The sequence below is a fragment of the Chelmon rostratus genome, chromosome 19, assembly GCF_017976325.1.
Source record: "Chelmon rostratus isolate fCheRos1 chromosome 19, fCheRos1.pri, whole genome shotgun sequence".
Classification (NCBI taxonomy): domain Eukaryota; kingdom Metazoa; phylum Chordata; class Actinopteri; order Chaetodontiformes; family Chaetodontidae; genus Chelmon; species Chelmon rostratus.
The window spans coordinates 1,065,718-1,137,499 of record NC_055676.1 but is presented as its reverse complement, the minus strand read 5'-3'; the positions used below and the strand labels follow the sequence as shown (position 1 = coordinate 1,137,499).

General features: G+C 40.7%; 4 protein-coding genes across 5 annotated transcripts; 1 reads left to right on the top strand and 3 right to left on the bottom strand.

Moving 5' to 3' along the window:
- Positions 1-27,607: 27,607 nt before the first annotated feature.
- thap1 (THAP domain containing, apoptosis associated protein 1) lies at positions 27,608-32,279 on the bottom strand. The gene is made up of 3 exons (XM_041960914.1): positions 32,125-32,279; positions 30,750-30,942; positions 27,608-29,994 (listed from the first exon to the last, which is right to left on the bottom strand). Exons 1-3 carry the CDS (start codon positions 32,193-32,195, stop codon positions 29,596-29,598), a joined length of 663 nt encoding a protein of 220 aa, XP_041816848.1. The 5' UTR covers positions 32,196-32,279; the 3' UTR covers positions 27,608-29,595.
- A 1,138-nt stretch (positions 32,280-33,417) lies between these two features.
- Positions 33,418-38,825, bottom strand: ccdc82 (coiled-coil domain containing 82). The gene is made up of 2 exons (XM_041960913.1): positions 37,971-38,825; positions 33,418-37,608 (listed from the first exon to the last, which is right to left on the bottom strand). The coding sequence occupies exons 1-2, from the start codon at positions 38,499-38,501 to the stop codon at positions 37,417-37,419; spliced, it is 723 nt and encodes a 240-aa protein (XP_041816847.1). The 5' UTR covers positions 38,502-38,825; the 3' UTR covers positions 33,418-37,416.
- Positions 38,826-46,628: 7,803 nt separating this feature from the next.
- wdr91 (WD repeat domain 91) lies at positions 46,629-64,978 on the bottom strand. Of its 2 annotated transcripts, none has more exons than XM_041960169.1 (18): positions 64,273-64,978; positions 62,816-62,951; positions 62,492-62,671; positions 62,198-62,405; positions 62,009-62,091; positions 61,228-61,337; positions 55,772-55,943; positions 55,250-55,435; positions 54,093-54,289; positions 53,947-54,001; positions 53,724-53,819; positions 53,004-53,098; positions 51,618-51,771; positions 50,958-51,066; positions 50,492-50,604; positions 50,264-50,371; positions 49,609-49,698; positions 46,629-49,257 (listed from the first exon to the last, which is right to left on the bottom strand). In XM_041960169.1, the coding sequence occupies exons 2-18, from the start codon at positions 62,936-62,938 to the stop codon at positions 49,093-49,095; spliced, it is 2,244 nt and encodes a 747-aa protein (XP_041816103.1). In that variant the 5' UTR covers positions 62,939-62,951; positions 64,273-64,978; the 3' UTR covers positions 46,629-49,092. The 2 variants fall into 2 exon arrangements, with proteins under 2 accessions (XP_041816103.1, XP_041816102.1); XM_041960168.1 differs by having other exon boundaries at positions 62,816-62,946; positions 64,273-64,977.
- Positions 64,979-66,344: 1,366 nt separating this feature from the next.
- On the top strand, positions 66,345-69,210 carry LOC121623565 (sperm-associated antigen 16 protein). The gene is made up of 3 exons (XM_041960884.1): positions 66,345-67,298; positions 68,346-68,450; positions 68,563-69,210. Exons 1-3 carry the CDS (start codon positions 66,345-66,347, stop codon positions 69,208-69,210), a joined length of 1,707 nt encoding a protein of 568 aa, XP_041816818.1.
- Positions 69,211-71,782: the final 2,572 nt, after the last annotated feature.

Below are 71,782 nucleotides of genomic sequence, written 5' to 3'. Positions count from 1 at the left end.
TCCCGGTAAGGACGCCTGGGATCTTTCTGTGTGGAGTTTGCATGTTCTCCCTGTGTAGCGTGGGTTTTCACCGGGTTCTCCGGCTTCCTACCACAGTCCAAAAACATGCTGAGGTTAATTGATCATTCATTCTGTCCGTAGGTGTGAATGAGAGATGTGATTGATTGTCTCTCTCTATGTGTAGCCCTGTGGTAGGCTGGTGACCTGCCCAGGGTGTCCCCTGCCTTCGCCCGAGACGGCTGGCATAGGCTCCAGGATGGATGGATAAAACACTATTTCTGCAATGTAGCATGGGGACTGAGGTGAGGAGAAGGCATGTTTTGGGCCACATCCTAAGAAATGATTTTCCCAGTTTGGGGTGGTAGAATTTGACTGCCCTGCACAGAGCCCTGACGTCAACCCTAGCCAACTCCCTTGGGATGAATTGGAACCAACTGTGATCAGTTTTGGGCCTCACTAATGCTCTTGTGGCTGAGTGGGAGCAAATCCCTGCAGCCAGGTTCTGTCATCTGGCGGAAAGTTATCCCATCAACTGTGACGCAGAAAAAAAAACAGCTGGATATTTTTTACAGTGTGGTGTTGAGGCCGTTTCGTACACTGAAGAAGAACATCTGACCTGGAGTATCCCGCCTCCTGCTGAGACAAGAGGTCAGGCGGACCACCACCTTACCCCTCTTCCTCCTCGCTCCGTCTGCATGCATAACTTCCTGCAGGCATTATGTTCAGTTTTTTCTCTCTGAACAACAACAGCATCTCATTCTTCAGTCTGAGGAGCAGATATGGCTGCTGGGACGTCAGTCTGGATTAAACTGCGCTGAGGTCCAATCTCATTTTAGCTCTGACCTTCCGGGCTCAAGCACATATCAGACAGTCTGCTTCCAAAACCCTGGGCATCCATGTTGGAGGAAGAGTCCAGTTATCAGAGGCAAATGTCACCTTCAGGCAAACACAAAGTCTCTGAGGGTCCTGTGAAAATATTAATGAGATATAAACTGACTTCTCATTTTAAGCTGTGCGTAAAGCTGCACTAAAGTGGATTTGCCTGCAGTCCTCAGATGGTTTACTCTGATCATCTCATCTCTGACACAAATAGGTTTCTTTCTACTGAAGAGTAAAAACATATTGGACTTAAGTTGTTGCTGCCAGTAGTGAATCTTTTATTGGAGTAGTACTGATACTACAAAATACTTAATTTCAAGTCAAAGTTTGGCCTGCATTTGGTATTTTACTTCGCAGTAAACCAAGTCTTAAACCACATTAGCTAACTAAGGCAGAAAATAAAATGCTCTTTGTTTCATTTTGTCTTTTCTATCGTTATCTCAGTAGAGGAATGTCCGCACCGGTCAAACACTTCTAGCAGCTGTAGGAATTATGACTCTTGTCTTTTGGGAACAAAGGAACAAAGTAGTGTGATGCAGGGCCATAATTCTAATATATATTAGAGGGGACACTTACCCCCCTAATAATCAAACACACTCAAAATACCATCTGCATGTTTTACAGGAGCATAATAAAAGAATCAAATTTTTGGATTGTTTTGATTAAAAGTTGATAATTTGTAATTATTAATTACCAATTGATTAAAAGATGCTACAATTGAACATCCTATAAGATAAGGCAGTAATGGACAGAGCTCTTCTTTTCATCACAGCCTTCTCTGATCTGTCATTAAGAAGAAAGTAAATGTGTTCAGGAAATGGAAAAGTGGACAAAGATGCAGCAATCTGACTTCAACTGAAAAAACTGAAAAAAAGTTCAACTGAACTTTGAACCTTTTTTCTGTCTTAATAACTTGTCTCATTAGATTCCACTAGAAGTGACATGGAGTGGTCAGCTGTTCTCTGAAGAAGGATCTATAAGCTGTTTACAACCACATTTAAAATCTATGGGATACTCAAAATGTTTTGGTTTTTTTCCAACCCAAACCCCAACATCACATTCATTCACCGACTACAAAACAATCAGCAGGAAAACATACAAACACCAAACAAAACAAAACAGAGACATGAAAATGATTTAAAAGCAGAGGACAAATGATGGAAATAGAAAAAACAGTCAAAATATTTGTATTCATTAAACCTCATTAAACCAGTAAGATTTAATATACTCTGTGTGTGTGTGTGTGTGTGTGTGTGTGTGTGTGTGTGTGTGTGTGTGTGTTCTTCAGAGCAGTGTGTACTGATGCATTCAGACAGCTGCCGTTTCCTTACGGCTACACTGGTCAACGCCTGCAGACACATGCAGACAAACATATACAGTATTTGGTCGAACAGTGTGTTGCATGATAATCAGACAATGGAACTGTTCTACACTGTAGAAACATACTCTTAGACAGATCTTTAAAATTAACAGTGACTTTGTGAAAGAATAATGCTGGATTTTTTGCCAGTCTGTAATGACATACAGTGCCGTGAAAAAGTATTTGCCCCCTTCCCGATTTCTGTGTTTTTTGCATATTTATAACACACAAAGGTTTCAGTTCATCAAACCGGTTTTAATATCACACAGAGACAACCCAAGGATATATAAAATGCAGTTTCTAAATGATGATTTTGTTTACCAAGGGAGGAAAAAATACAAACCTATCTGACCCTATGTGAAAAAGTAATTGCCCCCCCTTGTTAAATCACAAAGTAACGTGACGAACCACAGTTTTTGGAAAGCTGAGTTCAATTTCACAGGCCACACCCAAACCTGATTGCCACCACCTTTGTTGAATCAAGAAATCACTTAAATAGAATCTGTTAGACAAAGTGAAGTAGGCTACAAAATCTCAACAACATCATGCCACGATCCAAAGAAATTCAAGAAGAAATGAGAAAAAAAGTGACTGAAATCTATCAGTCTGGAAAAGGTTACAAAGCCATTTCCAAGGCTCTGGGGCTCCAGCGAACCACTGTCAGAGCCATTATCCACAAATGGAAAAAACTGGGAACAGTGGCAAACCTTCCCAGGAGTGGTCAACCAACTAAGACTACTCCAAGAGTGAGATGACAACTCATCCAGGAGGTCACAAAAGAACCTAGAAAAACATCCAAGAACTGCAGGCCTCTCTGGCCTCAGTTAAGGGCAGTGTTCACGACTCCACTATAAGACAGACACTGGCCAAAAATGGCATCCATGGGAGAGTTCCCAGGCGAAAACCACTGCTGTCACAAAAGAACACAAAGGCTCGTCTCACATTTGCCAAAAAGCATCTTGATGATCCTCAAGACTTTTGGAGAAACATTCTGCGGACTGATGAGTCAAAAATTTAACTTTTTGGAAGGTGTGCAGCCCGTTACATCTGGTGTAAAAATGGCACAGCATTTGATAAAAAGAACATGATGCCAACAGTAAAGGATGGTGGTGGCAGTGTGATGGTCTGGGGCTGCTTTGCTGCCTCGGGACCAGGACAACTTGCTGTGATTGACGGAAAAATGAATTCTGCTGTTTACCAGAAGATCCTGAAGGAGAACGTCCGGCCATCAGTTTGTGCCCTTAAACTCAAGCGCTCTTGGATCATGCAGCAGGACAACAGTCCTAAGCACACCAGCAAGTCCACCTCTGAATGGCTCAAAAAAACAAAATTAAGGTTTTGGAGTGGCCAAGTCAAAGTCCGGATTTAAATCTAATTGAGATGCTGTGGTGTGACCTTAAACAGGCAGTTCATGGTAGAAAACCCTCCAATATGGCAGAGTTGAAACAATTTTGCAAAGAAGAGTGGGCCAAAATTCCTCCACAGCGGTGTGAAAGACTCATCACCAATTATCGCAAACGCTTGATTTCAGTTATTGCTGCCAAACGAGTGGCACAACTCGCTATTAGGTTCAGGGGGCAATTACTTTTTAACATAGGGCCAGAGAGGTTTGGATTTTTTTTGTGCCTTAATAAATTGAATCATCATTTAGAAACTGCATTTTATATATCCTTGGGTTGTCTCTGTGTGATATTAAAATTGGTTTGATGATCTGAAACCTTTGTGTGTTATAAATATGCAAAAAACAATCAGGAAGAAATCAGGTAGGGGGCATATACTTTTTCACAGCACTGTACTTGCCCTGCCCTCCCTGCAGTGTGTGCTATCAGCGCTAGTCTAGAGTAAGTAGTGAGGGATAAAACCCATAACCTGCCATGGACACAGTTGGCTACAGTTATTTCCCTGTATTCCCCTCTGTCTCTCTGTGTGTACGTACTGTGGGTGTGGCTTCCCACATGGTAGCTAGCTTCAGGCCATAAGTAGTTTTGCTGCACTTCACCCACATACCCTGGTACTGGATAAGAAACAGCCTTCCTTCACTTTACCTCTGTGCCTGTGTCCTGCATTTGGGTCCATACCCAGGAGTCTCCTGTCTGGGGGACCTGGTTAGATGATCTCATCACAAGTCAAGGAGTCACAGAGTTCCTCTTCAAAGGACAGGATGGCCAGGTTGTTGAGATGCTCTGAGTTCTGTATTACTCTGAATGATTTCAGCTTTCTGTATCAGCTCCTCTGGTAGCTTCATCACTTGTTCAGAATCACACTCTGGATTGTTTTACACCTACCAAAGATCTATTTTAGTCCCTCAATTAGGTCGATGCACTCAGACACTGACAGTGTTGGGCTTTTTAAACCCTGTGGCAAAATCGTTTGTCTGAAATACTTTCCCAAATGTGACATGTAACAAAATGAACTTTTTAGTTTGTATTTGTTGGAGCAGGAACTGCACCACCCCTTCCTTTCTTTCATCGCTACACTCAGCAAGTCCTATATACCAACCAAACAAACTGTCCATCCCACTTGAAAAGCACCTTGATTTTCCATTCTTGACAGTGTAAGGTAAATACATTTACATTTGGCTGTGACGGGTCATCAATTGCAGATAAATCAAACAGGTAAACCCACATCAGGCTGACTGGGAGAGAGCACTGGCGCCAGGGACCGGGCAGCCGGGCTATCCTTCTTGTGGGATAACAAGTATGAAGAAATGGACTGGGGGGGGGGGGGGGGGGGGGGGGGGCTTGGTTGACAGGGCCAGTGGTCTGTCTTTTTCCTCAAGTCTTGCTTTTTTAAAATAACTATGCTTAGCGTTTGTTGTGGCACTAATCACACAACAAAACACACATCAGCTGAAAAACCAGCTGCCTATTGTTCTGCAGACTGTGTACAACTTGTTTCTCGATACGTTTTTTCTAAGAAAATGTATCTGATCAAACTTGGCTTGGTGGGCCAGTAGGTAATGTTGGTGGGCTTGTGCTGCCCAGGTCTGCTGAGTGGAGTGATGAGCAGAGTCAGTGTTGGACAAATATTAGCAAAATAACTGATTGATGACAAAACACAGAATTGCGTTGATTCACAGACAGGGAACATCTTCATTAGACAGGCTGCTTTGGAAAACACTGGTGGCAGCAACCTTGCACAGCAAGCATTAAAAAGTCCAATGAAATTGCAGCATTTTCTATACAAGACACAGACATTTACGGGGTGAATGAATGAACAAATGAATGAATTGTCTTTAATTACATGCTTTCTACAGCAGAGCAACCTGTAAGACTCCATATCCATGTAGAAAGCCCAGTAGTGCAATTGGACATACGACATGAAAGAAGTGACTCTTACGAAACAGGTGAACTGTGCCAAATGTATTCAATATGCTTAATGTGCCAGGCTAAAATATGTGAACTAGCTCTTAAAGGGAGATTTGAGGGGAAATTGGGTCTTCATGTCAGTATATGTGGAAGGGCAATGGAGATAAGGTGTAATAACAAAAATGTTAAATAAATGCCTGTACCATGGGCTGGGTCAGTTTCAGAGTCAGACAAAAACATAAATTAAATTCATAGTGAGAAAACTGAAAATGTGAACAGATTCTCCCCATGTGGAGATATGAGGTTTCTATCTCTGTCATTAGCATTAGTGTCGGTCTGAACGCAACACATTAGCTACAGGTTTTACTGTGCTATAATTAATCCTCTTCATGCTCATCTATAATTCATGGAAGTGTTCCTTTTTCTTGGATTTGGTAGAGAGGAGCTTATTTAAATTTGACATAGTTTGATTAAAATAATGTGGTGGCGGTGTGTCTGTCGCTGTAATTAAACTAGCTTTTAAGGTTTAATTTTGTTTTTTAATCTTAATGTTTCCCCCACTGCATGTCTCTGGCCCTTGGGGAAAAAGTGATTGTAACCTTTAATCCTCTAGAAGACAGAAAACCAGCAAAACCTGAGAATAACAGGAAATACGAGAATCAGACTCACGATTTTGAGATTTGATTCTAATCAAAAGAAAACAATACTCAGTCTTTTCATTTTATCCGCATACATATTTAACATCAAAAAGCCTTTTTAGACATTTAAATTAAAACAACAATTTCACGTCAGTCTGATGATGATGTTAGAGAATTAAATCTGTTTATAGAACAGAACAGAGTACAGAATATAATGCAGACCTTTTGATGGAACTAGGCTGTGAGTTTCCCCACATGATTCCAGTCTTCGCGCTAAGCTAAGATAAACGTCCTGCTTCTACTGCTATGCTGAATGCACAGAGATGGAACTAATGTTCATCTTCTTATTCAGATTTAAACCATGGAAAATATGGTCTGGATAAATTCAAATCACACCACAAAAAATCTCCCTCTTAAAACATAATTTTGTCTGTAACTTTAGTTTTTAGAGTTTCGAGAAACATGAAAACAAGACTTTTTTTGTTCACACACGGAGTCCAAGCAGTAGACAGTCTCTGGAGCTGTAGCTCTGTAGGTATGTGGTTTTCTGACGTATCTGCCTTACTGCACTCATAGAAGTTGTTAATTTCCTGCTGCAGTTCACTTCCCAAGAACAGAATAGCTTTGTGTTTGGCCTATTTTTACATGGCAAACGATTCTGAACACCTGAACACCAGAGTGGGCATGACTGATCCTGTGTCTGTGCTGGAAACCATCCCCACTCCTTTAGCGGAGCGGTGGAGTAAACAACTCTGTATTTCTGTTTCTGTAGGAAATCAGACGAGTGTGATTGGCTAGTTGTTGCTCACACTGCATCAGAGAACATTTGCATAAAGTTTTTCACCCATAGTGTTGTTGGGTGCTTTTTAAATCTCTGTAGCTCAATGGCATCATGCTGCAGCACATATCACAGCCAGTCACTCTCAGCATTTGTGTCAATATAAATGAAAACTTTAGCATAGTTAAAGTATATTTAAATATTGCAGTATGTCGTATGGTAAGTTTTCAGTAGATTTAAATAAATCTGTACTTACTTAACACAGAGTACAATTATTAAATATACTGCAGTAAAAAATATTTTTAGCAAAATTTAAGTAACATTTGTAAAGTACACTTTTAATATACTGTAGCTGCTGTCAAATACTTTTGTAGTATATTTTCAGTAAGAGTCATGGTTGGTTTTTGTCACTTCCTGTTTTATGTTGAAGGTTCACCTTTTGTGTCATCTTTTGCTTTACTTCCTGTGTTTTTCCCACCTTCGTGATTGTTTGATTTGTTTCACCTGTGTCTCATTAGTTGTCCTCACTTGTGTATTTAAGCCCGTGTTTTACCCTCAGTCTTTATTGTTGTCTTTGTTTCATGTGCCATGCCCGTCTACCATGTAAGTGTTTTTCCAGTATTTCCCAGTGTTTCTTGTGTTTTTGGATATTTGCTTTGTTTTTCCCCGGACCTTTGTTCATGCTTGGAGTTTGGATTTCTGTTTCTTCTTGTGGATGTGTTTTTGGATTTTTGCTTTGTTTCTCATTTTTGAACCCATGCTACTATGTGGATTGTTTGTTACCTTTTTGGACTTTTGACTTTTGTTACATTCATGCCTGCCAACCTGTTCTTTCGTTATCTTAGTTAATAATCCTTTTAAATTGCACCAGCTCTCCGTCTTGTCTGCATTTGGGTTCAATCCCTTTTCCCCTGTGAACCCACTTCCTGACAATAAGTGTGTTACAGATAAAATACTCAAAATGTTATGTTTTATTACACTCAATTTCAATATACTATACTTTTGATAATTACACTATTGTGAAATATACTTTACTTTTTTTCACTCTTAAGATAATTGCTGTAGTTAATGGTTTGTAGCACATTTTCAGTAAGTGTGTTTAAAAACACTTAACGTAACAGTGCACTTGGAATGAAGAATACAATTTCATGTTGTCATGACATTTTACTCACTAGTCAGTATATGTCTATTTACCATTCCGTGTTGCACATACAGATACACAAAAGCATGTCCATACAAGGCTGACCTCATACATGAACTTACTTCAGACTTCTGTCACAGCTACAGATAATGTTATTAAGTATTTTCCTTTTGTTCTTCTTTGCAGCAAAGGGCATTGTTCTGCATTCTCCTGCCGGTACCTGACTTATTCTGCTGTGTATGAAGATACAGAGAGGTTGAAAAACTTTTCTGCACTCATATAGACAGATATTTCTGGTCGGAGAATGTGTTTCTATGATAGAGTTGTTCTATGGCATGGTTTCTTCATACTGTGGAAATTTCTTATTATCTATGCCCAAAAAATGATGTTTCTTGTCTGCACATGAAAAATTAAACCACATACACACAAAATAATTCCCTGTCCGCACAAGATAAAAAGTCTCAATATTTTGTGCATGCAGGTTTTTACCTCATGTACAAGATAACTTGTGCTCACAGAAAATTAATGCAATATATTGCACACATGATAATAAATTTTGACCAAAAGACATTGACCAAGACACCAAAATAAAAAAAGCATCATAAGTGATCAAAGTGACCACCCATCACTTGTTGATGTTGTCTCTTTACAGATCTAATGACCAGAATGTGGCTTTGAATGATCAAATGTTAATGAGAAAATAATACATCCTGGATCCTTTAATTAAAACACTTCAGATTAATAATTGTCTTTTCCTAAATCAATCCCTGATGCTTTTTTTTTCTTCCTGAAGCCCCTGGGAGCAGATCACAGTCTAATCAACACGGATGTTTAAAAGAATCAGTCTCAGAAATGCTCCAACATCCTCCTGCTCAGCATTACAGAGCTGTGAGTCACTCCACTGAAGGAACCCAGCGAGGGATGAAAGTGGAATTAGTGCCGGTTAATTCGTCCTGACAGTTGGAAATGTTAAATCCTGCAGGGGGCTCAGCTTAGCGCGCTCGCTCTCTGCCTAAGTAGGTTAAATACAAACCAGTGTGATCAATCTGCACACACTAAATAAATCCACGCAGCCAAGCCAAACACCGGCTGGAAACTTGTGAGGAGGAAACTAAAAGAGTGAAACCACCTATAGTACCACAGAGGAGCCCTGGAGAAAGGCACCAAACCTCCAGCTGCCCAGAGGCAACCAGTACAGGCAAAGATGGTTTACTAATCAGAACAAAGGAGCCAGTATCCAGGAACCTCTGACTGCCAGGAGCTCCTGACCGCAAGCAGCCTCTGACCCTTAGGAGCCCCTGACCACCAGCTGCCTCTGACCACCAGCAGCCTCTGACCCTCAGGAGCCCCTGAGCGCCAGGAGCCACTGACCGCCAGGGGCCTCTGACCGCCAGGGGCCACTGACTGCCAGAGGCCTCTGACCGCCAAGAGCCTCCGACTGCCAAGAGCCTCTGACTGTCAGGAGCCTCTAATGGCCAAGGACAGAGGCCTCTGACCACCACAGGCCACTGACGAGTGTGATCCCATAGAAAAGAGGAAGAAGGAAGAACAGAATGTTAAGAGTACTATGAAAGAATAAAGAAGGAAGCTAAAAAGGCTTAAAGAAATACAATGGAAATGAGAAGAAAGACTGGGCAAATGAGTGGAGAAAATACATATGCAAGATAAAACATGGATGCAATGAGTAAAAGATTCGAAGAAAGAAGGGCAGAAGATGGAGAAATGGGCAACAAAGAAGTGAACCAGAAAATTCAAATGTTTCTGTGTTCCCTTTTGACTGGACATTAATGTGAAACAGTATAAATTACCCTTGTCAGCTAATTTATCACTGTCTTACCAATTATGTTGTGGTAACAAATGTAATTGCTGCCTGAACTATGTTCAGAGTTAACATCATTTTGAGAAAATGAAGCTCTTCATTTGTTAATTGCACTGGAATTGGCAGTGAGGTAGTGAGGGTGGACAGATTTAGGCAGTCTTTGGTTAAGACTGTCAACACAGGAGGTGTAACATAAGCAGCAACTTAGCAGAGCAGCAGCTTCAGTCTTCCAACTAAACAGGATACGTTCATGCACAGTATTGAGAGTAGTTCAGCTGTATTTTGGAAGCACTCAGAGCTGTTGCATTGCCTACGTAAATGGCTGGGTTGATTAAAATAGGAAATATCTGTTCCATCAGACACACAAGAGAGAGACAAGTGAAAATCTCGGCTGAAACTCTTTCTGTGTAGATACAGCATAAAATTACGAAAAGATCATGGTTCCGGTTAAATATTGATAAACACACTGCTGACTTTTTCTGTATTAAACCTAGACCTTAACCCTTTTCCAAACCTTAACTAAGTGCTGAGTGTTTAAATATATTACCATCAAAAAGTTCACTAATGCTGTAGTAACTCCAAGCAGATACTGTATTGCAAGATCAGAAATTTTGGTGGAAAGCAAATGCCATGTCAGTGAATATTTTCCTGATATGTTCAATAATATCAACATTTTTGCAACTTGCCAGTCACATTAATGAACAGCATATCTTCATTATTTTAACAGAAAACATTGGGGCATGTCTTTGTCCCTGAGCTTGAGTTGCTATTTCTGGCCATAGTAAATACAAAAAAAATACATAAAAGTCAGGGCCCGATCTGCGGAGCCCCGGAGATGACATGGTAAAAAAAAAAAATTAAAACGTGCGCACGAGATACTAATCTATTCCCACGAGATACTAATTCGTTCCCTCAAGATAGTAACTTGTTCCCACAAAATACTAATTTGTTTCCTCAAGATAGTAACTTGTTCCCACAAGATAGTAATCTGTTCCCACAAAATACTAATTCATTCCCTCAAGATAGTAACTTGTTCCCCCAAGATAGTAATCGGTTCCCACAAAATAATAATTTGTGGCTATGAAATAGGTAAAATGTGCGCACAGACAGCTCCAGTGCACCCTCTGTAGGGTCTAAGGAAGAGGCATTAGAGGGGCTAAAGCGACCCGATGGACAGGGACAGTCTGATAGAATTTTATTTTAGGCTGGGAATGAGCTACAAAGACATTCTGAAAAGCCTGGCATTGCAAGGAACCATCATTACCGAAAGTATTTTTTTTTTTTTAGGCTGTGCCCATGTCAGTTCGTACGAGCCTTGGGCATCCCCCACAGCTCTCCACTGCTTCCACAAAGTACCCCCCAATAACTTTCGGGTCGCTGTTGGTGAAGGCAGCTCGCAGCCAAATGATGTTGTGTGAAAATCCGTTGATGCAGCCATTAATACATATACCATATGGCTTCAGTTTGTCATACGAGTCTATGTGCCACACAAAGTTGGGTCCCTGAGCAAAATATTGCCTCCCCCTGAGACGTCTGGTCTGGCGAACCTGGGAACTGATGGGGTCCAGTAGAGAGAGGAGGATCCTGAGGTCTTCTTTTCTGATTGAAATACCATGTTGTTTACACTTTGTAAACATCCACCTGTAACCGTGATCCTTTCCAGGGCCTTGTAGTTGGTTGACAATGAAATCTATCCCGAAGTCCAAGTCGTACATTCACCGGGACAGCAACCTGGCTGTCAATATCCTGTTCAAATGTCTTTCGGTAATGATGGTTCCTTGCAATGCCAGGCTTTTCAGAATGTCTTTGTAGCTCATTCCCAGCCTAAAATAAAATTCTATCAGACTGTCCCTGTCCATCGGGTCGCTTTAGCCCCTCTAATGCCTCTTCCTTAGACCCTACAGAGGGTGCGCTGGAGCTGTCTGTGCGCACATTTTACCTATTTCATAGCCACAAATTATTATTTTGTGGGAACGGATTACTATCTTGAGGGAATGAATTACTATCTTGAGAGAACGAATTAGTATCTCGTGGGAACGAAATAGTATTTTGTGGGAACAGATTACTATCTTGAGGAAACGATTTAGTATCTTGAGTGAACAAATTAGTATTTTGTGTGAACAGATTACTATCTTGAGGGAACGAATTAGTATCTTGTGGGAACGAAATAGTATTAATCATCACTCAAATCAGCACACACTTTTAGACGGTCTCTCCAAAAAGACACTTATGCTGTTGGACTCTCTTGTACTCACAAAAGGTGACAGAAGTGAGTTATGTGAAGAATAAAAAAGAAAGCTTCAGAGACAAGCTCAAAGTTTATCAGGTCTGGTTTCTAACAGTCTTGGTCCAAAGGCACACCACGCCTTTAGCTGCAAACAATCTTTAAAAAGATGCATATTTGCTTTCAACTGAACCATTTAATGGTTCAAACAGTCTCATCCTGTGGCTTTAATATGTTGTTATTTGTGTCAGTTGATGTCAGTGTGCGTTGGCTTGAGCTTCATGTTGGATAAACTTCTTCACGTTCATCTTGCGACCTGCTCAGCTGGGACTGGAAGCATGGTTGGTCAGTCAGACGGACGGATGTTGGAGGAAAGGGCCCTGCAGCTGCTCTGCTGCATGAAATTACAGAGAAAAACATGGCGAGGAAATTTATGCTGCTGCCTCTTTGTGTTCACGCTGTGAGAGAGCAAGCTGAGCGGAAACTGATCAGATCTGATCAGAGCCATGCTCAGGACAAGGCCAGCGGTGCAGGGCTGATTCTGTGTGTGTGTGTGTGTGTGTGTGTGTGTGTGTGGTGGGGTGGGGGGGTGCTGCACGTTCACGGAGCCATAAACTAATTTCTTCCAGAGTCGTGGTCGCAGCTTGTCTAAAAATACTAACGCCTCACATGTTGTTTTATCTCCAAACTGGAGATCAGAATCAGAATCAACAACAGCTTTCAGTTCTTTACAGGAGCTGTCCTACATTTAGAGCTTTGGTTAAAAAAACAACAACTTTTTGTGTGTGTCTGTTTCAACATTTCTATAAGATGACTACCATGTAACCCTATTCTTTTTGTGCCTTTGACGAATATCTTTTCATACATTTTTGTCTGCATTCAACTTATAATGCCCATTTAGACTTTCTGTTTCATTTTAATCTTTATTTTACACAGATATTTCAATTCATCTAATTTCCATGTTTTGTAGTATTGGGTCTGAAAATATAAAAGTAGATAAAAGCATCAAACTGTTTTCACTATGTCGGTTTCTTTCTGGAGGTCAAAGGTCATCATAGAGCTGCTTGGCCCACTAAGCTGCGATTAGTCAGTCAAGGTTGAAGATGATATTTAGAGAAAAACTTCAGGCCAAAAGCCGAAAAAAAAAAAGCTGCTCATCATTATTAATGAGGTCAGATCAACAAAATCATGACAACACATCAATAAAACCAGAAAAAAGAAGAAGAAGAAGAAGAAGAAGAAGAAGAGAGCTGAGAGAGATGCAACTGACACCAGAAATACATTTTAACTGACCAGACCAATGATTTTATTTTTCACACAGTAACTCTAAACAACCTCCGGTCATTTCTCTCATCCAGCAACCATCTAACATTGACTTTTTTTTCTGTGTCTCTCCTATAATTAGGATATATTCTCACAGGACAACAGCACAAAATGTTGAATTCACCATTTACATAGTTGGGTGGAGCAAAAGTAGATTGACAAAAACACAACTTTCAGTTAACCACCTGAACACTCATGGTGCTTTACATCACATGTCACATTCACCCATTCACACACCAATGGCACTGCCACCAGGAGCAATTTGGGGTTCAGTATCTTACCTATGGACACTTGGACATGCAGACTGGAGGAGCTAGGGATCAAATCAACAACCTGGACAACCTGCTCTACTTGCTGGGCCACAACCACCCCAAAGTTGAGTGTGATAGGCAGAGACACCTGTCAGTCTGAACAAACACATGCTAAGCCTTAATGCCTCTAGGACTCCAAGAGAAACAGGCACTTGGCCCTGACCAATCAGCAGCCTCAGGTGAGAAATATCCCCTTTACTTCCTGCAAACTGTCTGCAGTTTGTGCAGTTTGTCTTGTCACAGATTAATGTTCCTGAATTAAATCTGACAAATCCCAAACAAATGACTGACTGACACAGATGTGTGTGTGTGTGTGTGTGTGTGTGTGTGTGTGTGTGTGTGTGTGTGTGTGTGTGTGCGTGCGTGTGTGTGTGTGAGTTGTTGTTGTTGATGTTGACATACATATTCAGTGTTGATTTGTTACACTGTCTGTACCTTCAGATTATTATTAGCCACCAGGCTTAGGGTGACACACACACACACAAACATACACACACACACACACACACACACACGCAAATATGAATTATTCATTATTTTTGTTCACATATATTTACATGAATCTCAACAGTTAGTTAGACTAGTGTTTTGGCTTCTTCTAGTCTCTAATTGTCTTACATTTTTTTGTATCCTTCTATTAGGATTTATTTAAGATATACTTATATATTAATGAGTTTGAAGTTTGTTATTTTTGTACAATTTCTTTTTTTTGCAATGTAAATACTTGAAAGTAAATATTTACAAAAAAAAGAAAAAAAAAGAAGGGAGCTAACCAGTCATTTTTCTTATCACACTCCTCAGCGCCTCATACAGATGTATGAAGTGCCCTAAAGCATCTGTGTGTCACGCTCAAAGTTGTCCTGTCAGAAAGCTTTTAACAAGTGGTTAATGTTGTGAAACGTTTGCAGTTGTGAAACACTCACACTTTGTTTAGGTTTAACTAACAGGTTAGGCTTAGGACAAGATGGATTTAGTAAAAGGCTTTCTGACACGTCAAATGATTGCACTTTGTTTAGTTTTAGGTACTACAGGACGACTTTTCTATTGCATGCTTTATCCTTCATCTTATTCCTCATGCCATCCTGCAGTCACACCTCTCATGCATGTTAATTCATGATTTCTTTGCCGTCATTGTCTGGGGCTGTCAGTTAAGATATCAGTTGTTCTAATCAGCTGCTCACATTGATGCAATAGCAGGGGGAATTTTTTTTTTTTTTTGCTATGTAAATACTTGAGATTAGAGCTTTTGCCATAATAGTAGTAACAGACGTGTTACAGGTCAGGTACAGGCACAGGTAAAACAGGATTAGGCAGGTTCAAAGACAGCAAGAGGAGCTTGCAAAGAACTAGGAGAGTCGGCCGAACGTAGCACCACTATGACACATGAAACAATCTGGTGAAGAGTAGAGGTGTATAAACTGAAGGCTACAGGTGTAGCTGATGTTTGGACTGGCAGCAGGTATGAAGGTAAGTAGACTGGAGGAGGAAACTAGGTTGCCACGCCCTGACTAAAACAGACACGCCAATACACACAAGAGAGAGACAAGCAGAACACACAGGCAAGGGAAAAATAGCAGAAATACTAAAGGATGATGGAGGAAACCCTGACAGTACCCACCCTTTAACAGGAGCCTCCAGGTGACCAGGTTTCTCAGGGTGGGTACGATGGAAATCCCTATCTCTAGAATATTCCTACAGTTCTGTCATGCCCTCTGTGGATCTGTCTAGTGCTGATCTTGGAAAGTCTGTCTCTGTGGAGTGGTGGCGCTGTCCAGCGGTGAAACTGTCATACTTGGTGTAAATTCTGTGGCGCTAACCACTGTGGTGCAGGGGAGGTTGCAGAACTCTGAAATATTAGCTATGCATGATATTCGCTTAGCTTAGTTGCCTGATGCTCAGCGTGCGGACATTGTGGAGATTATTTTGTCACATTAACTGCTGTTTTCTTATGTACCTTCATGTACGACTGTCTTGCAGCACAATATAGACGTAGGTGATTCCCAGAGGTGTCAAGTAACGAAGTACAAATACTTCGTTACTCTACTTAAGTAGAAATTTTGGGACTTTCTACTTTACTGGAGTAATATTTTGTCAACCTACTTTTTACTTCTACTCGTTACATTTTTAAGCATTTATCTGTACTTTTACTTCGCTACATTTATAAAAATAGCCTCGTTACTCCCCTTTTTGAATTTGCGTTTTTCGTAAACCCCTTTCATTTTATTTGACACTCGTCTTCAGTACCAACACAACATCCAATCCAGATCATCCGCATTATCCAAAAAAACAGAAACAAGCCAATCGAGATCATTGGCGAAATTCCATACGTCACCCTCCGCACACGCAAATAACGTTCGCGCATCCTGTTCAGAAGATTCGACACTGCCTGGAAGATGTCAGGAGAAGAGAACAGCGAAAACGAAATGGCCGAAGTTTCGACGACGAGCGAGGATGTTAGCCAGGCGCCAAAGCATCCCTGGCCTTACCTGTCAGTGATGTTTGGAGTCGTTGGCATGAACAACAACTCCTACCGAATGCTGTGCAAGCTCTGCGCACCCAGTAACCGTGAGATAATGGCGTTCAAGAACTCGCCGTCTAACTTGAAAAAGCACATTGAGGTAAGTTCAAGTTTCTGATCAGCTCAATGGTATCAGTGAAAGTCATGGTAACTTCTTGACATACTATGGTAAATTTGCAATGCGTGCTATGGCTAGGTCCATGGCTAGGTACTAGTTATTTGACCGTATATCGTTTTAAATGACATACGGTCATCGCGTAATTAATGCGCGACCTCTGCTACACGATCAACTTAATGAATATTATTACGCATCGTATTGGTAATAATATTCAACGATCAACTTAATGAATATTATTACGCATCGTATTGGTAATAATATTCAACGATCAACTTAATGAATATTATTACGCATCGTATGCGTAATAATATTCATTAAGTTGATCATGTAGCAGAGGTGTCAAAACTATTCACATTTACTACTTAAGTAGAAGTATAGTTACTGTGTGGGGAAACGGTCTTTACTGCTGCAGAGCCAAACCTGCCAATGCAGTTATCGTAAGGGCAGTAATTTCCGCCCACTTCATTGAAAACGGGATAATAAACAAACTTAAAAAAACGGTTGTACAAAAACTAATTAGCAGACATTGACCCCAGTTCCTACCATAATTTGGGGTTTACTGTTCAGCAGCATCAGAGGTGTCAAGTAACGAAGTACAAATACTTCGTTACTCTACTTAAGTAGAAATTTTGGGACTTTCTACTTTACTGGAGTAATATTTTGTCAACCTACTTTTTACTTCTACTCGTTACATTTTTAAGCATTTATCTGTACTTTTACTTCGCTACATTTATAAAAATAGCCTCGTTACTCCCCTTTTTGAATTTGCGTTTTTCGTAAACCCCTTTCATTTTATTTGACACTCGTCTTCAGTACCAACACAACATCCAATCCAGATCATCCGCATTATCCAAAAAAACAGAAACAAGCCAATCGAGATCATTGGCGAAATTCCATACGTCACCCTCCGCACACGCAAATAACGTTCGCGCATCCTGTTCAGAAGATTCGACACTGCCTGGAAGATGTCAGGAGAAGAGAACAGCGAAAACGAAATGGCCGAAGTTTCGACGACGAGCGAGGATGTTAGCCAGGCGCCAAAGCATCCCTGGCCTTACCTGTCAGTGATGTTTGGAGTCATTGGCATGAACAACAACTCCTACCGAATGCTGTGCAAGCTCTGTGCACCCAGTAACCGTGAGATAATGGCGTTCAAGAACTCGCCGTCTAACTTGAAAAAGCACATTGAGGTAAGTTCAAGTTTCTGATCAGCTCAATGGTATCAGTGAAAGTCATGGTAACTTCTTGACATACTATGGTAAATTTGCAATGCGTGCTATGGCTAGGTCCATGGCTAGGTACTAGTTATTTGACCGTATATCGTTTTAAACGACATACGGTCATCGCGTAATTAATGCGCGACCTCTGCTACACGATCAACTTAATGAATATTATTACGCATCGTATTGGTAATAATATTCAACGATCAACTTAATGAATATTATTACGCATCGTATTGGTAATAATATTCAACGATCAACTTAATGAATATTATTACGCATCGTATGCGTAATAATATTCATTAAGTTGATCGTGTAGCAGAGGTGTCAAAACTATTCACATTTACTACTTAAGTAGAAGTATAGTTACTGTGTGGGGAAACGGTCTTTACTGCTGCAGAGCCAAACCTGCCAATGCAGTTATCGTAAGGGCAGTAATTTCCGCCCACTTCATTGAAAACGGGATAATAAACAAACTTAAAAAAACGGTTGTACAAAAACTAATTAGCAGACATTGACCCCAGTTCCTACCATAATTTGGGGTTTACTGTTCAGCAGCATGTTCAAAGCCTAGTTTGACTAGCTAGGCCAGGCATGTCAAACTGATTCCATAAAGGGCCATGTGGCTGCAGGTTTTTGTTCTAACCAAGGAGGAGCACACCAGGCCAACCAATCAACATCAAGGGATCACTTAGTTATCATCTGAAGACTGAGATCAGCTGATTAATTGATTCCAGCCTGGTGTGCTCCTCCTTGGTTGGAACAAAAACCTGCAGCCACATGGCCCTTTATGGAATGAACCCCCCCCCCATTTATTTCATGACACTTCCAGAGGAGTCAAAAGTATTGTATTATTGATCAGAAGTACTTTTTAAACATATTGTTGAAACATGTTGTTCTGCTCATCATATTTCCATAGACCAGTGAACTAGGGGCTACATTTAAGAAAAGCTAGCTCAAGCTCACTGGCTTGTTGGCCACTTGCTCATGGAACGTTCGTTAACGTTCCCAAGGGTTTAACTGCCACTTCAGTTAACAGTTGATATTTGAATTTTTTGACAAAGTTTCAGTAATGAGGCCCATCCCCATAACTAGTTGTCTTACCTTGCCTGTGCATTTTACTTTCTTCACAGAAGAAACACCCCAACCATATGGAGAGGTACAAGGAGCTGACTTTGAAAAGGAGGTCATCTACTGGGGCCCCATCATCTCCGGCCCCTCCCTCCAAGCAAATGAGACTGTGGGAGACACCAAGAGTTTCCCAGACAAGTGTGGATGATGCCATCCTCAAGTTTGTTGTCCACGGTTTGCACCCACCACACCTTGTTCAGCAACAGAGCTTCATTGACCTTGTGCATCATCTTCAGCCGAACGCAAATGTAATGACACGCAATACTGTTGTTAATAAAGTAACAAAGGCCTCCACTGAGATGAAGAAAAACCTCAAAGCTGCACTTAGTGAGGTTGAGGTCATAGCAACAACAACCGATTGCTGGACATCTCACCATCGGAGTTTTCTTGGAGTAGCTGCACACTGGTTCGACCCACAGACCATGCAGAGATCATGTGCTGCACTGGCCTGCAAACAACTCAAAGGTCCACACAGCTTTTCAGTCCTGGCTGGAGCCCTGAATGATGTCCACACTGAATTTGACATCAGAGAGAAAATTGTGCACACAACAACCGACAATGGTTCAAATTTCCTTAAAGCCTTCCGAGTGTTTGGACAGACAGATGAGAACAAGGAGGGAGAAGATGGAGATGGCGGTAGGGATGAAAATGACGACAGTGACGAGGAGGAGAACGATTTTGTTGATGCCGGAGCGCTGTTGGATCAGGATGACTACTTAGAATTTCAGTTGCCCAAGCATCACCGGTGTGCATGCCATCTCCTCAACCTGGTGTCTACAGTCGATGCTTCAAAAGCAGAGGGCAATCAACTGTACAAGCGTGTGTCAAGGTCCACCTTTGCAAAATGCTCCAGCCTTTGGAACAAAAGTGCAAGATCAACTACTGCAGCGGAGGTAGTAGAAGACCACTGCAAGCTCCAACTTGTGAGGCCCATCGTCACCAGGTGGAACTCCTTCTTTGCTGCGGTTGAAAGACTTCAACGGATCACAAAAGAGCAAGGCGAAGGAGCCCTCGCAGCTGTCTGCGGTGAACTTGGCATAACAAAGTAAGTGTTTTTCTTCCTTTTAATTTATGAAGTGAAGTCACATGTTACTCTTTCACCTTGAAAAAAGGTATTGTGTTGGTCTTAATGACCATTAATTTTGTAGTTATGGTTTTCCCTGAATTATTTAAAGTACATTAATGCCATCTACTGGCCACTTTTGTAACAGTAGGTTATGAACGTGTTCTACTTCCTGTTGCGTTCTCATTTGAAACAAGATTCGTGTTCAGTTAACACTTGCCTTTTTCAAGTAAGCTAAATGTGCTTTGTCTTGATTCTGTTCTCACTCTTGTACAGGTTCACCCCAGTGGAACTGTCCTTTATGACCGAATATGTTAAGACAATGAGCCCAGTAGCCAAGGCGCTAGATGTTCTCCAGGGGGACACCACGGTGCAGATGGGGTGGTTGGTCCCCACCATCACCCTTTTGAAGATGAAGCTGCAGCATCTCGGCATTTCTGCAAAAATCTGTGAACCATTGGTAGCATCTCTACTTGCAGGCCTCGAAAGCCGGTTTGGAGAGATGCTGAAAGACCCTGAGCTTATCGCTGCAGCTATCCTGGTACCAAAATTCAAGACCTGCTGGACAACAGACCAAAATATCCTCAAACTTGGTAAGTGTCTTCCTTCTTACTTTTCAACTTCCCTTTCAGTGTTTCCAGCAGAACATTTTTAGTAGAGGGATAGCCAATGACGGATAGATAGGGCTGTCATCATTGGAAAGGGTATGGTGTGCAGTTTCATATGAAATGCGATATGACCATCTCCAAAAAAAGATGGTTGCCTTAACTGTAAAGTGCTGGGGGAAACCATGCTTTTAATACTGTGAATTGGAGTGAAATGAGGCTGAAATAACATTTCATGACACACACACACAAGCCAACACAAAATTACATGATCTTGTGTGTAGTTTAATCGTGGTATTTTTTGTTTTTCTTTTTTTTTCCTGTTTCGTTTGTTCTCCAGGCCTTGACTACATCAGAAGCCACCTCGATAGTCAAGCTGCGAGTCACATTGGTGGGAAATCTTCATCATCAGAGGAAGACGACTTCTTTTCTTCCCTGAAGAAGGCTGGCCCTCCTGAAGCAACCCAGCAGCTGGAGGCATACCTGGGGTGCCCAGGAGAACCAGCACTGAAGTCATTCCCAGCTGTGCTGCAACTTTCACAGAAGCTCAATGTGGCACTCCCTGCCTCAGCTGCCTGTGAAAGACTGTTTAGTGTCGCAGGGGTGATCTTCAGGCCAAGGAGGGCATGCATTGGTGCAAAAAACTTTGAGAACTTGTTGCTTTTGCGACTGAACAAGGCCTATTGGTAACTAGTGTGTACATGTGCGTGCATGTCCAGCAGTTTCTGTTCGATGACCTGCATGCTCTGGTTCTAGTTGAGAATGGTGTGTGTGTGTGTGTGTGTGTTCAGGTTCTGATGTGACTCCGTTGTGTGTTGCATTCATTTGGTCGAGTGTAATAATGTTGAATTATTATTTTTTTGACACTTGTGGACCCCATGCTGGTTTGTTAATATATTTTCAATAAAAGGCAATTGTTTGATAACCTAATTCTGAGGTATGAAGTTTTACACCATTTCAATAAGTCATTATAACTCTTCATTCATGTATTTTATTATGAAGCAACTACTGTTGTAATTTCACTGGTCTCAATTCATAAATGCACATTAAAAAACAGCACATGTTATCATACAGTACTACTGTACAATGTTGAGTCAGCAGAGAAAATGGTAACAGTAATAATCATTATTATTATTATTATCTTGCAAACCATCCACTATGAGTCAATTTTGCCCTGTCATCCATAATCTACGCGAATGTCCTCAATGGCATTTTTCCCCTTTTAATACTTTTACTTTTTACTTAAAAAGTAGTTTAGAAACTGAATACTTTTGTACTTTTGTACTACTTGAGTATAAACTTCAATTGATACTTCTACTTTTAAAAAAGTATTTCTAAACTCCAGTAACTATACTTCTACTTAAGTAGTAAATGTGAATACTTTTGACACCTCTGGTGATTCCCCACCAATTAAAGAGCATTCATATCATGTTAATCCTGATAAGCATCGCTGAATACATGTTTGGGCAAGGGATTGCTGAGCCCATTTCGTGCTTGTGGAGTTCTCCCTGCCTGTTGGTTGACAAGTTTGATAAATTCGTATAAGTTTTGTACTGATTTTCAAAAAGTGAACAAGGTGACAAAACCTGATTGTTATCCTTTACCTAGGATGGAGGATTCTGTGGACCTGGTTGGTAGCGCCCTATATGTAACTAAGCTTGATTAGCTTAAGGGGTACTGGCAGATTCTGCTAACTGCTAAGATTTCAGCTTTTGTGATTTTTTGAAGTATACAGTAATGGCGTTTGGGATGCACACTGTGTCTGCTACATTTCAGAGGCTGGTTAATATTGTACTGTCTGGTCTCTCTGAGTGTGACGCCTATTAAGATGACTTGGTAATATGCTCTGACTCTTGGCAAAGTCACCAGCAGATAAGGGAGGTATTTGACCAATTAAGCAAAGCAAACCTGATGCTTAATTTGGCAAAATGTGATTTTGGTCAACACACCTGAAGTGAGGTTTGTCCAGTGTAGTCTAAGGTGAAGGCGATCCTGGCATTTCCTGTCCCTGGTTCCAGATGAGACCTGCACTGTTTTCTTGGGATGGCTGGCTATTATTTCAGTTTGTGTGGTCGGACAGATGTCAAGATGCTTTTTAGCAGAGTAAAGCCCTGCTGACGACGGCTGCTGTGCTTGCAGAAATCAGCAATTTGATCAGCAATTTAAGATGGCCATTGATGGCAGTGAATTGTGGTGTATGTCGGGTCATCTAATGTGCCTATCACGACTACTGATCACAACCCTCTTGTGTTTTTGCAGGGGATGTGATACACAAATGAGAGGTTTATACAAACCTTCAGTGTAGATGTACAACATAGCCATGGCAGTTGTGGCAGATGTGCTGGTTTGTGATGTTTGTTTTTTTTTAATGTCGAAAAAAAAAATCACTCATTTAGGGCGGGGGTGTTATATACACATACACGTCCCTTGTGTTCTTCTTCCCCTCTTTTCCTCTCCTCTCTCAGGCGCTCCTGATCCCTGCCACACATCAGGGTGGCTGGAGGAGAAGGACCGCTCTTCCAGACCAAGCAGCTTCTGACCACCTCAAGGATTTTTTATATTCATTGTTTAATCAAGTTTTTTTTTTTTTTTTTTTGGTGAGAATGGAGATCTACTACCAGATTTTAATGTCTTTGTTTGTTAGCTTAGTTTATGCACTTTTTGGGTAGTTTAGGGGGGGACATTCTGGTCCTATAGCCCATTGCATGGCTGGCCCAGACCTCCATATGTCTGGAGATTTGGTTAAATTTAGTGGTAGCTGTTAAGGATTCCATGCTTTGCAAATAAACCCTCTGTATGGAGTTCTCTTTATATGCTCTGGTCACAAGGTTGGTTTTTTGGGGCTTTTTCTTTTTTTCTTTTCTTTTTTTTTGTAACTGTAGGGCAGCTCAAGTCCTCCAGAGATTGCAGCAGCAGCAGAGGTGCATCTTGATGGAAACAGGGGAGGCAGGAAACCCTGGAGATGACTGAAACAGAGACAGGCCTGTAGCAGAACGACTTCTGAGCATACTTGATCCAGACCAATTGGGAACACCAGGGGGGATTTGTGGCTGTTACACACTATAAAGCTGTTTGAATAAATGGTAAGCCATACCTTAAAAGTAGCCTACAAATATTTGAAAACACAGGCCTACTTGTGTAGTAGCCTGTTCACATGCTGATGCTTGTTGTATTTATTTACTTACAGTACAGTGTCAGAAAAAGAACATCAATTTCATTTATACACAAACACTGTCACTGCCAGTACTAACCTGAAACCTGTCCTGATCAGATCACAGGAGGTTAAATCAGGTTTTGTTCTGAACCATAGAGAAACTTTTGGAAGCCCAAATACTTCCATCTATAATGGGATTGGCCACTGGGGGGGTAGAACTCTGTCTCTGCACTGAAAGAACACTGACTTGGAATTAAGTCGATTCAGTGTAAAAAAATAAAAAAATAGCTTCTATTGTATGTATGTACTACATACACTACCAAGAAAGTTTTTTCTTGTATTATTTCACTGCAAATGTGAAATCATACAAGAAACCTCAAGTTGGAGCTAGTCCTCCAGTATTTACATAACATATGTACATAACATTAACCTTGTTGTTTTTGCTTCAGTCAAACTGAATGCCTTTTCATAAAACTTGTTGATTGATGGTATCTTTGTTATTGTTCATGTCCATGCTGGTTTGGTCATATTGTGAACATTTCCCACTTGGCAATAGCCGCAGAATTTCAATAACAGACGTTAAAAAAAGTAATGTAATGACAGATTGATGTAAATAGTTATAAAAGAATAGCAGTGGGCCTGGTTTTCCTTTTCCACTCTTGCTGAAGTCTGCTGTGTTGCTGTAGAGGACTGTGGGGTCTGCAGGGTCTGTGAGCGTGACTGGCCAGTTGGCCAGCCAGCTAGTCCGATGCATATTGGAGGTTTATGCCGAATCAGTACGACATCCAGGTAGTTTTGACATACTTTAGCTTTTGCTTTTGTTTGCATAGTGCGTCCTATATGATACATTTTGGCCAAATCAGTATGCACTGCTAGTATAGTACATAGTACATCAGTTTTCTTCCATCTCATAGGGCAGTGCAGCATTGTGTTCAGACATACAGCTTGTGAACTTTTGATGAGACGACATGGTGGCCACAGTTTGCAGAATCAGTGCTTTATGTGTTGATGAACATTGGCCTTACAATGGTTGTAACTGGTTATCTATAATGTGTGTACAAGCTCTTTAATATTCATTTAGGTTTTTTAGCAGATGCACAGGTTAGTGTGTAAATGTAATATAATTCTAGAGCACAAATTACTAGTTAGTGCTCACATATAATTAATTCTAAAAACACAAACTACATAACTCTAGAGCACAGATTGTGTAATTTATGCTCTGGGTTAGTGCAATAAGAAAACACTAATTTGCAGGAATTGTGAATATCATACTGGAATTCGGAGCCTCAAAGAGTTTGACTTAATTAACACTAATGGTGTTTTATTCTTTATAAAATAAGATATTTTGTATAATTTTAGATGTGATGTAATTCATATTATGTATCAACTATGATCATATTGTACAGCATGGCATCTGGTTCTGGTATCCTCAGGCTTTGCTCAGCAGCACCTCAGCAGCATCATTGTTTCATTCAGCCTCTCACTCCTCTGATCTTTTTCTTCTCTCTGGGATTTGAACCGACAGCTCTCTGCTCACAGTTAAAGCCTGTTTCCACCCTCTTCCCCCTTGTTTTCCTCCCCCACTGTTTCCTCCCCTGAGGCATTTTGTGTGTGTGTGTGTGTTTTGTGGAATGAGCAGATCGTTGGCAGAGAGATCTGAGAGTATTATAGATCTGATAGATGCTGCCAGGCAGAGTTTAGATTTATGACGGTTTATATTTATATACATTATCATCATTATCATCATGTTCATCCCGCTTACCTCCAGTCCTTGGCTTCCGTGCTCCAGGCTGAATACTGTGACTCCAGACTGAAGAGAATAAAAGTGAAACCGCGTAGTTTCTATCTGGGTCAGAGGATGAACATATTCATCAGCAGCAGATTCACATCTGCAGAATCTGGAAAAGAAAATGATCTGATGGACAAAGAGACTCTGATGTGCACACACTGTTCACCTTTGACCTCTAGGACTCTCATTTCTCTCATAAATGTAACATTCCCCATATATATATATATATATATATATATATATATACTGTATATGTGCGTGCGTGTGTGGTTCTTCTGATGTCAGCACTGCTATAACATTCTAATACTAATATTGTGGAATACTAAAAGTGTGACATATTAAGCAGCTTTGCTTACACTTATGTGCATAAACAAAGTAGGAAAACAACTCAATCTAGGATGTTACAGATGACCTGCATGTAAAAATTCAGTGATTAATTCAACACTACTCCTCCAAACACGCCAAAAAGTACTGTATATAAAACCCACCACTGCCTTTGTTTTGCGTTTTTGTTTTTGTTTTTTTTTTTGCTGGTGGCAACACAGGAGCATACTGAGAAGCAAGTCATCCAGGTGTTGTTTAATCAGAGCAGTCAGACTGCAGCCTGAGGAACGCTGCAATTTGGACAGGACAACCTTGATGCTACGCCAGGGGGTGGAGCTTCAGCCCAAACACGTCAACCTGGCTCAGATTCAGCCCCACGGAGGTCTGTTCACCTGAGGAGGGTCAAGGTCATTAAAGAAATGAAGGCTATCCAAACAGAAACATCTGAGAAACATCAGTAACTAAAGTCCTGCGGGTGTCCCCTAGAGGCTGCCGTGTTCATTACAGCCACAAAATCAAAATCTGTCACAACGTCCTGATGATTTAGCTATACATACAGACTAATCAGTAGTGGACCTAAAAATGGTGGTGTTCGAGGAAAGGTCACGGGGTTATTAAAATCTTAAAGTTTTGTCATTTGGGGAGCAGGAATGGGGTCAAGAAAAACAATTGTATATTTGGAATTCCATTGGTTGTTACTCTGGTGAGAAGTATACTTTGGGTCCCCATAAAAGGTACAATATAATCATCAAATGAGCTCAGATAAATCTAAGGGGTCACAAGGTGATCAAAGAGATACAAAATAGAAAAATATTTACACCATTTATTTTTTCTGACTTTTGTCTTTTTCTTCCCAAATCTTGGATACGTTCACCACTTCAGGCCTCTCAGAATAGTCATAAAAGTTGTGCACTAATGCACTGCAGTATCACTGTCATGCTCAGCTAAACAAAACTACAACAACATACAACACCACCACCAGCGTCATTTTGTAGCACATTTCATGCAGGTTAGCATAATTCAACTGGTGGCATTCACAGCTGAGCATGTATCTGCATGGGTGTAAGTGTACCTCATGTTGCCATTTTTAATAAACAATGATGAAGCATACTTTCTACTCACCTGGTTGTGTACTGTGTGATCAGTGATCAGAGGCTACCGGGACAAGAAAGCTGCATTCTAACATACAGGTCTGTACCACCACCTTCAGGCCAAGGATATGATTGCTGTTTTTATTTTCCACCAAACTACCAAAATGACATCAACCCATAAACAAATAAATCATTAGCTTAACAACTAGGGGGAAAAGAAAGTAGACGCAGTCAGACAATGGAACAATATTTGTAACTGATTTTTGTTTTCTCTTCCCTTCAGTTTTATTCTTGAAAGCCCACCCACCTGTACAGGTGAGAGTGTCTGGTGTTTCTGCTCACAAAGCCTCCACCACTGTGGTTTTAGCAGGCCTTCAGTTCAAAATCCCTACATGTGTCTAAAAGGAGTGTGACTGTAACATTCATGTGAATGCTGGTGCTTTCCCCTTGACTGGTCATGTCTCATGTAACTAATTTCCTTTCAAAATTCAAATTCAAACTTGAAATCCAAAGCAGAGCATTCCCTTGGTTGCATATGCACACAAATAAACAAGTCACAAACAAACAAAAAAAAAACAAAATAAAACCTGTGTGATCATCTAACCCCTCATGTTTCTTGATCCACTGGACTTTTAGTGATGACTGTGTTCTCAGCTCTCAGCCATGAACTGGACGAATACAATGTTATTATTACTGACAGAAATGATGGAGAAAAAAAAAAAAAAGACCCAAGATGAAATTAAGTGCAATTTTCCTTTAACCCAAACCCTAAACCCTCCACCAACCACACACACCTTCAAATAACATCACAGGTACAGTAATCTCTGCAAAATCAATTACAACCCCTCAGTCAAGAAACAGTTCAACATTTTGGGGAAAAGGCTTCACTCATCTCTAATACCTCAGGGTTTGATTTGGACGTGAATATTAATGTACATTCAAATGTACAGAACTCTGCTGTCTCTGGTTTGTTATTATGAACCAATTGTGAATTCCCCAGTAAAGCCTCACAAGCTACACGTTTTGTAGGTTAGATGCTTTACTGGGGCACAATGGTCAGGTAAGCATGAAGTCATTCGGGATACTTAAAAAACTACTCAGTGTATCACTTTATTTGGGAGTGCACAATCAGAATTAATCATGAAAATATCATGAGGCAAGTGGTTGTTATTCTGATTCACAGATATCATCATACCAAAGGAATCATTAACATAGTATCTGCAAGCCTGGTCTCTGTAACATGTCATTGTCTGCTATATACAGTGGTCCTTCATAAGGAACTAGTCTTTTATGATTCATTATCAGGTATTTTTTCATTCGTTCTTAGTAAGTACACACAAATGTTTATTTTGTTGTTTTTTTGGTAAGTTTCACCAGTCCCAGTAACATTGCTGCTATTTTTGCTGTGCTTGCAGACGGAGATTTGCCGGTTTAAACGTGCCACTTACCTCTACCTAACAGAAGGAAGAAGTGGAAAATATCACACCACACCCAGCAGAAGAAACCCTCAGAAGACACCAAGATGAGCACTGCATGAAAGGGCCAGTGGCAGAAATGCACTCTAGTTATCTACAAATGTAAGGTTCTTCTACCTTACCAGAGGATATGTGACGTTATACTTCTACTCCACTACATTCCAAAGGGAAATATTGCTGTAGTGACTGAGAACTTGTTGCTCCACTACATTATTAGACAGCTACATGCAAACATGTTATGATCTTAAAATATGATGAATTGTTTTGGGTTCAAACACATGTAGTGGTTAAAGTAGCTCTTCTTCCACCTACAACATGAAAATGCTCCTTATATGTTCATTCATTTATTACCGTCACATCTGTGAAGAACAAAGGATCTGTCTCTGTTCTCAATCCTGCCTACAAAGTTCTGACTGACTCATTGTTTTTCTAGCTGGGGGAACAGTCGTCACTGACTGAACGGCAGACTTACTGATGTGAAGAAATGTGCGGAAATGTTTTAAATTGGATATCAGAGACGGAAACATTGTGGATGAAGATGAGGCAGTGTGCATGCCACACACACACGTTTGCCCAAGGTCTAAACTCAAATGTGTTCTCACAAAAATAGATGTAAGTACATACACGCACACACACATTTTTTGCATCGTGTTTATGTGAAGAAAAATATGGAAATACGTTGAGAATTACAGATTTACCATTTGTTACACAAAAGATTTTTTTTGTGTGTGTGTGTGTTGCAATTTTGTGAGCTTGTTCCTTTTAGGAAAAAAAAATCTTCAAAAACAAAAACTGAAGCTCACTAATTAACAGGCTGCAGTCTGTTTCTGAAATTCTTACACAAACACAAATATAAAACTTAAGTTTGTGATTTTTGGGGCGTTCCATGTTAGAACTATTCCTGAACAACAACAGTTTATCCATCCACCCAGCACTTCTGTGCAGCGTCTCTGCTGGTTTGGATCAGACTCCAGGCAGTCCCGTCATCTGCATGTTGTGTGTCAAGAAATCTTTTCAGCCCAGATCTCCCTTTTAAACCAAACCCAAAATGCTGAACTGTTCATTTAAAGTGAGAGTTAACAAATCATTTCACTGCAGCCCAAACAGAAGAAAAAGTCGTTGCATCCAGCCAATCAGACTGGAGTTTTCCTCATCCAGCGTTTGCATTCCTGAACAAATGAGTCCCTCCAGCTCTCAGCTCAGGGGTTTGCTGCCTTGTTCAGCAGCTCTTCAGCAGACTGGCTGCTGACAGATGTGAGGCTGAACCTGCAGCAAATTGAAATGCTGCTCGCTGACCACACTGGTCTTTCCTTTCTCTGCTCCTCGTTACTCGATGCCTTTGAGTGTGTGGTAGATGTGTTTCGGTAATATCACGAATCCCTCTCCGAATGCAGCGGGGGCCTCGCGGCTGGTCCTTGGTGTCTCACACGCCGCCTTCAGCCTCTTTAGCTGTCTCTCCTGCCGTCGACACTTCTGCTGTGTGGTCTTCAGTTTCTTCCTCAGACTCCCTAACTGCTCCTCCAGCTGCTCGATGCGCTTCCTTTGCCGAGCGGAGTCCTCTGCTGTGTAATTGTGGTCACAGGAGACTGCCACTGTGTCGCCCCGTGCGTCTGACAGGCTCCTCCCAGGCTCCTCTGGTTCATCCGCCACTGCCAGGTCGGACGCAAGAGGCAGAGTGAGGGGGAAGTGAATCTCTGAGGGGAAGGCATCCTCCAGGGACTCTGTCTGTCAGACAGAAAACACAAGAGTCTAATGCTGCTTTCTGAATTAATCCAAGATGAAGTGAAGCTAAACAGATGCAATTATCTGGTTAACACTCATCAAGAAGTGAAGAATTGGTTTGTTCATTTTAGTTAGAGCTGATAGCTAGAGCCTTTGATTACAGCATGCACTTATTTTGAAGTAAAGACAACATCACTGGAGACCCTGATGAGGGCCGGAGCTTTCTAATGCTGTGATTAATCTCAGCTTTGTTTTGTTAAACCCCAGACTGTCTTCTATCTCTGTACATGTTCTGAAACTCAACACACACCATCTCATCTCATCACATTTAAGTTTCCAAACATCAGCTGGGAGAAACTTTGTGGGTTTGGTAGAATTATCACAAAACCTTTGGAGCTTATTAACACTGAATTCAAGGTTGTTTCCCTCACTTGGAGCAGATGGGACTAAGAAAGGACATTTGAACATATGAGCAAGAGGTTTTGTCATTTAAGTTATCAATAGTTACACCAAGCAGTTCATAGGTGTAAACATTTCTACACATTTCTAAAAACCAGTTTATGTGTTGTAACCTGTTTGAATGTAGTGATGTGCAAATCTCCACTTTGCAATCGCATAATAACGAGTTTAAGATGGAATTTATAAAGAGCTCTGCAACCAGTTCCTGAACTAAAAGTCACCAGTGTTATGTATAATCTTTTCCTTGGTCTGGATCAAGTGAACTCTGAAATGGATGCAAATGCTACGAGCTGCTTCACCTTGATGTTGAGGTTGAAGGTGAAAAGCGACGGCACAGCATTCTCCTTCAGCACTCGGTTGTTGCACTCTCTCTTGAAGCAGTCTTTGGTAAAGTGCTGCGAGCAGATGTTGCTGTACTTTGTTGGCTTGAAGTTGTTCCTCCTCATTGCTGCGACCCATTTACCACAAACATCTGGACGTGCCAGAGGAAACCTGGGAAAAAAAAATCAATCAATCATCAAACAAACAAACTAAATGAGAAATAAAATCTAGATGTACTTTGATCACCTCAGGATTTATTCCTTCTGTAGGATTTATTTCATTGTCATCAGTGGGGATATTAATCAATTCCTTGTCCAATTATCAATAATTCATTTAGGTGATATCGAAAGCAAACCTTATGTCAAAATTGTCAAATACAAAGTGGTCCTGTCAAAAATCCTTTATTGGTAAGCACTTCAGAGAACATCTAGTCCCATACACAGAACTCTTCAATAAAACTTTAACTTTAACAGAGGATTCATCTATTACCTCTCCCCAGGATGTCAGTGCCTTGCTTAACCTGATGGGATTAACAGGTAATTAAATCTGTCACCTAAACAGTTGAACAACCAGCAGGCTACTGACTGCTAAATTAAACTTGAAAAAAAAGGCACTTCAAGTGAATATTGACTGCACTGGAACAGTGCAGTCAGTTGAAGTTCCTTTTGTTGTTGTTGAAGTTACAGTGTTGAATTAACCCCACTTACAGTGTCTCACATGGCCAAACCAGAGGGGTCTCCACATGTTTACCCTGCTCCAGCAAATGCGACTTCCGGCTAACATTAGCTTGACGGGCAACGAGCGCCGATACAGAACGGAAACCGAACTCCAATCAGAATCGATGGAATTTAATTATCCCCGTACCCCAGGATAAGGCAAACATGGAGTTAATACACTCCTATGTGTTTTTACAAACATGCATTATGTCATGATAAATTCGGCATAGGTAAGTCTGCAAAACACTAGTAAAGTTAAGTTTTAATCACATCTAAACTGGAATGTTTGGGTAACGCGACAGTAAACATGATGTAGGTTAACTTGTTACTTTGGAGGAGGGGGCCGTACGATTGGCAGGCAAACTTGACACAAGACTTTCAATTTAGCAGAGCGAAATAGTACTCGATTAATTGTCTGTGACCCGATTTTACCAGTAAAACCTACCGACACAACAAATGTCTTGTATCAATTTCTGACACTCCATGTACTGTTGATGATGAGCAATGAAGCTTTAATGAGCGGATTAGTAAACGCAGGCTGGCAAACTCTCTCCGTACTCTTCACCAGTACAGTGCTTCTCTATCATTTCTGGAAAGCTAATGCTAACTAGCACAGACACAGTTTAAATGAACTCACTTGTGGAATGAAATGTCTTTGTCTTTGTGGTAGCGGTTCTTACAGCCGTACGCAGAGCACGTCTGAACCATGGCTTCTCCACGGACGTCTCTCACTAAGACCCGGACTGGTACTCCACGAAGCTCCCCTGATGCGTGTCTTCACCCTCCACACAGGCTTCACTGCCACCAACAATGATGGCGAACATCGGATCACGTGACCTCCGTTTACGGGTCTGATTGGCAGAGCTCGCTTCCCATACCCAACGAAATATCTTGCAGTGTCCAACAGTGTAAAACAAAGATTTCATGCTGTCAAGGTTGACTGCTTTCAAAGGCTGCTTTGAGTTCATATACTGAGAAGTTCTTTCTCACTAAAACTATTGTACTTAGGCCCAACGACGAAAAGAACCTGGAATTTAATGGATTTTTTTTTTAAATACTGCAATATGACCCTATACTTATTATTTCTTATAATGTCTAAATACAAAGAAACCCCTACCTGAAATTTATCCTTCAAATCTAAAAAAAATAAATATCTGAACATCTTATTTTATAGCTGCATAATTATCAGGATTTTCAGTATTTACAATTGGGTTTGTCAAGACATAAATGTGTAGGCCTACATTTTGTAAATGTTATCTATGCATTTCAACTTCGATAATCTCATGTTTATATTCACTATTGTGATGGACAAGAACTCATTGTTAATATATAATTTCATTAGAAAAGATCTTTATAAAGAAATGTAAATATACCAAATCATCCCCTACAACCTATGCCCTCACCTTTGATGAGTATCTTGTAATTTTGTATTTATTTTCATGTCTTAAAATGACTGAGACTTGCCTGTAAATTATAAAACGTTGCAGAGTTTTTTAAATAAAGATTTGCGAGAAAAAATTAAGTTTCTATTGGTGCCACAAGCAAGTGGGAAAATAAAGGTCAGATATGATTTGTATATACAGTATACTGTAGTTATCGATATATATACTGTATACGGCAACAGTGGTACCAGCAGTGTCTGTGCTGGTAATAATTGTAGACATTTATACATTGTTTATGAGATTATGCAGAGATAACTAAGTAGCACTATAGCATCGTCAAAGCACTATGGGAGAAGTAGCCTACATGTGGAGTCAAACTGAGGGACATGTAGGGACCTACACTCCTGAGGCTTCAGCACTCAAGTTATGAAGCAGTTTTAAAATTGTTATAAAAATAAATGAGCACCATATCACAGCTAGAGCAGGCTGATACATGTGAAATGTAGTTATGCCCAACCAAAGTTGATTTACAACACAAAATTTGTTGAACAAAAAATGAAATTTTATTAATAAAGGAGATGTTTTCAATAGGGGTAGGCTGGTCTAAAGAGCTTTATACAGCAACAAAGATATACACTGAGAAACAAGTAAATACACAGCACATTTCTTTAGTTGTTCAAGTCGTTGACTTCCCCTTAGCATTTGCCTTGGGGGAATCTCTGCCACCATGACAAGTGTCATTCCATTTCTCTGCAAAACTCAATTGAACTTGAGATCTACCCTTCAAGGGCTGAGAGAGAACAATGATGACTCAGCACTGCAGATCAACCACAGTGCATACGTCAGCTCCACTATGATCAACGAGGTGCTGATTTAAAGTATTTAAACCAGATGTTTCTGATCGGAACAAACAGAAAAAAAAATGTCTGAGAAAACAATCTACAAGTGTAAGTAACAATATCCAGACAATCAGTCAAGTCAAAAGTCAAATTGTCATGCTAAGCAATTTCCTTCAGTAGCATGACACAATTGCCCATTATTTGCATTCAGAATTACCAAATTACTGAATTATGCTGTTTTGTCCATCATTTCACATTATAGTAATGTTAGTAGGACACACAATGGTGATTGTTTATGTTGTACTGGTATTTAGAGACGGAGCTTCTCATTGAAAGGCATCAGCAGTGATGGTGAAGTACCTGCAAGGCACAATAAAGCACTGCATACATAACTAGCCGCCAATCCATCATGACTACTGATGACAAGGGACAGTGCATTACATTTAAATCCCCCACACCTCCCATGCTCACTTACCCTGTGCTCTCCAAGTGGCCTCTGTGAGCTGTTACACAATACCAAGGGTTGAGGGTAAGTACCGGTAGTTACTAGTGAAACACAGTTAAACTCCGCTTGAATTTCAGACTGAAAACTGGACATAAACAACTTTTTACAGCTCAGTTTCTTAGCAGCTTATATCTTATGTGTAGCTGTCAAAGCTCAAAATCAGCAAAAACAGGCTGAAGTTATCATCAGGGATGTCTTTTTTTATCTATACAACTGCAATTAAACGCATCATTATGGAAGCAGAATAAATGGAAGGGGCGAGGGGAGAGAGGAAAAACAAGAATAGAAGTGAATTTTAAAAGGAGCACACTTCTGAATTGGGATATTTTTCCCATGTATATTAGCACATGAATGCTAACCTGATGTGCCTGATGTTTGCTACACATCTGGGAAGTCGACCATGGAAAATGTTTGGAAAAGGGCAGGCACTTTCAAAAAATAGCAGGTGAATGGATGAACCATCTGTTTATCACCATCTATCACAAGCTAACTTCAATCAGCTCAACAAACCATGACATAGTAGGACTCTTGTCGATGCCATTCGGGAGAAAAGAGAAAACATCTTTTCCATGGAGAAAAGCCGGTGCTGTTCTTTGCTCTTCTTTCAATGAAGATATACTGTCCAGTTGTGATATAACTGATGACATAACTTTAAGCCTGAAAAGAAGTCTGGATTCGCATGATCTTGTCAAAACAGCTGCCTCGCAAGGTAACATGCATGCAGCACTGTGACATACAATCAAGAGAAATAAATAAATAGAAAAGCATGAAGGAAGTTTTTGGATGGGCTGTCCAAATGAATTCTATATACACTACAAGAAACTCGATATATGTTATCATTTACACAAATGAATAACAAATCAAATTAAATGCTTTCAGCGAGTGCCTAAAGTGAATTGCAATCCTTTTTTCTGTATTCAAAAGAAATGTCCAGAATCTCAGATGACATGTACAAACTTCACAAAAAATACTCATGTTTCTTTCACAGTCTGAGTCTCCATCTTTCCTGTCAGCTGTGACAACATTTTACTGGAAATCTTTCAATATTGAAACAGTTCTGGTATATGCGAAGTTTAGTGCCAAAGGTCAATTACTGTTGCTAAAGGTCAAGAATGAACATCCACGCTTGCTGTCTATGTTTATCACAACTCAAGGCAAACCTATACTTTGGGCTCAGTCCTGTCAGTCCTGTTAGTTCTGGAGAGAAACTCAAAAGTGAACACATTTAAAATGTCAGGAGTTTTTTCAGAGTAACGGATGAGTATGGCTAGACATTTTTGGGCCTATCATTCTCCTTATCGATTCAAGCGTTCATTACATTTTTGTTTTTGTTATAAAATGTGAGATAACAGTGAAAATGTCGATGACACTTTCCCAAGTGCATAAATGTGTATTGAAATGACTTTTTTTTGTCAGTCCTAAACCCAAAGACACTCAGTTTACAAAGAAATGAGACAGAGAAAAGCAGCAAATCCTCAAGTTGAAGCATCTGAAGCTAGAGGGTGGCAGCTGAGTCACATGTACATATAACTCATAGAAGGGATGGACAGAACTCCCAAACACAAACATTTCTTTAAAACTATAGACGGGTGTTTCAGTTCATGACTGAAATAATTCAGTCTAAGTCCACTGCTGACATCAGCCAGGAGTCTGTCAGACAGTGATCACAAAAAACTTACCAAATAAAGTTTCCTTTGCTGGAACAGTGCTCCATGTAGTGTTATGTTTTAGAAAAGTGCAACAAAAAAGATTTTGAGTGCTGTCAGTTGGGTATGTTGAATGACTGACTGCAGTACCCAGAAGCCTCAGCAGCTATTGCCTATCCACACCTGTGAAATCAGAGTTTCATCACTTGAGGCTGTCTGAAATGATGTTTCTGACAGCAGTGCTCTCTCGTGGTCGACTTCTCTCCCAGAGTCGGTTACCTTTGGCGTTTCATCAATAGAGGACGATTTCTTCATCTCAGTGTCTCATTGTTTGTACTGATATTTCAGCCAGATGAGATTCATGTCCTGCAGACAGTCAGCGGACACTGATGAGGTCCTGTCCACTGTGCTGCACTTCTTCCTATATCCAACAGATTCCACTTGCTATGCTAGTTGTATGGGGAGAGTATGTAGCTGCAGGTAGCTTGTATCACATTCACATCAAAGTTTAAGTCCCAATCTGACAAGGAAATTTTTGGAAAGCTTTTATGTGTCAGATTTGTCACTAATGATATGAAAAGCCTAAAATATCAAACAAAAGGGGAAAAGCCAAAGAACATAATCCAAGGTGATTAGAAAAAAATAAAATAATGGATATAGTGTTATATTGTTAAAGCACAGTATTTTTAACCCTCACTTGACCAACACTGTAATCATACAATCATCTTGAGTTGTCTGCTGAGGTGAACACTTATAAGATATTAGGAATAGGAATAGGAATCTTTCTTTACTATCCATTCCATATGATGTGAACACTGCATTAGCAACCACAAACACAGAAAATTTCCATCACTGACAGCTTCCTTCAAGGACTGATTATCTTCATCTGCAACATTATAAGCTGGCAGTTTTACACAACATCTACCTGTGAGAAGCTGCACCTGTTGGTGGAACACAAGTGACATGAGATCTATCTGGGACCATCAACTGGAATTTATGACTTTGAGATATATAAATAAAACTTGACTTATGTCAGTTGTAAATCACAAAGAATATTATATAAAACTAAATCAGGAGCGACATATCCACCAGCCACTTTTTGACCTCACCACCACTCTAACACAGGGATTCTACCATGGTGTGGCTGCATCATGTCCCAGCTGTGACGGCTTTGTTCCGTCCGCCACAAGACTTCAAACTCCAATGGGAGCTTGTGATTCCACCAGAAGTCTTTTTTTAACAGACGCCGCATCCAGCTGCACAGAACAGATCGAGCCAGGCAAGAAGACAGGAACGCATGGAGAATCCGATAAATTTTCAAAATATAACACCCTGTGCAGACTCCCGATGGTACATCAGCAATAAACACAATTAGAACAGACAAAAAAGAAACCATTTAACTGTGTAGCCTACTTACCCATGACAGGAGCACAAACATCAAGGAAAAATGACCAAAAAACAAACAACTGTACAAACAGTTATGAGTCATTTTCAGATGGTTTAAGTTTTTAGGTCTTTATCTTCAACCTCTCCTCTGTCCTCCATCATGGTACGGATCTACTTCTTCCCCACCACCTCCTCCTCCTCCTCTTCCTGCTCCTCCTTTGCCTCGTCTTTGTCTTTCTCCTCCACTCCACCTCCGTCATCCTCATCTGAGGCCTTTCTCTTGCTGCCGTTTTCTCCTCCGCCTTCATCTTCATCACCACCAGCTGCATCCTCAGCTTCCTTAGACTCTTCCACATCACCACCCTGAGAATACAAACACATTTTAGACTTTGATAATTACCTGCTGAAACACGCTGCAGTTCGGAAATTTTTTTAGAGAGAGAATCAAAAGGAAAGTCATTGATTGAGTTTAAACTGACAATTGAGGTAGCCAGAGGAAACTTTCAGAAAGGACATACGCCCAGCCGAGGTTTGGGATAGGATGATATGTCTCTCTTGTATTAACCTTGCTTTATATCAATAAAATCAGTGCTTTACTTATATAACTAACAACTTTTGTCAACCCAACCTTTAACTCGGACAGTGCAACTGACTCAACGTTGATGAACACTTAACTCATGACACAGTTATGTCAGAGACTGTGTGTGCGGGGGTCAAAGGTGTACCTGCTTCAGGCGGAACCTCCTGCGGCTCGGCACCCGAGCTTTCATCCTCCGAGACAGTGCCAGCAGCTTGTTGTGTCTTTGCCTCCTCTTCGCCTTCTCCGCCTCCTCTCTCAGCTTCTCCTCCGCATGGTCCGAGTCCGACTCGTCCTGCCGCTGAAGCCTGCTCCGCTTTCTGGGCTGCACCATCCTCTTCGGCTGGCTCCTGTCCTCCTCATCGTCCTCCTCCTCCCCGGGACTGGAGGATGAGGAGCTGTCGTCGCCTCCCAAGAACGAGCGCTTTCTGCGTGTCACTGAGCGGCTGTCGTCGCTCGAAGTCGCCCCAGAATCGCTCCGGTCCCGGTCCTCCTGCTCACTGTCCTCTTCCGGGGAGCTCTGAAAGTCGGACTGGGATACGGACGAGGAGGAAGAGAAGGAGCCTTCGTCACTGTCGTCCAGGATGGAGGCGGGTAGGCCGATCTGTCGCTTCTTCGATGCGTCCACCTTGGTTTTCCGCATCGACGCGAACATTTTCCGCTTGTACAAGCTCTCCATGTCTGCGCGACGTACCGGAGACCACTGACATGAAACAGAAAACCGAAAAAGAAGAACCAGACAGGGTGTAAGCAAGCGAATCGTAACGTTACAGCTAGTTAGCTTCTATGGTCTGCGCGACATAACATGTTATTTCTGTGTTAAAAACACAACATAGCGTCCGAATTCACATCCGTGCAGAATTATTTTGTACTCTGTTCGTGGGAACGTTTTGCCTATCTGTGATAAAGCAGCATTCACGAGCTACAAAAAGGACATTTCATATCATTTCTTTAGATGTTCTTCTCAGTGTAGCTAGGTGTGTGTTGTTGTTGTTGCCCCCGCTTTTTCTTCGCTGGAAGAAATTACAGCATGGAGTGTTGAGGCGCCCCCTACGGCGACGGGTAGCCACTGCTGATGCTGACAGATCCATGATCAAAACTCAGGGCAATCATCGTGAATTAACACAGATTAAATGTGACTATAATGACATTCAAAACATTTTAAACTACACCAAATTAATTAATTAGACTAAAATAAAACATAACTAGTGTGAAGGCTGAAACAGATCTTATCCTGTTCTTTAATCACAGCATATGCCCTTCTATGCATGGACTATATTATCATTATTATTATTATTAGTTGTAGTAGTAGTAGGAGTAAAGTCATTCAAACATCAAAATATTCATCTTAATTAGGACAATCTGGCATGTTACTTTTCTCACTCCATTCCTACTTTCTGAAATATTCAATAGGAAATTTCCCTAATTTAAAATAATTGATGAAATGTTCAAAATTCACAGATATTTTAGTTGTTCATGCATTTTCAACTCTTATATACTCATTCATACTTTTAGACGTTACAACTCTTTTCTACATTTTGTGTATGATTCAACCACACTGAAACCTTTCAAAATATTCAGGAACAAACATTCACGACATTTGCAGCTGTAAAATGTTCTAAAATAATCCCTTTACCTTGTTCTCATTGCCAAAATGCTTGCTCTGCAGTCTGCATAAATAATTTTTACATGTAAATGTAAATGTAGGAACATTTATACTGGTTGGAGACATGTAGCTTCAGAAGCAAATAGACTTACACTTTTGGCTCACCTGAACCTGAAATATGTATCCTATATTCAATCTGTATTTACTCATGGGTATTCAATAACATTGATTACATTCAGTAGACACTTAATGTGAGTGGAAGACGTTACTTAATGCAAATGATGTCAGGTGCCTAGTGGCACAGGAGTGTTCTGATAGATATTCAGTTAATGAAAAGGGCAATAAACTTCAGAGGCCAGTGATCCACAGTGGAAAGCTCCAGTGATTAAGCAAAAATGTCTTGGCCAACCAAAAAAGTCAAATATTGATGGGAATGAATTTGGAATGAAGTTCCACATTAGGAGGAGTTAGAAATAGGTATAAGTGAGAGTGATTTCTGTTTTTTGATCCAGCTGCTCCTGGGACCAGCTCAGCTTATTGTGCACTTTTTGGAACATGCAATAAACCTCAGACTAACATCAGATTCTTATGACCACTGCTAATCATTAACGTGATATTATTGATGTGTGAGCGGACCTGAACTCATCTAGCCCAGGCTTGGGTCCCTTTTCTCCAGGCAAAAGGGGAGCTGTACTGACTCCCATATATTACGTAAACTGAGAGCATACATTTCAGGAGAGAAGCAGATACTTTTATTAACTGTTCCTGATCTCAAATTTTTTCAAACAGTACACATACAAATTTCATACAGTGGGCTTCATAGTGTCTCCTATTTCTTACGATGTTGCCAATTAGGCAATAGGAGCTCTATGAAGTGAACTCTTGGTGCCAGGAGTCAGACATCAGTTACCATGGCAACCTTTGGATGCAATCTCCCAACCTAGACTGTTTTTCATCCTTTATCCCTTTCCCACCTGTCGAACCATTCATACTCTTCAACTTTTATCTACTCATTCATACTTTAAGCCAGAAACTCCATGCAAACCATATGATGTTCCACATCTTTCTTACACAATAACATTTATTCAACTTTTCACTCCAACACATAATAATTAGACTCTTTCCAACTTTTCCAGTGAATCACATTCCTTCAGATGTTTCATAATTCAAATTAAACCAGCAAGGTAGTTTAGCAGCTCGGCTTATAGTATATTTTGCATTCTTTATTCCTTTCCTACTTTGACAACTATTCACACTCCATCAGCTGCTCCTCCATGCACACTGAAGTCAGCAATTCAATCTGTCATCAGCTTTTCAACAAACCTTAAAATTTTCCACATCTTTCAATCCATTATCCACTATCTACTTCTGTATATTGAGAGAGCTCTGATGCCGCTCATTTCTCATCACACTTTACACCTCAACCTCAAACAATGTCAGGCCACAGTTTCTTGTCCACATCATTATGGATATCAACCCTTGCAACACAGAGTGGAAATAATCTTGTGGAGTGCTTTAACCAGCCTCATCATGTATTGGAATACTGTGTTGTGCTGTCTTTATATGCTAGCCAGTTGAAAGTTCATGAGATACACCTGTGAGCAATTTTAGCAGCCGTGGCCTAGAGGTTGGAGAAGCAGCTTGTGACCGGAGGGTCGCCAGTTCGATTCCCCCCACCGGACTGGCAGAGAAACTTGGGTGTGGTGGAGTATTCACTCCCCCCCTCCATTAGCCGGCTGATGTGCCCTTGAGCAAGGCACTTAACCCCCCAATATGCTCCCCGGGCGCCTGATGCGGCAGCCCACTGCTCTTGTGTGTCTCACTGCATGTTGCATGTGCATGTGTGTGTTTCAGTAAATCAGCGATGGGTGAAATGCAGAGACTAATTTCCCAGTTTGGGATTACTAGAGTGAATAAAATTTAAAAAAAAATTAAAAATTAGAGAACTGGTCATTGGCTGACTAACGCTTCACACATTCCACTTTATTAGTTGAAGTCAAGATCTTCCTGCAAGCAATCCATCATTTCAGTGCACAATTACAAAACGTCTAAGAGGAATTTAAAGAAAATATGCTTGACAGAGGTTTTTTTTTCTTTATAATTCATCCGTTTTTTTTAAATGTCCCACTGAGACACAGTATCTCTTCTGCCAGGGAGTCCTGGACAATATTGCAGAAACAATAAAAAGGTTTCATGTGAAGTACAAACAAGGTAACAGGTAAGATTCCAAAACGATACCAAACAACAGACACAAAACATACAGGGAGTAAGGGTTCAAAAGAATCATGGTAAGTAATTGTACTTGTTAAAAGCAATAACATGGCACTGAAGAACTGATTTTAATATATCACATACGCGTCAACAGAGGAAATAGATTCCGATACAAGTCAAGTAAATAAAAATTAATGTGTGGGGTTTTCTCCCTAAACACACAAAAGTCCATTGAAAAATTTTATATAACAGTGGTTTTCAAAGTTGTTACTCAAAGGTCCGCATCTAAGTTTTTTTTTCGATTGGCAATAACAAATTAACATCGAATCAATTCGTAGCTCTTGTGATTGGGTCAGCACAAAACTGAGGCAGACAAGACTCGTTTAGTCATTTATTTCTGACTCAGACGTATTCTTACAACTACATGTACACTGGTAGTAGAAATTGTGTACTAGAGAAAACTAGACACGTGATGTATCTTCAACTTAAGAGCTGATAGCAAATATTCTGGTATAATGTTAATGTCTGAACTCTGCAGCAACAACACACAACACTCTCTCCAGCAGTTGGCATGAAAATTATATCAACAATAGGGAAGTGAACCACATTAAAACCACATTCATCTGTGGACAGGATCACTGTGAATGATCTCCAGCAACACTGAATATTATGCATAACAATTTATTGATCAACAGAAAATGTATTTAGAAAATAGAAAACTGCACACTTGGCATACTGTAGCCATAACACAAAGTGTGGCAGGGGTCCCCTAGTGAAAAAAAAAATGCACTTAAGCATAGTACTAGCATACTAGCATAATACTAAGCATTACACACAAGGATATTTAAATATTGCAAAGTATGTTTATGTATATAAATGTGTGCTTACTTTAATAGAATGAAAGCACACTTTTAATAAACATACTACAGTAAGATATATTTTTGTAACATTTAAGTTCAATTTTTAAAGTACATTTTTTTTCACAATTCAGTAATTGTGTTAAAACACTATTAACATAATAGTGCACTTAAAATGAAGTATACAACTTAAAAATATCTTAATTTTATGTTATCACCTACTCAAAAGTACATTTTTACCCGCTAATCAGTATATATCTATTTGCCGTTCAGTGTAGAACATAGATACACAAAAGCATGTCCATACAAGGCTGACCTCATACATGAACTTACCTCAGACTTCTGTCACAGCTACAGATAATGTTATTAAGTGGCACATTTTCAAAGCTTGTTTTGTTATCATCTTAGGATCAAACATCCAGAATGCTGTATCATGCTGTCTGTGATGGCTACAACTGCTGCCACACAGCTGATATAAATGTCGGTAACCCTCCTACACTCACCTTAGTTTTCTTTATATTTAATTATTCATTTAGTTTACCTTTTTGACCTCATGACATCCACATTGCACATACAGACAGCAAATACATTAAGGATTACACATACCTTTTGGTTTCATACAACACATACATATTTATTTAGCATAAGTTGACAGTACAGTGGTCTCTATTTGTAGCGCGCATATTTAGTTAGCTTCTGTACAGTCACATTGCACTTTGTCTATTTAGTTTGTCTTAAGTTCTAATGGTTTATTTCTCTGAGTTACCAGTGTTGAGGGTCTCACTGCTGCTGGAGAACCAGCCTTGGAGCAATGCTGCCTGGAAGGCTGCTAAAGACACCCGCAGGTCAACGCCTCCTCAGTATCACCAGAGACCAGTACCAGGGATGGGTAAGCCTCCTGGAAGGGAGAATCAGCAAGCTCATGCACTATCAAAACCTCCTAACAGAACACCCATTTGTTATCTGTGTGGACAGGAAGGTCATACAAAACCAATGTGCCCCAAAAATCCAGCTAAGCTCACTCAAATGCGTTTTGTCCCACGCCAGATGTGTGACTTTAAACCTCAGAGTAATCGGTTGATGAAAATTACCACAATAAAGATGAACGGGAAAAATGTCAAAGCACTGATTGATACTGGCAGTACCCAGACTCTTGTGCACAGGCAACATGTACCAGCTAATGTTATCTGTACTCTCGAGACCATTCCCATCTGCTGTGTGCATGGTGATGAAAAACTTTATCCCACTGCTGACCTTTATATTGAGGTGCAAGGACAAACATATCTGTTGAATGTAGGAGTTGCTGACAATTTGCTACATGTAAACTGTAATGTTGCTGTCACTCAAACACAAGCGAAGTCTGTAGACAAGCATTCCCCAACTCTCAGTGCCTTGCCTTTTCACGGTGTCGAGCTGGAGACGCAACCCGGGAAGTCTCGGAAGCCACATAGCCAGAAGAGGCAAGATAAGTTCAAACGGATGGTTGTAAAACCCCCTGTTGAGGCCCCTCCAGAGATCCCCTTGGGCTTTCAAATACCTACTAACATCATTCAGATGCAGCAAAGTGATCCAACTTTGTCTACCTTTTTATTGAAAGCTAGGGAGAGAGAGCCAGAGACTGAGTCTTGTTACAGACTATGCCACGAAATACCCAGAGGTGTTTCCATTGAAATCTATCAAAGCAAAAGCTGTGGCTTTCTCTCTGGTTCAGCTCTTCTCCAGAGTAGGTTTCCCCCACGAAATCTTAACTGACCAAGGCACTAACTTTATGTCCACTCTTTTGAAGCAGGTTTACCAGCTGCTAGGCATCAAGAGTGTGCGAACAACACCTTATCACCCACAGACAGATGGACTGACGGAGCGGTTTAACCAGACTCTCAAACAAATGCTGCGTAAGTTTGTGAACGACACTGGTTCTGACTGGGACCAGTGGCTTCCCTACCTTCTCTTTGCCTACAGGGAAGTGCCTCAGGCCTCCACTGGTTTTTCCCCCTTTGAACTGCTCTATGGTCATGAGGTGAGAGGCCCTCTAGCCTTATTAAAGGAAACTTGGGAAGGATACCAGGGGAGGGAGGAGCCTGTTAATGTTGTTTCTTATGTAGTGCAAATGAGAGAGAAATTACAGAAGATGAGTGAATTGGCCCAGGCACACATGGCAAGTGCCCAGCAGTCCCAAAAGGCCTGGTACGACCAGTCAGCCCGATCCAGAAGCTTCAACCCTGGTCAAAAGGTGTTGGTCATGCTGCCAACCAGTGACAGCAAGCTGCTAGCAAAGTGGCAGGGGCCTTTTGAGGTGGAGAGAAGGCTTGGGCCCACCACTTATCAAGTTTCCACCCCAGGGCACCAGCTTTCCAGTCGTGTGCTCCATGTCAACCTTCTCAAAGAGTGGGTTCCAAGGACAGAGAAGGGAGCAGAGCTGTTGCTGATCCGTGGTGTTGAGGAGGAAGAGGAGGTGGATGACCAATATTTGCCGTTGCTGACATCTGATTGAATCGATTTGAGTCATCTCTCTGACGACCGGTACAAACTTTACTTAATACGGAAATATTTTAAGAGCACCCCGGTCGTACAGATCTGGTGGAGCATGATATTGTGCTGAAAGAGGGTGCAACTGTGAGACGTATGAGTTACAGGATACCAGAGCGACTCCTGTTGTCACTGAAGAAGGAAGTGGACCTCATGCTGTCCCTTGGAATCATTCAACCTTCAAAAAGTGAGTGGTGTAACCCTATTGTTTTGGTCCCCAAGAAGGATGGAACAATAAGATTTTGTATTGACTTTAGGTACCTGAATGCCATTTCAAAATTCGATTCATATCCAACTCCACGAATTGATGATCTGATAGAGCGTCTGGGGAAAGCAAAGTACCTGACCACCATTGACCTGTGTAAGGGGTACTGGCAGGTACCCCTGAGCCAGCGGTCTCAGGAGCTAACAGCCTTCAAGACTCCGTGGGGACTGTTCCAGTTCACAGTGTTGCCATTTGGATTGCACGGCGCCCCAGCAACCTTTCAAAGACTAATGGACCAGGTACTCTGCCAGACTTCCGATTTTGCATGTGCATATTTGGATGATATTGTTGTTTACAGCACCACCTGGGAGGAGCACTTAGGGCACCTGAGGGAAGTCCTGGATCGCCTGCACTCTGCAGGCCTGACAATCAATCCAGCAAAGTGTGTTCTCGCCAGAACCAAGACAGAGTACCTGGGTTTCACCATTGGAGGTGGGTTGATTGAGCCACAAGTGCACAAAGTTAATGCAATTGAATCATGTCCTCTTCCACAAACCAAGAAGCAGCTCAGGTCATTCCTTGGGATGGCTGGTTTTTACCATCGATTTATACCAAACTTCTCAGCCAGGGCTGTACTGCTGACAGACATGACAGGCTCACGGTCCCCAAACAAGATCCAGTGGACAACACAGGCAGTGGGAGCATTCCGGAACATCCAGCAATCCCTGAGTAAAAACCCAGTTCTCCATAGTCTGGATTTTGAGCAAAGATTTGTCCTGCAAACTGATGCATCTGAGAGGGGTATTGGAGCTGTGCTTCTGCAGGGACCATCAGAGGACCGACATCCTGTCGCCTACATTAGTCGCAAACTACTCCCCATGGAGGTCCACTATTTGACAGTGGAGAAAGAAGCCTTGGCGATCAAGTGGGCACTGGATTCCTTAAAGTATTATCTGCTGGGGATGGAGTTTACCTTGGAGACTGACCATAAAGCACTACAGTGGCTGGAGAGGATGAAAGACACCAACGGACAAATCACCCGGTGGTACCTTGCCATGCAGCCATACCGGTTCACAGTTCATCACATCCCAGGCAGGGATAACGTCACTGCAGACTATCTCTCTCGCTGTCCCAGTGATGATTTTGAAGAGGGGGGGTGTGTGATGGCTGCAACTGCTGCCACACAGCTGATATAAATGTCGGTAACCCTCCTACACTCACCTTAGTTTTCTTTATATTTAATTATTCATTTAGTTTACCTTTTTGACCTCATGACATCCACATTGCACATACAGACAGCAAATACATTAAGGATTACACATACCTTTTGGTTTCATACAACACATACATATTTATTTAGCATAAGTTGACAGTATAGTGGTTTCTATTTGTAGCGCGCACATTTAGTTAGCTTCTATTTAGTTTGTCTTAAGTTCTAATGGTTTATTTCTCTGAGTTACCAGTGTTGAGGGTCTCACTGCTGCTGGAGGGACATCGGGCCAGACCTGAGCAAAAGGCACAACTGTGGGAGCAGACCTGTTAAATGAAGGAAGTGGCCAATTGGGCCACACCAAGTGCCTGCAGCATCCGGGTGTGATTTCCAATGTTTAGTTTAGGATTTTCTTTATTTCTTCAAATTATAGTAGAGCCTTTGGTGTTTTTGTTAAGATTAATTATCAAAATAGCCTTACTGACAGACAAGTTGTCCTGTTGTGTTTTATTTTGTAGTATAGTTGGTCATGTTTGTTGTTATCCCTCTCGTTTCACAATGGTCTGATCAGCCAGTATATATATGTCCCCTTTGTGTGCAGTTCGTGAGGTCTATTATGTGTGTCAGGTCTGTTCTTGTGTTGGTTAGGTCAGTTAGGTCTATTTTGTCTTTATTATGTTAGTTTGGTCTGTTCAGTTCTATTCAGTTAAGTTCTTTATGGCTCGTTGCCAGAGAGCAACTTAATCTACAATCGCTCTCAGGATGGATTGGGACTCTTTCACCGGTAATGTAAAATGCACGCATTTTCTGAATTCATTAATATTATCTTTTAGGACAGATGTGGCCCGCAGGCTACCATTTAATGATCAGAGTTTCTGGCTGGGTCTGGATTGACCAAGGTCCAAAATTTGACTGGACACTTGACCCATTACAAGCCATAAGGCGGCAGGATAGACTACATCCAGTTTTTTCAAAATAGATGAAGATGTAAGCATATACATTCCATTACCATTGTTTAATACTGAAAAAAGGGACTTTGGACTAATCTTTTTCTAGCACTAAAAGGAAGACATTTTTTGTCTTAAAACCCAACTTTGGTCTGTATTTGTAAGACGCAACCCTCTCTAGATGACCCGTACGTTCAATGGGTCATGTAAGAGAATGCATAAAGATAATAAATGTAGTTTTTTACAGTTTAAAACCAATTTTAAATTAACAAGTGACATCTGCAATAATTTAAAACCAGTCCATAAAGGATACATTAAAGATGGTGCCATGGTATAAATGACAGTGTCATCTGCATAGGGGTGTACCTTTGCTGGATTTAATCCTACTAAATGCTTTGGATAAATCAATAAAAGTGCAGTACTTAATTTTTATTTTTTATCATTCAGAGCAGTAATAATATAATTTGTGACTGATATGGCTGCAGGTACAGTCCTATGCCCTTGTCTGAAACCTGATAGAGACAAGAATTGTTTTAGCTGTTCGTTTTACAAGGGATTAAAACACTTTGGCAATAACAGACAGTCTGGAAAGGGATCCTCACTTTTTAATAAAGGAAAGAAAAACACTTAATTCTAGGACCTGGGAATCAATCCACTGCTTAGACTAAGATTAAAAATGGAGGCAATGGGTCTCACAATCAGACTTTCAGCTGTTTCTACAACGTAAGGCACAATTTGGTCAAGCCTGAGTTGGAGGGGGGGATTAAAACCATTATGCCTGGCTCAACCATTTCACATGGAATGACTAATGCAAATAATAAATGCCCAGATGTTTGGAGGAAGACCAGTATAATGCATTATGATCAACATGGCAGAAACAATTGGTAATGAAGGCAACAGCAGACAACTGTACATAATCATTTGCATTAATGTGTTAAAGCATTTGCAATTTGTTCTGTAACACAGCTAAAATTAAATACCAAAAACAATATGAAACCCATGACAAAAGAATCACAGTTAAAGACTAAATGACAGTCAATATATAAAAGACTGAACTACCCTCTGGGTGAATAGCCAGTAGTTCAGCCTCAACACTCTTATCAACCTTTTTTCTAGCAGCAGGTGACTGTTTGCAGCAAACAAGCACTAAAAACCGGCTGTACATTACCTGCTCAGCACCAAACAGCAGACAGACAAAGTTAGCAAATAGCTGGTGATGAAATTTTAACTAGCAGCTACAGAGCCAGGTATTTTTCCAAGACGTTGGTGGAGGCTAAAAGGAAAGTGAATGTTGGACTTCGATAAGGTGGCCAAAAAACGACTCCAGTGTAATGATGACATTGGTCTGCTGGATGGAATTAGGCTGCTGCTTGCTAACATGTTAGCCACAACAACTTTATAAGATGATAATTTGTCAGGGCGGTGAGTCTGTCAGACTGTTTCAGAGTTCCTCTGCCCCCGCGAGGCCTAGAAAAATCAATGAATGCAGCTCTAAGAAAGAAACATACTTTTAGATTGAACTTTCAGTGGAATTTTAATATAAATTTGTAACAGGTTTCACTGTTTTTTTTTTTTACTGCCTGTATCACCTCCTGAAACAGATAACATACAGTATTTATCAATTTCCATGAGTGACTGAGCAAATTGAATCACTTTACTATGAAATAGGAAACTCTGACCCAACAGACTTTCTCTGTCTGGTCCTTAGTTAGGACTTCTGTGCCAGGAGTGTGCTCAATTTGATCTTCCCATCCATAGAGGCTGTCAGGCAGGTGCCGCAGTCGACTGCCGAGCACCAATCAACTGTCACTACTGGCGCTTTGTGCCCACCCAGTGACAGCATCGTCTCCAGAGCTGGCTCCCCATTGGTCAGCTGGAGGAGGGGGAGGTGAAAGGAGGAGATATTAGCAAATCAAATATTAAATGTAATGTAAATGAAAAAACATTCATTTTGATCCCGCAAGGGAAGAAGTATACACTTAAAAATACTTAAAATTAAATTAATAATCAAATAATCAAAATCATAAAAAAACAAGAACCGGAATAAATGTAATAATTAAAATAATGGCAAATTAAAATGATTACATACAAATAAAAACACACATTTGAAAGAGCATTTCGATAAGTTAAGATGTACATATACACATTCAAGTGAACCAGAAGAGTTGAGTGTGGATGAGAGCTGGGTATATGAGGATGAAGGTGAAGATGAAGGTGTATTTACTTTGTATATGAGTCCTCCTGTGCTGGAACAGGTCAGGACGTGTTGTCCTTCAGAGTCAAAGGCAAAGAGCCGACCTCGAGGAACCTGAACCTGAGCAAGAGTTCATTCACTTCATTATGGATTGCAGATTATTTTCTTCATTAATCACTTTTTTGGTTTGTAACAATTCAGAAAAATAGTGAGAATGCTGTCACAATTACCCAGTCCAAAGAGACACTTCCAATGCCTGTCATGTCCATCTAATAGTACAAACCTCACAATCATTAAGAATAAATTTAAATTAAAAAAGTAATCAATAGGAAAATCAGCCAATCCTCACATTTCATGACCAGTTAAAAAATATTTTGGCAGTTGAATTTTTTCAATTTACCAACCATTAGCAGATAAGCCGAAAAGTTCATTTTGGATCATTGATGTCGTCTTGGTTTTCTAAATGGTGTAAACCGGGCATGTCCAAACCATTCCATAAAGGGCTGTGTGGCTGCAGCTTTTTGTTCCAACCAATCAAGAGGTCACCTAATTATCAGCTGAAGACTGAGATCAGCTGATTAAATGAGTACAGCCTGGTGTGCTCCTCCTTGGTTGGAATGAAAACCTGCATCCACACGGTCCTTTCTGGAATGGTAGATGCCTTGTGTAAACCTACACTTCTTACCTGTTTGTATCCACTGTACCCTGACAGGACGAAGGGCCCGGTGGCGTCCTGAGGTAAAAGCTGCTCCGACTGCTTCACCCCACACCGATGGATGTTCCACTGGATGAACTGAATTCATACACACACAGTATGGCTGTTTCTTTTGAAGGATGTAACATGTCCGGCAACATTAAAACAGGCTTTAAAAAGCCCCAGATTTAAGAAAATTGTAGTCACACATGCACACACCTTGCCATCTTCTCCGATGCTGTGGACTGTGTTTTCATCATAGCTGAACTCCACACTGTAAACTTCTCCGTCGTGAGCTCTCCAGCTCATAGCGCTCTCATACCGCTGCATATCTACAACAGAGAATTCAGAGTACAGTGTATTCAGTCAATATAGTGTGGAAATGTTACAGAAAGTGCTTCAAAATCATTTACACAAGTAGAACTATGTTTACCCACATAGCAAATATAAGTGAGTACACATCAATAAACTGTTCTGCACAATGCACTGAGCTGCTTCAGTAAGATACTAAAATTCTCAGGACTGATTTAACCATCTTTGCTGGGAAGAATGAATATTTCTCAGATTTAATATTTCTCTTTCTCTATTTTGAAAGATGTCACTTTGAGTTCTAGTTGCAGTTAAAGTCATCCTTTTTGTAAGTGACTGTTAGTAGTAGTAATCTTGCATGAAAATAAACACTGACCAAACAATCTGATGACTCCATCAGCAGCTCCAGTCACCAGCAGGTTTCCATTGTGGTTGAAGGCTGTGCAGTTAATGGCAACTGGTTCGGGTTCTAAAGAGAACTGGAGCTGAGAGACAGACAGAACACTGATTATACCAAAGCTACAGGAAATCACTCAGGCTTTTTACTACTAGATCTGATATCCTCCTGAGATCAAGCGCTCAACCGACGATGGACACAGGTTGACCTTCATTAGAAAAATGTTGCTGAGTATCCAGCTGCCCATGGTGACGTAGGGTTTAACAGCAACGCATGACTGTTTCAGTCACCACCCTGTGCAGCAGGGTTACAGAGTTACAGAGGAACTCCACTGATTTAAAAATGTGCATGTGGAGTTAGAAAGAAGTGAGCTTACCTGACCTCTGTTCAAATTTCTGACAGAGCTCTCAGTGGTTAAGTTGTAGTGTGGGTAATGCAGGCACCAGATTTTTACCAAGAAGAGAATGCATGGAATAAAACAGATGATTTCTCTGGTTCTGCTGTATTGATTTTGATCCTTTTTGAAAACAGTTTTTGTTATTGTTATAGGACTGTAATTTCTAATCACTGCAATACTCTTAACTGCTGACTTACTACTTATTTTCAAAACAACTATCTTTGAACTGGATGGTTAATTACCTGTTGTTTGACAGTCTTGGTGTCCCAGAGCAGCAGCTGTCCAGACACTGGGATAGGGAGTCGAGAAACAGAATCACTGCTCCCAGATCGACTCACAGCGGCAGCTGAACAGACAAAAGATGAACCGCTGGGACTGCAGGCTAAAGACAGGATACTGAGAGACACAGGAAGGACATATTATTATCAGAATTTGTCCTTCAACAACAAATATTTTTCATTGCTACGTGCCAAAATACAAGTTTTGTCTAATGTGTGTATTGTTTACCCAAGTCTCAGGTTTATTCTAGTCTGTTTTGTCAAGTAATAGTTCAGTGGAACCCCAAACCGACAGAATTTGCTGCCCTTTTCCGTGTTTAGTGAATGTTTTGACATGGATAGGTTGACATTCATGTTTCCCACAGGATGAACTGTAATCGCTTAGGTAATGCCTTACTTTTCATTTAGTGATGTCATTAGACGGCAACTAAGTTCAAACCTGTTTTTAATTTGTTCAAACTCTTTGACTAAATACCTGCAAAACTAATGACACTCCCATCAGGCTCAGCTTTACTTTGTGCAAATTAGATATTGTTAGCCTGCTAAACTAAGTTGGTGAACATGGTAACCACTAACAGCAGATGCTATTAGAACCCCGGTTTTGGTGCCTAAACCTAAACAAACTATGATAGAAAACTGAAAATAATAAGTCATCTGTTTAAAAGAAAAAGACAGCAATGACTTTTGGTTTGACACAGAACATGAACACGGTCTCCTTGGTCTCCTTGTGATCTCCTGTGTTTGACCCATTCATCTGTCACAACCTCCTTCTTATGTAGACACACTTTGTGCTACATCACCTGGTGATGGGTGTAAATAGCCAATAGTAGTGACAATTCTCACCTGGGTGCAAACAGAAACTTGGAGCATTAAATGTGCCCAATATAGCATGTTAGCAACATGTACAACATTGCAAGAATGTTAGCATGCTGCTGTTAGCATTTGGCACGAATCATCCCTCACAGAGCTGCTAGCATAGCTACAGGCTTGTAGTCTTGTTACATTTCTGTTTGTGTTTGTTTACATGAATGAGATACAGTGTTGTTGGCAGGTGTGTTCTTGAACTTTGGACAGAGTCAGGCTAGCCGTTTTACAGAGCCTTCAGATATTTTGTTAAGCTAGGCTAACCATGTTCTAACTCTGTGTCTCACACAGACATGAGATACATATCAATCTTCTCATCTTACTCCCAGAAAGAAAGCAAATAACATAATTTCCCCACTCTTCTTATTAGGCTATGTGCTTTACTACTTATATCACCAGCTGATGGCCTCCAGCATTACATCACTTTACTTTTCACCTACAGTACAGTTATTTAATACTATACATCAGGCAGGCACACAGATTTACCGTGGATGAGTTTCTTCGATGTTCATCTCATAAAGATTCTTCTTGGCATCCGTATCATACAGCCGCACTGTACCAACACCGCTGCCTAGTAACAACTGACCACACACACACATACACACGTACACAGAATCTTGTTTTTGTCATCGACTTCCATCAATTCCCTGAAGAGAGTCTAATTGTTACGTGCCTAACTGTAAACTTAACATAATCTTACCTAAAACACAACAAAAGTCTCCCCTACAATTTAATGTTTTAACTTGGAGAGACCTACTTGTGCCTTTGTCAAATATCCAAACTGTGCTAAAATCATCTTGATAGGACTATTACTTTACATTTTAGTAATTTTATCCCGTATCATGATTCAATTTTATGCGTAAAGTCTTGTTTAGGTTACATGTATTCATACTTTTTTTTTTATTTCATTTTATTTTTCGGTACTTGTATGTCCACATGCCATGCTGTATTGAATCTGTATTTTTTTGGACAGGTGTTCTATGTCAATGGTTTAAGGACAGAATATAACCAAGCAATTTGCTTCATGAATTGAAGAATGCGTTCAGGATTACTCTATTTATGTCACTTTAGTATACAGGTTGTTTCCTGAGCACAGCAGTTTATTGATTGCTCTTTCCTTTATCAGGTTAAGTATTAGCAGAAACCTGATTAATGCTAATGCTATGTCGATACTCAGACCATGTGAAGTCTGTCTCTTGTTCATACCAGTCTGTCAGGTTTGGTGGCCCACTCCAGAGACAGCAGAGGAGACTTAGACATGATGGTGGCTTTGGTCTGCATGATGGGGTTCAAAGACCACACCTGTGGAAGAGGAGAAGGAGGAGGAACAAAGCTTCATAATGTGTTTCAGTTAGTTATGCATGGTTATACCAATATGCATGTTTTTTGTTCTCAATGTTGATACAACCACAAAAGAAAAATGACTCACCTTGATTACCCCGTCTACATCCAAACTGGCAACCCGGCGACCAGAACAGTCAACCCTAGAACACAGAAGTCAGAAGGATGGATGAGAAGAGAAGATGCCCCCAGTCTGACCAGTTAAACTGAACTGGCAGTGTGTCCAAGTCAAACCTGCAGTGCATGATGGAGGAATGGTGTTCTCCATACTCCTCTTGGCTGAGTTTGATGAAAGGCTGTTCCGCTGACAGACCTCCTTCCTCTACTCCTCCTCCGCAGCGCCTGCTATTTGAGGAGGAGGAGTCAGGAAGTTCGCTGGCTGTTTCTGCAAGAGCCTCTACCTCCACCGCCTCCCCCTTCTTTTCCAGTGTCTGAAGACAACACATAGAGGGATCTTATCAGTGCAAAAGGAATCAACATCCAGTCCCAGGAAACATTTGCAACAGCCAAACTTAATACATTAATCTGAATAAAATGGAAGTACAATATCTTAAACCAAAACATTTATTTGTACATCCTCATGAAAAAGGTGGTGCTGGAAGCTTGGTGTAGTGACTGCTTGTGGGTTAGCTAAAGAGCTATAGTGGCTGACGAGCTACCCAGATGCATGCTAGCTAGCTGGTAACATGCTGGCACTGGCTAAGCAAAAATGCATGCCAAACTAACTGACTTGCTAACATTTAGCTAATTATCAGTTAGCAAGCTTGCTAGATTAGTCATAATCAGACAAGTTAAAACATAACATGGACATAGAATTCACTACGCCCAGCTATTGTTTCCCCATAAATGCAAATCCCTGTAAAACCACAACTTGTCGGTTTTACATTTTTTATTTCTATTTGTGTACAAGTTAAGCAACAAGGTAAACGATAACTGGTGAGGTTTAGAGGCATGTGTATTTGTGAAGTTGGGAGATAACTAGCATAGCTAGCTAGTTTCCTCCTACTTCCAGGCTTTATGCTAAGCTAAGATGATTCCCTTCTGGCTTTCCTTACACACTTGTCATACAGACATGAAAGTGGTATTAGCTTCTTGTCCTACACTCAGCAAGAAACTGAACACCCTTATTCCCCAAAATGTTTGACTGTTTCATTCCTTTAATAAAATTGACTGAATAAAAAAATGGGAAAAAACCAAGATGGCGGCGCGTGCACACACAGCGGCTCGTAGCTCCTGTGTTTACGTTTTTGTTTAATTTCATTGACATGTCATGCTCAATGACAACAAAGAAATCTTGAATCTTGAAAATGCACCAGGTTTTGTAAAAATGCACCAAGCAGGTGACCTCAGCTCTTACGAAAAAACTTCCCCCAGTACCATCCTTCAGGTACCTGTGATGGTGGTTTGGAGAAAAGCTCCTTCCTCTCTTTCTCATGATCCTGGATTCTCTTGTGTCTGGGATGTGTCGGCTGGTTTGTTGACTGCTGGGACTGGGAGCTTGCAGGTTCACCGGTTGATGCCTGGCAGGATACTGGCTTCACATCCTTAGGTTGGACTGTCTCTTTTGACTTTGCAGGCTAGAAAAGACAAATGTTGGATTGTAATTTTCAAAATCTCCATCCAAACTTTCAGAATAAAACAGAACATTATCTCTTGGGAGCTGAACTTTCTTGACATTGTATTAATACAGAGAAATTGGAGGTTTTCACTTCAATACAGTCACGAGCAGCAACCAGTGGACATAAGAGGAACTGCAGCTGAACTCACTTCAGCTCTGTGGCCATTAACATCTGAAAACTACTTTCTCAAACATCCAACTGTGTAGTCAAATGTCATTTGGAAATTTTAGTATTTAGAAATTAAATTTCCTGTTTTCAATCCCACTGAGCTTTTAAACAACTTCCCACTCTCACCGTATTGGTTGGCGGGTCCTTCCTGCCCACTGCTGCCTGGCTTGGTGAAGACCCAGTGGTGAACTGAGGAAGTTTCCCTGGAGTGCGTCTGCCCTGTGGTAGGAATGTAGAGAAGAAGTTTCTGGAAGGAGTGGTGGCCATACTGACAGCGCGCTGGCTCGACACCAAGTCCCTACAGCGAGAGAGAGACAGACGAAGACAAGTGAAAAAGTTTACAAAAAACAAAGCACTGAATGAGTACAAAATGACTCTAAGCAGTGATGAAGTCAAGATTTAGGGGCACGCAGAGGAGTGATCCTCCCTTTACATAATATAATAGATAGACTGCAGGGAAGTATCCTAAGTAGACTCAAACATCAAGAAATATAAGGTTCCACCTGTGTGAGTGATGAAGACATTGTATAGTACATTTGGTCATGTTTGACTGTTGCGTATTTTGAGGCAAAACAACACCATTTGCATTGTCATAAGCCAGGTTTCTAACCAAATGTTCCAGAAAAATAAGAAAATGTGAATCCAGTACTATTGTGGGAATATTAGGAGTTGGGCACTTGGAGATAAACAGCTGGTGGCACTGGTTCTACAATAGAAAATGGGATGGGAATATGACATTTCTGTTTGTTTCACTTCTAAATTTCAGGAAGGTTACATCTCATTGCTCCACACAGATTGGATGTTTTTGACCGTTAATATTTTTTGTCGCTTCAGTGGAGCAGAAGCGTCAGTGGACATTTAAGTCACATGCTGCATGTAAGTCATGATTTGTTCTCTAAGTCTGTTTGCATTGCACTTTGTCTCATTTTGCTTTTATCTATGCACAAATTTCATTTCTGGCATTTTCAATTTCTGTAGTTTTCGTCCATCTGCACAAATTTAAAGGTCCAGTGAGTAGGATTCATGGGGATTTATTGGTAAAAACATATTATTCAGAGTTATGTTTTCATCAGTGTGAAAGTTTGTATTTTTGTTACATAAGAATTAGCTATTTATATCTACAGAAGGAGAGGGTCCTCCTCTACGGAGTCCAGCATGTTGCACTTCCATGTCTCTACAGTAACCCAGAACGGACAAACCAAGTACTGGCTTTAGAGTGCCTTTTCACAGCCACCATAGGGGAGGGGGGGCAAGGGTGTTCAGTTAGTTGAGTGTTTTGTTCCTAAGGTATTGTCTCATGCAGGTAGGTAGTGATTTGTGAGGCCGGGCCTTCCGCTTTGTTTGACGCGCTTAACGGAAAAAAATCACTGGAATACGAAAATATGTTTGACCTTTTTATTTACGGATAAGAATGATCAACTTATGATATCGTGCACAAATTCATAATCAAAGTGATCAGTGATCAAAGGAAATAGCGGTCAACAAAAAAAACGGCGATCCTGCTCACCCTCCCTCACTCTCTAGCCACACACGACAAAAAAAAGGTGAGCAGGGGCTTATGTGTAACATCCCCGCCCATATCCACTTGACCTACATATTCCCTTATCAATAGAATCACACAAACCTAAACAATAACAAACACCAATATTTCAACCAACACACCAAGGAAATCCCTTCAAACTCATTCATGGCTCCCACACACGTGATAAGATTTTAACTATATCACCCCCACCTATTAGTAATCTACTGCACTGGCAAGCTAACTGCTAATATGCTAGCCAGCCAGGAACATGATAGTGCTAGTCAGGCATCGTAGCTATTCAAGTCAGCCGACGTCTCTTGAGAGTTTGCTATTGGTCAACAGTGCAAATTTGTGCATCAAAGTTCAACAAAATTGAATGAAATGCTAAGATTTGTTTTGCCCCAATGAACTTATTCACTGTTCACTGTTATACATGCTGATGTGACTGCGTCTTTAATGACAGAGGACAACATGAAAGATCGATATGTCAGAGGGACAAGAAGACAACATGAAAGAGAAAGACGATGCCAAGCAACAATAAAGAAAAAACAATTTCAACAAAGACAACAAAAATGGTAATCACACCAACCATGAACCACAACGTCTCTGCTTAGGTCAGGGACCACGTCGTTCCTCCTCTTTCCCCTCAGTTTCTGTCATCTCTATCCTGCTCCCTCGAAATAAATAAATGCTCCAAAAGTTTTGAAGGCCCAAAACATTGGCAGTTGACCTAAGAGGCTAAATCGTTGTCACATGATAGCTGATGGGTTCTGAGATTGTAAAGTGTTAAATCTTATGACAGCTGTGATGTCTCTACCGCAGCTGACCCCACGGCTTTGTCACAGCCTGTGATGCAGCAACTCACGAGAGATACATACAACAGGACCAACAGGTAAAAGGGCCCACTTACCTCAGTGATATGTTGAAGTCTTGATGTTGGCCCTAACAGCTCATCATCTAATCAGCCCACTGAAGTGGGTTCTTAAATTTAAAACTGACATAACCACAAAAAACTGCCTACAGGTCCATAACTTTATATATACCTATTTTAACGCATAGGGAGATTAGCAGGAAGCTGTGAGGCCGCTTCCTGTGGATTAATGTTTGCATTGACAGAAACTTCACTACATCCACCCAACTGCTTCCAGTGATATTGTCTGATGTGCATTGTCAGCAATGTGCATTATATTACATTAATAATGTTTAAGCTCTAAAACAAAAGATGACTGTATCAAACATGAAGGCAACAGCCAGCAAAACAGTAGTGTAACATAGCAGCAAAGAAAACCAACACAGCTGCAGTTTTGTAATGCAGAAAAGAAAGAGAACAAAGATGGAGATAGATCAACAAACATAAAGACAGTGACAAGACGTTTGATATGTGCCAGCAAAGCAGTTAATATTTTACATCAGTGGGGAGGAAGATGCAACAAGGCGACAAAGCAAATACACATCAACAGAACTCTGGGCCACACTGAAATAGGGGTTGGACGAGTTGTCATGAAATGTGTACAGACATTAAGAATGAAACCTTCGGACTTTGATCCCCTGACTTTTCATCTAGCACTAACATCAGTGCACATGAAATGTAAAAATGAAAAAGAAAAATGAACATAACCAAGTGCTGTAACAAATTGAGCAACAAATCTCGTTTCGTCTTGTCTTGTTTGACAGAAACTGGAGTCCATCTTAATTCTACAAAATATCACTCATTTCAGCTAAGAGCTGCATGTTTTGTGCTTTTGCATGCTAAGCTGTGGACTGCTTTTATGTATTTCTTTTGTGTATTATTTATATATGTTGGAGATGCCTATTTCATCAGTTACATTACATTAAATAGCTAGATATTTGTTGACAAACACTTTGAGGTCATTGCTACAGAAAGAAAAACAACCTGTGTTTGTGATATATCCTCTGAGAAACATTTCTGATCATGATTCTTTCAACAATTGTAAATGTTACCACTACGGATCATTACTTGCAAGCATGGTATTTGCTTCCATGCCAATAACATCAAATTGTACATAGGTATAGGTCCTAGTGACAGTTTTTATTCTACCCATTGAAAACTCAATGCATTCCTCTCAGGTCTCCAAAAAGAGTCAACAGCTGATGTAGTATGCTGCACTGGCTGACAGGCGGTTTAAAAACAGATGCATAAGAGCAGATAATCTGCACAGTGTGCAGAATAAAGCACGGGAAGCAATGCTGTGGACTACACTGGAACGAAAACAACCTCAACATTCATTTTCTAATCTGGTACCCTCATCCACTCTTCTATACTCTGCCACGCTTGAGAACCTTAACGTCCTGGTAGGATCAGAGGTAAAGAAATAGACCGCTGGGAGATCAGAGATGCACAAAAAGAACTTCTTTATTATTCTTGTCTACAGTAAGACTGTAACTGCCGTAACTTCTGCCTCATACCAATTCTTGAATCCCACTGGACACTTGCTGACAATTTTGCTGTGCAACCCTGCAGGCTGGAAGTCCACATGACTAGACTGACTTAAGACTAAAGGGCAGACTGTGCCTTTGCTGTCAGGGCTCCTCTGGTCTGGAATGACCTCTCTGAGGAGCTAAGGCTCTCCACATCAACATGTTCCTTTAAATCACTCCACTTCAACTTAAATTCATTTTTATCTATTGGCCAACCAATAATTTCATGTTTTTATATGCTGGCATCTCATTATGCTTTACTGATATCAAAGTTTCTTATTAGCAGTATTAATTTTACAGTGCACTGGACTTGTCAGCCCTGTCTACAGTGCTCTGTCAGCGTGTGAAAGCCATCAGTGGAAATTTCACAATAATCGATCGTACTGACAAAAACAACAATTCATCAGGTGAATTGTTTATTTGGCAACATCAACTGCATCACAGCACACAAAATGTCATAAATACGGTATCATTAACAATAACTTAGTCAAAAGCTTTTTAGATATATCATTTATATGAATAAGCACAAAGTAACTCAGCAGTTTTGTCTGCTTCAAAGTGCCTCAGAATTCTGCAACCGTGATTCTAAAAAAGTAGAGATGCCCTGTGTTCCTGAGGCAGTGTAGTAATCCCCTTTATATAATAATGTTTCACAAAGAGGTGAACCTCACTCTATCCTTGCTTGTGAATGACTGAACCTTTCAAGGTAAAACTTTAAATATATTGTCTTGTCTATTTTGTGTTGTCTGTTGAATATATGTCAAAAAATAGCAAATTATCACTTTCTGTTTTATTCGTTTGTTACACAATAATCCAACTTTTGGACTTTTCTGGGCTTTAAACGCCAAAAACATTAGAAATGACTTGCAACAATTCTGAGGAATAAGTAGATATTCTTACTTCAGTCTCTCTCTCACATCTGACTTCTCTGGCAATACTCAGAGCTCCAGACTTTATCCTCAAAATTCAGAGATAAATCTCAGGACTTAAATCATATTTTTAACTTTTTTCAGTAAAGGATTCTATTCTATACAAACGACAGGTTAGACTTCATAGTCGAAACTTAGAAATAAAGTACAAGTAAAACAAATGCTGTCAGTCAATGCAGTGAGGTAAAACGAGCTAGCATGAAGAGTACTACAATTAGAATCAGTTCGTGTGTCTGTCCTGAGGTAAGAAGAAAAAAAAACAAAGATTAGGATGAAAAACACAAAACTGATGTGGACAGATACTCTGCACTCATTTTGCCTAACCTGTCAAAACACCTTTTAGAAGGAAGATTTAAGATATAGACATAATGCAGTTTTTGTTTTCATTGAAGTGCATAAACCAGAACAAGTTCATTCCTGTTAATCTAGTATTTGTGTTTTAAACAGCTTATATCCAAAGATTGTAAAACATCAGAAAAATAATACTTCCATTTTATTCAAAGCATGGCAGCCAAGTGCTCAATTCTCCAGCGTCATTTTAGGAAAGTATCTACCGGTCTAATAAATAAAGTTTCTTTGAACCATTATGTTGTCAACAAGAGTCAACACAATGAACATTAAAAAAACAAACAAATGGCAGCCATCTTAGCTGTAGTCAGTCATTATTAAAGATAGTGATGTTAATGTCTCACAGCTCAGTGTCTCCAAGTCGGTCCATGTTCTGGACATACACCGGAAGCTTGTGGTGGACCACCTCATCTCTGTCTCTCTGGTCCCGACTCTCGGTCTGCAGGGCAAACAGCTGGACGAGATAAGACAAGACAGACAGGTCAGATACAGCAACAAGTAAAATTATACCCCGATACTGTGTACTTAAACCTTTTGCTGTGGTGAGGAGGGAGCTAAGCAGGAAAGGAAGCAAAGCTTTCGATTTACTCGTCAATCTATGATGAGTAAATCAAAGTCTTTCCAGTCCTCATCTATGGTCACTAGCTGATTGCTGACACAAGCAATAAATGGAAGAATTTTCCTCCATAGGGTGGCTGGGCGAACCCTTCGAGACGGGATGAGGATCTTAGACATCCGCTGGATAGATTATGCACCCTCTCTGGCCTGGGGATGCCTAAGGATACCCCAGGAGGAGCTGGCATACTTAGTGAGTTGCCACTGCCACACAGTCCCGAATAAGCAGCAGAAAATAGATGGATAAACTGATCGAATATGGATGTTTTTAAAATGACATGCAAAGTTAATCTTGATGAAGTTAATTATATAAATAACAGGAGTATTTAAATCTCACTGGACTTTTAAAATAAGTTAAATGGAATTTGTTGAACCATTAAAAGGAACGGTTTAAACCACACAAGACTTAACATTTGCACTTATTATTTTTACTTATTCTTTATATCAAAAAACGTTGTGCATTCAAACATTGTTGTAAATGTTTTAACAGGGAAATTGTTTTCTTCTCACCAGCTGGCGGTACTGTTCGTTCTCTTCTGTCAGGCCGGCTGTCTTCTGGATTTCAGCGTCAAAGCTCAGCAGGACCGGCTGAGGTGAAAACTAGTTAAGGACGAGGTCCCGGCAAATCCAGAGTTTAAATGCACAGACGCAACTTGTAACATCACAGCTATGATCACAGCTCATTCGGCTGAAGGATATGCATACACTGGAAGAGGACAGACAGGAAGTTGTGCAGTGAAACCAGGAAGGTGTCGGTCCACTGGCGGGAGAAGTAGGGAGAGAATGCTGGGTTCTGTTCCGGGGCAGGGATAAAAGGCAGAATGAACCAATCGCGCCACTCGGCCTGACCCTGCAGCTCTAAAGCCTGCTTCTGGAAAAACTCCTGAGTCTTCTCCAGGTTTCCCTTCTAGAAGGACGAAAGGAGAGGCTTACCTGCTGCTCTGTTTAAGAAACATACGATCTGAGGTGTTCGCTTTCTCTGCAGGGTGTTACCTGGATGGTGTTGATGATGTAGTATCTGTACAGACTGGTTCTCAGTTTGTTGACTGTGGATCTGTACACGTCCTCCAGTCTGCAGAACAGACGTCTGTCCAGGTAGAGCCAGTACTCCTTTAAACCAAAAAGGTCGAAGCTCTGGACAAAGTGCTGCAGCTGATCGATGATCTTATCCACCTGCACATGGAAGATTCTTTAGATTTAAGACAAACCTAAATATAATCTCTTTAGAAGAGAATCTGTGTTTAAAACATCCCCTTCTTAGTTTAGTAAAAAGTCCTTCAGAAAAAAAATACATCCATGCATATTTCCACGTCATACCCTGAAGCCTTTCTCCTTGTCCGCTTTGATGTCACTGTCCAGGTGTTTCAGAGTGCTGGTGAAGCCACGATAGATCAGATACTCTCTCACGTGTTCGTCTGTCCTTTCCACTGCTGACCCCATGGTGACCTCTGAGCTTGCAAGGTGCAATACAATACAAACAGCCTTAAGAAAAAGTACTTTAGAACGCTTTTCAACTTTTTCTATCCTTATACCAATTCAGATACATCAAAAGTACCTGTCTGATAACAGCGCTCTCTGTAAACCTCATTCTATGAAACATAGTGCAATTATATGTGCGTAAGGTAACACTGGACCAGGGACTGCTGTGGAACTAGAAACTAAGTTGGATTGGTCTCATCATGGTTGATACCCAGTGCACTCAGTAAGGTCAGTAACGAGCCATTCCAGATCCTGTGTATCAGATCATTGCATACCAAGCAGCAGTAATGGGAAGTGACATGTATATCTGTCCCCTGCTATAAGGCAGGCACATTTAAACACTGTTATAAAACTGAACCTCTCACACTCAAATCATGGATGAGCAAAGGAAGGAAAGTATTTGTGATGGACAAACTGACTTTTTGTATAGGCCACTTGGTTCAACTGTGTTGTTCATGTTGCCTTTTCTTTTGTGATCTTAAGGTGATTCTAATGTAACCCTGATGTCCATTAATTGTATTCACATTGACCATTAGTCAAAATGACATTAAACATATCATAAACAACGAATAATAATCAACCAACCTGCATCCCATTATTTAAACTGAACTGTTAGTATCACAATGCCATCCCAGTTAGTCTTAGTCACACTGACTACTTTAAAAAGCCTTATCTACAGACCTCATCGACCAGTAACATACTACTAAAATGCTGCTTAGCATCCCTGCACTCTCTGATCCCAACACACCGCGGGTTGGACCCTGAAGCACAAATTCTCCAGTTAAACGCTTGCTAGGATAGAGCAAACCTTCTATTCAGCAGAAACTTATAAATGAAGTTTTCATTGTGCAAACTGCCCTATCTTTAGAAAAGCATTCAACAAACTGTTGTTGAATCTAACGGTTTCTGTTCTGAGTAGTTTTGATCCCTTGCGCCTTCAGTTTAAAAAAAAAACATTCGAGCCAAAGTCCATTAAGACATCCCATTAAAGTGGACACATAGCTGCGTCATTAAAGAAACGGTCGCATTCACTCTATACCCGAGCAAACACCAAACGGCAGTAACTTGTCTAAATTAAAAGAATTCAAGATATCTGTGTTTAATCTCAAGTGTCACCGAAGCTCCGTTAGTTGATTCTTTCCTCAACAAAATGTACCACCTTGACGAACGACATGCTCTTATTTTACATTCTGATGACTTTGAACAATACTTGGAGGGTTAGAGATATGCCGAGTTAACATGTAGATCGCATTTATTCAAAAAAGGTCTTAAGTCGTGGCTTAATATTTACGTACCTGGGTTGGTAATCAAGATTATCTTCACCAGACAGAATTTTTAGTGAAGGTCAGTTTCTTCGTGCAGCTCGTACCGCCTTCAAATAAAACCTTTAACCCGTGAAATGGAATTAACTTTATTTAAGACCAGGAGCGTACAGCTGCTCCTCTGTCATGTTGTGAATGTAATAAAATGGAATATACTTAAGTTACGACAAAGAGAAAATCTCTTCCTGCTCCTTCCTCTTCTCCTTCTTCGTCTTTGGAGTTTTACGTTAGTTGGCATCCCTACGTGTTGCTTTACCGCCACCTACTGGATTGTATAGCAAGCTCACCGTGAAAAGGGCTCACAGCATAGGGTTTACAGTGTCCACCCGTTTACAACACTGTCACTGCTATATTTCAGACACATTAACCAGTTGTCTGAGTTGGTGTAAATCCCTAGCCCGGTGTGTAGAATCAAAATCTTCTCCAGATATATCCACCACGTTAGGGATCTACTGGCAGCGTCCAACACCATCTTTCTTCTGTCCTGCAATTCAACAGCATGGCTTATCACCATGGCAATGAATACCAAAAATCGTTTCTTGTCCATATAGATGATCTGCTAGAATTTCAAATTTCTTTCCTGCTCCTTTCCTTTTGTACTGCCACCATTTCGTCATATCTTCCCCACCAGATACACCTCCTTTTCCTCACTGACTGACTGAAATCACACAAACAACTCTTCTTCCTTTTCTTTTTATTTTCAAATTGTATCGTGTCTTAATTTTCAAATTCTCTTTCCGACTCCCGCCCCGAGGCCATTTCCGTCATCCCTCTCTTCCTGTTGTGTTAGCCATGTGACAGTCATGTGACGACTTCATGTGACATCGCCAGCTGGCGTCACCCTGGAGCGTCCTCTGGCGGCCAAAATGTCATAATGTATGTCAATGTAAACACACCTTAAATGTTGTTATGATCTTCACTGGGAAATGTTTTATTCACAAATATCGTTTTTCTTAGAGTATATCAATGTTTGCTCTTTATATATATGAACTCTATGAAATCTGACTGAATAAAAGAAGTGTCATATTCATTTTGCATTTGTCTTATTTACCGTTTTTGTTCAATTTTTATTGTTTTTACAGTCACACGTAAATAAGATTTGATTGTATCTTCCATCTCCATTTGTTAACACTTCTGATGTGACAAATAACGTTTGTTTTGTTTTTACAAAATATATCCTAAACCAAACAAGAAGTCAGCCATTTTCATTCTACTGTGCAATATTTGTGCAGTTTTTACTATTTCCAGGAATTGTACTTAAACAAACTCCTCCAAGAGAACAAATCAGACTGACTTCAAATTAGGTCTGATTTTTGAGTTATTGCTGAATGGTGTGTCTCAAATTTTGCCATGGAAATTGTTGTAACTTAAGTGTACATGGTTAAATCTGCAAAACATATAAAACATATCTACATTCCTATATTCAGTAATAGTCAGATTGACCAGATCAACCTCAGGTCGGGTCAGAAAATCTTGATGATGTTATGTTGGGATGGGTGTTGAGTTTTCTTTAAACAGTGTTGTCGTGGCAGCGAGCTGAATTTCTATGTTTTGTCACAAAACAGGAAGTAGCTGTACGTCAAATATGCTTTGACATTGTCATTGCATCACCTACTAGAAATAAGTAAGTCTTTTGCGACACTCATTCATTTGAGTTACATGAAAATGTCATGGTGTTCTTTACACTTGATATACTGGGTGTTCTCTATTGCCACATAGTGGACACAGGAAGTGACACTGAACTCCTGCTAGCAGTGTCCAAAGAACATGAAAAGCCGTGTAACAAGTCTGTGCCAAGTAGTGAAGCCATTACTGGGCACATTGAGGCGGGGGGGGGGGGCATTTATTGCAGCTTGCAGCGTTACTTAAAATTACTCCTTTGTCCTTGCTGACCTAATCTTTGACTTTTGAACAGTGTTGTAACCAAGTGTCATAGAGTTTCTACGGTAACAGGGTAAACAACAATGGTTCAGGTTTCTGAGCTGCTCTGAGCGCAGTTACTGTAGCAACAAGTAAACAAGAAGCTCAGAGGCAGAGGAGAGAAAATGTCAGTAAGGAGAAAAGAAAGAGCAGTGGTGGAGAACAAGGATATCTTCTCAGAGGAGGAGGACTTTAAGGAGCCAATGAGAGAGGCTGCCTCCTCCAGTGCTTCAACAAGACAACCTGGACTATTCAAACAACAAATCATCCACAAAATCCCAGAAGCAGTGGACGACTTCCTGAGGAACTTCCTCCAGAGAGCTGGCCTGAGCCGAACTCTGAACAGCTTCGAGAAAGAGTGGTACAGTGGTCCAGTTCAGAAAACTCTGACAGAAACTCTCTCGATGGCAGCGACAGGCATCTTCTTCATCACTGACGCTCTCACACACCGGCAGCTCCTCCAAAGTGAGTTAGAGATAATCCGCAGAGAGACACACATGCTCAGACAGGAGGTGCTGGTGGCAGGGGAAAGCCTGGTGAAGATGCAGAGGGAGAGGGATTTCCACCGGCTTCAGTACAGACGAGTTGCTGAGGACAAAAACAGGCTGATCGAGGACTTCAAAAAACTGAAGAAACACCTGGAGTCCTACAAGCCTGTGCTACGGCAACTGGACAACAAGTATCAAGCAGCTCTGAGGCAGAAAATGCTCATTAGTCTAAAAAAGGATCGAGTGCAAAAGACCACAGATGCAACACTGATTCAGGAAAAATCCCAAATCAACAAAGAGAGAAGCATCCAAAGCAGCAACAGCACTGAGAAATCACCAGCAAAAAGCACCAGAACCAGGCATCAAAAGGACACAGAGTTTCCCATCTACAGAAGGCTGGTGAACTCTCACCTGGCTCAGGTGAATTTTGAAAAATGGAAAAGCCCGAGTTCCTTCAGCTTGTCCTGCTCCATCAGAGCACACAAGCTTCCCATCAGCTGCATCGATCTCCATCCACAAAAACGGATCGTTGCCACCGCCAGTAGTGACTGCAGCTGGAGGCTGTGGGCGCTGCCAGCCAATGGAGAAAAAGTAAGATGAACGTGTTCTTGTATTCAAATTAATGAGAGAGATGAGATTAGATGACATGAGGATCACATATGAGATGTGACGCGTTGACAAGATTTTATCAAACATGGGATGAGATTCTGTCAAAGTGGTTGAGAAAAAAAAACTATTAAAAAAAGAAGTTTGTTGAGACATGACATGCAATAAAGTGTCCAATGGAATGAGATGTGACATGAAATGCAATTTTAGTAAATTAGAAAAAAAGTTGAGATGGTGTTAGTTATGATACAAACTGAGATGAGGCATGTTACCACAGGATGAAACAAAATACCAGTGGAATGAGATCATATGAGATGTCTCTTAGCTGTTAAAATGACTGAAGATGAGAAAAATGAAAATAGTTTAAAAGGTGGAGCATTGCTTATAAGATGACATAAAACAAACTCAGATGAGCCAAGAGACTATTAAAAAAACATGCTATCTGAGATCTCAATTCAAAAACTACAAAAGTATTCAATATTACGATATGTCAGGCTGAGAAGATACTATTCAATGAGATGACATGAGATGACATGAGAACTGATAACATACCATGAAACGAGATGGTATTGAATCAACTGAAACACTATAATATTGGTTAGCAGATGACACAATGGCAGATAAGATGAGATACTAAAGATGAGATATAAAGCAAAGACATGAGAAGATAAACAGCATTGAAGAAATGGAATAGATTTGCGATAACATAAAAGGAGAAAAGGTGAAATCCTGTAAGTTATGAAATGATGACGATTACAAAGTCAAATGAGATTACATTTATCAAGGTTTGGATATGATAAATGTGAGCTTATAGATGACAGGGAAAATCTCAGTCTCATTTTCCCTGAGACTGAGATAAAGCAGGAAGACATGTTACAAAATAAAGGGATACTGTGAAGTTAAAGAGACCAGACATAACTAAATGTTAGAAAGTGAGAGGCAATGCAAGAGGCAAGACAGGAAAATAACATCATTCTGTTAATGGGTGAGGGTCACTCTGATTGGCTGACGTCATGTAGTGTGTTTTTCCAGGTTGGTCAGTTGGTACTGACAGGTGGGGGTCACTCTGACTGGCTGTCTGGCTGCAGTTTTCACCCTGATGGAACAAAACTGGCAACAACGAGTGGAGACACTGTGGTAAGTTCATGTTCACAAAGCAAACCCAACATAACGTCTCTTCTCGAGATTTGTGCTCCTCTGTGTGATCCTGATCTTGTCCTGTGGTTGACTCGGACGGTTCTTCCTGCAGGTCCAGCTCTGGGATTTCTCTCGTGGCTGCTGTGTGTTGACGCTGTCTGGACACAGCCAGCCCACCTGGGGCTGCTCCTTCCACTCATGCGGCCACTTTTTGGCTTCCTGCTCTGCCGACAGAACCGCGAAGCTTTGGGACCTGAACAGCCAGCGCTGCCGCTTCACACTGCGTCGCCACACCGCCTCCGTCAACAGTGTCTGCTTCCTGCCCTTCTCCAACCTCCTCCTCACCTGCTCGGCTGACAAAACTCTCGCCATGTGGGACTCCCGACTGAGTGTCTGCACCGCAACCTTCCATGGACACCAGCACCCCTGCAACCACACTGCCTTCAGCCTGGCAGGCAACGTCATGGCATCGTGTGACTCCTGTGGCATCATCAACTTGTGGGATATCAGGAAGTCTGCGTTGGCCATGGCCACGGTAGATGCGGGACCGCTGGCGGCCAACCAGGTGGCGTTCAGCCCATCTGGGAAGACGCTGGCTGTTGCCAGCAGCGACGGTCTGGTCAGATTGGTGGAGATGGACTCCTGCGTGGTGAGCAGCCTGTCGGGACACAGCGATGACGTGCAGAGCGTAATGTTCGACCACAGGGGGGAGACTGTGATGTCAGCAGGGAGTGATGGCATGATTAATGTCTGGTCATGACATCATCTGAATGTGAATGAAAAACGGAAGTGAAACCTGTTGATAATGTTTCAGATAATGATCAGATTATCCTGCTGTCAACATGATGATTTTACAAATGTTGTTTTCTTGTGGTGATGCAAACTTAGAGAAATAAATGTTTTGATCGATATTGCAAAAAGGTTTGATACCCAGCTCTGACCTCAACGTTAGCTTTCAAACTCATTTCTTTTACTGTGGGATATTCCTCTAACAGAATGATGTTTATCAGCCAGGTCCTGCTGAGCAGTGGTATGATGATGATGTAGGAAGAACTCCGCTGATACAAGCTTGAGTTGAAGAGACCTTTATTAACAAGCAGTATCAGATCAGATGCCGGCCATCCGAGAGAGCTTCAGGGTCAGATCAGAAGACTCTGCCGTTATCCTAAAGACAATACAATATATAGCATAATAGTCTGTCCTACTCCACCCATGGCTTACCTAACTCCCAAATAAGGCCATGTTCTGCACATTGTCTTACTGAGGGGTGCATTCCTCCACTCTCACCCATAAATGTCAACCTCTGTTGGTGATTCACATCTAAACAGTCCCCTTTGTATACATTCCCACATTAGGACTCCCTCTTTATGGCCTGTCCTGTGTAGTCTCACATATCACCACTGAGAGTGTCTTGCAGTTGAAACATCAGTTTACCTCTTATCATGCTTAATCTAACGTATGTGTGATATTTGACTCATCTGATCATATACCTCAAGAACACACAGAGTGTTAACACCCAAGGGGCTGAAGACCTCTTCCAAACTCAGCGTTCCTCTCCCATGGCTGAGCTCTGGAAACTGTCCTTGGACATTGGACAAATGATTAGAGTGTTGCGTGTTACAGTTATTTTTTTATTAACACCATATTTCCCCAAACAGAGTCAATTTTCCCTGAAAGCTTTAACAAAGGCAACTCTGAAACCATCTACAGGCAACTGAACCAAACCCCATACTACAGTGTCTGAATAAACAGAAAATGATCAACTGTAATGAAAGCTTTTAACAAGTCAATGATAACAGCCGAACAACACTTCCATTGTCCCTCCAAGAAACAATCTTGTGTAGAAGTCATGTCACACATGGTACTATGCATTGTCTGAAACCAGACAGTGAAGACTGTGAACAGAATATTTTGTTGTTTAGTTGTTGGTTATTCACCAGTGATTCCAGGGTTTTTGCCATTATACAATCATGTGTTCACAAAGCAGTCAACTTCACTCGATCCTCGCCTGTGAATGACTGAGCTTTTTGAGGATGACCCTTTTTTACTCAATCATGATACTATCAGCTTTTACCACTAAGCCTGTTTACCTGTGGAATGTTCAAACAGGTGTGTGTGTGTGTTTGTGTGTGTTTGTGTGTGTGTGTGTGTGGGGGGGGGTTTAGCCTATTTTGGCGGGATTTGAAAGTTGAATACCCAAAATGTAGAAATGGCATGGAGCACTTGAGTTTGAACGACGTTTCTAGCTGAAAGTTTGACCGAGTAGTTAAGAGTTGACAATGCATGAAAAACTGAAAATGTGTGAATTTAGAATTGTCCATCTATTGTTTTCAATGAGAGAAATTTCCTGGAAAATGTTGAATATTTCACAAAGAATGAAAGTTATCCAAAATCTGCCTGATGGTGTGAATATCCTAATTGAACTTGATGCTTGAATGAAGTTTATACTATGAAAAATGTGGAAGGAACTTAATACCAAAAATGTGGTAAAATAGTTAACAGAAAGTAAATTGCTGTGTGAATGCTGGATGTCAAAAAGCTGACGCTTACCTGCAGTGCTGGCTTTAAAAGTTGAATAATAAGATGTGGAATATTTTAAGATCTGTTGAAAAGCTGATACATAACTGAATTGCTGGCTTTTATTTGTATGGAGAGTGAGAGGAGTATGAACAGCTGGAAAAGTAGAAAGGGTAGAATTAGTATGAACAGGATTTATATGTTCAATAAAAGTCAACGTATGAAAGATGTGGAACATTGTACCGTTTGAATTGGGTTTCTTGCTTAAAGTATTAGAATAGATAAAGCTGAAAAGAATATGAATAGTTAGAAAAGTGAGAAAAGGAAGAATAAAAAACTGTGTCAACTGGGAGATCAATTTTATTTGTTGACCAATGGCTAGGAGCTAAACTGCAGAGCTGCTTGACTGAAAAACTGGCTGAAGTAAAGTGAAGTAAATGGAAAATGTAGCATCTTGGATTATTGATGTTAAATTTAGGATATCTCACCCTCCACTGCTTTGATCTAGTTCATTCTTTTTAAAATCTGCCTTTCAAAAGTCTCCTAACTTTATAGACTACACTAGAAGTCAATGGCAACTTCAAAACACTATTTAAAAAAAAAACAAAAAAAAAAAACAAGAGCTTTAAGTTTAGGGGAAGTTGTGAAAGAGGTTCGATTTCTGTTAATGTCCAAATGTGTAAACAAACGAGCTCAGAGCTGCTGGAGGCAAGCCTCTTGCATGGAAATGTTGGCACTTTAATGGTTTCAAATGTGAGACAAGACAGAATATTCTCTTTGTCAGCTGAGAGGCAAATTGCTAGTGGATCAAAAAT

Coding starts and splice junctions, on each gene's coding strand:
- thap1 (XM_041960914.1), bottom strand. CDS start 32,195: ATGGTTCAGACGTGCTCTGCGTACGGCTGTAAGAACCGCTACCACAAA. Junction 30,943..32,124: donor AAAGACATTTCATTCCACAA/GTGAGTTCATTT, acceptor TTTTTTTCCCAG/GTTTCCTCTGGCACGTCCAG. Junction 29,995..30,749: donor CCTTCAACCTCAACATCAAG/GTGAAGCAGCTC, acceptor TCTGTCTGACAG/ACAGAGTCCCTGGAGGATGC.
- ccdc82 (XM_041960913.1), bottom strand. CDS start 38,501: ATGGAGAGCTTGTACAAGCGGAAAATGTTCGCGTCGATGCGGAAAACC. Junction 37,609..37,970: donor GGAGGTTCCGCCTGAAGCAG/GTACACCTTTGA, acceptor TTGTATTCTCAG/GGTGGTGATGTGGAAGAGTC.
- wdr91 (XM_041960169.1), bottom strand. CDS start 62,938: ATGGGGTCAGCAGTGGAAAGGACAGACGAACACGTGAGAGAGTATCTG. Junction 53,820..53,946: donor ATGTAGACGGGGTAATCAAG/GTGAGTCATTTT, acceptor CCTCTTCCACAG/GTGTGGTCTTTGAACCCCAT. Junction 51,067..51,617: donor CCAAGACTGTCAAACAACAG/GTAATTAACCAT, acceptor TCTGTCTCTCAG/CTCCAGTTCTCTTTAGAACC.
- LOC121623565 (XM_041960884.1), top strand. CDS start 66,345: ATGTCAGTAAGGAGAAAAGAAAGAGCAGTGGTGGAGAACAAGGATATC. Junction 67,299..68,345: donor TGCCAGCCAATGGAGAAAAA/GTAAGATGAACG, acceptor GTGTTTTTCCAG/GTTGGTCAGTTGGTACTGAC. Junction 68,451..68,562: donor CAACGAGTGGAGACACTGTG/GTAAGTTCATGT, acceptor TTCTTCCTGCAG/GTCCAGCTCTGGGATTTCTC.